This window comes from Stegostoma tigrinum, chromosome 3 (genome assembly GCF_030684315.1).
Source record: "Stegostoma tigrinum isolate sSteTig4 chromosome 3, sSteTig4.hap1, whole genome shotgun sequence".
NCBI lineage: Eukaryota > Metazoa > Chordata > Chondrichthyes > Orectolobiformes > Stegostomatidae > Stegostoma > Stegostoma tigrinum.
The window spans coordinates 77,473,321-77,534,268 of record NC_081356.1 but is presented as its reverse complement, the minus strand read 5'-3'; the positions used below and the strand labels follow the sequence as shown (position 1 = coordinate 77,534,268).

Genomic DNA, 60,948 nt, shown 5'->3' with positions numbered 1-60,948 from the left:
TTAACACTTCTACCATGCCACTGTTCCATGTGCAAATCCCCTCTTTTCCTTGCTGCTCAGTCCTTGTCCTCCTTTAACCATACTCTTACTGTTTAAATGTCCAAGATGGCTGAGAGTTCCCTTTGTTAGCCTCTAGTAGTTTCTCATTCTTTGCTTCAGTCATTTGCTTTTCGACTCTTGTTCCCACTTCCCCCCACCCACAAGCTTTGAGTATTACTGCTGGTTCTCAAGCCTCAAGGTTTGAAAACTTATGTTGAATATTTTTTTTGATCAATCTCCTCTTCTGAGGAAAACAACCCAACTTCCGCTACATATCCATATAACAGATGTTCCTAAATCCAAATAGTTCTTGTGAATGTTTTGTATATCCTGTCAAAAGCCTTCACATCCTTCCTAAAATTTAGTTAACAGAATTGGATACAATTAATAATTCAGTTGATGCCACAGAACTGTCTTATGTTGTTTCCTTATTTAGAAAGCTAAGGATGCACTTTTAAAAGAAGTTTTCACCTTGCCCTGCCATCTTCAATTATTGGTGCCTATATAAACTCAGGTATCTTTATTTCTGTTGCACCCACTTTTACAACTGCACCCTTCAGTTTATGTTGCCTCCCTTTTCCCCCCTCCCAAAATACTTCTGGATTCTCCGCCAAGATCCTGCCCAACTTGTCAGCACGTCCATGTCGTCTTGCAGCTTATCACTATCCTCCTCACAGTTCACAATTTGAAAATACTGTCGTCTAAAAATGCTAAAATTATGCCCTGTAATCCCAGCTCTATTTCTGTTATAGTTCAAGAAGGAATTAGAGGAATAGTGTTGTAGGACTAAATTAAGTTAGAGGTAGAAACCGCAATGCTGCAAATGGGTTCATAAATAGATAAAAATTTTAAATTGGATCAATAGCTATCACAGCTCAAGGTAAGGGTGACAAGTGAGCAAATTAACAGCAATTTTGCTGTTTATTACCCTGTATCTCTGCCAAGCCACCTCAATTTCCACTCTTCCCTCATATCAACTGATGGTCATTTACAGTATGTACATTTATAGAACTTACGTTTATTCTTCGCTCTAACCAATGTCATAATGTTGTCCTCAGGATATTTTTGTGCTTGAGTGATATGATGTTAGTCTTTACCAGCAGTGGTACCATACCCTCATTTCCCTTTATATTAACTCAAACTGTAATGACCTGGAATATTAAATTCCCACTGCTGTCTAAACCCAAGAAATTGGGTCTGAAGAAGGCTCACTGAACTCAATGTTAACGTTCTCTCTCCACAGATGCTGCCAGACCAGCTGAATCTATCCAGCACTTTGTTTGTGTCTGTCCGAGCCCTAGCTTGCATTATCATGCTGTTCCAGTTACTAATATTTCCAGCTCTCCTTCCAATTCTATGTTGATTGCTTTGCACATTCACATTTCTCAATTCCTTTTTCCCCCAAATCATACACACTTATTCCCTTTCCTAATTTTTAGAAATATATTTTTGCCTTTTGACAACTTTAACTAACTCAAACTATTGAATTATTTTTAAAGTTTGTCATAATTTATTTAATAATAGACAATATACACTTCAACTAATCAGTACAATTCTTCAATATTCATGGAATAATATTGTTATATCCCTTGCCTCCAAGATGGAATAGCCCTGAAAAACAACACAGGAAATAAAATGGTTATACATGGAGACATAGCAAAGCAAATTTAAGTGTGTTTATCTTTTTAGTATTAAGAGATTTGTTCTCATGATAAACACTTACCGATGGGGAAGAAACAGCATAGGACCACCACTATTCGGTCCCATCTCTTTTGTGTGTTCCTCCCAACCTTTGGTGGGTTTTAGTAGTCTTGATGGATCTCGTTGTATCTGAGCATCAATCTGAATGGAAAAGACAGAAATAATTCTGAAGCAGTTGTCTTCCCCTCTCCAAATGGTGACCATTGATATTAAGCTACGGGCTTTATTGACACTTAACTTGAGTGTAATGGCTTTGTTTGTAAATGAAGCTGAGCAGTAGCAAATCTAAGCTTGTCATCATGATGATACTCAGTAGTAACTGAAAACAAAAACAATCTAATAAAAACCATAAGAACTGTGGATGCTGTAAATCAGGAACAAAAATAAAGTTGCTGGAAAAGCTCAGCAGGTCTGACAGCATCTGTGGAGAAAACAGATTAACGTTTCGAGTCTGGTGACCCTTCCTCAGAACTGGTGATGGCTGGGAAAACGTCAGTTTATATGCAGAAAATAGGAAGGTGGGTGGGGTAGGGAGTAAATGACAGGATAGAGCTCAAAGAGAGAGAAAGGCAGTTGGACAGACAAAGGAGTTGCTAATGATCAGGCTGCGAGGGTGAATAGTTGTTAATGGGGACTGTTAGTGACTAACAACAGGGGGTGTGTAGTGGGAGGCATAGTGGTAACAAGGCCTGGTGTGTGGGGTGAGGGGCTGAGACATGGGAGAGTTTAGGCCCTAAAAATGATTGAACTCAACACTGAGTCCACCCACAACTCTTTCTCCGAAACATCGATAGCATTGGTGCTGCTTCTCTCTCTCATCTAGAATTGGAAAACTTCAATTTTGCCTCCAATTTCCACCCTGTCCTCACTTTCACCTGGTCTATCTCTGACTCCTCCTTTTCCTTCCTCAACATTTCTGTTTCCATTTCTGAGGATAGACTGGCCCCTAATATTCATTACAAACCCCGACCCCCACAGCTACCTGGATTATACATCCTCACAACCCACTTCCTGTAAAGACTCCATCCCATTCTCTCAGCTCCTCCCTCTTCATCGCATATGTTTACATGAGGCCAGTTTTGGCAAAGGAGCCTCCGAAATGTCCACATTCTTCCTCAACTGGGGATTCCCCAGCTCTGTTGTTGACAAGGCCCTCAAATCGGGTCCAACTCATCTCCTGCACTTCTGCCCTCACCCCTTCTCTCCGCTCCCACAACAGCGATAGGGTACCTCTTATGCTCACCGACCATCCCACCAACATCCATATTCAAAAGATCATCTGACACCATTTCCGCCACCAGCAGACACATATTCCCCTCCCTCCCTGGTCTGCCTTCCGCAGGGACCGTTCCCTCCACGGCACTCTGGTCCATACTTTGTTCACCCCCAACACCACTCCACAGCCCTATGGCACCTTCCCCTGTAACCAGCGAAGTTCCAAAACCTGCGCATTTACCTCCTCCCTCCCCAGAATCCAAGGACCCAAACATACCTTCCAGATGAAGCAACACTTCACCTGTACTTCCAAGAAACTAGTCTACTGCATTTGCTGCTCACAATGTGGTCTCCTCTACATCAGGGAAATGAAGCATAGACTTGGCAACCGTGTCGCAGAACATCTACGTTCTGCTCGCAAAAAAGACGCTGAACTACCTGTTGCCTGCCACTTCAATGTACCACCCTGTTCCCTGGCCAATATCTGTGTCTCTGGCTTGCTACAGTGTTCCAGTGAAGCCCAATGCAAGCTGGAGGAACAACACCTCCTTTTCCTCTTGGGAACCCTACAACCCTCCAGACTCAATTGAGTTCAATCATTTTAGGGCCTAAACTCTCCCATGTCTCAGCCCCTCACCCCACACACCAGGCCCTCCCAGTCTGATCATGAGCAACTCCTTTGCCTGTCCAATTGTCTTTCTCTCTCTTTGGGCTCTATCCTATTGTTTACTCCCTATCCCACCCACCTCCCTATTTTCTGCATATAAACTGACATTTTCCCAGCCACCATCAGTTCTGAGGAAGGGTCACCGGACACAAAACGTTAACTGTTTTCTCCTCCACAGATGCTGCCAGACCTGCTGAGCTTTTCCAACGACTTTGTTGTTTTTCAGGAACAAAAATCTAATATTATCCCTCCTGAATATCAATTCACTCAGGACCGTGGTTGAACCTAAGCCTATCTTTAGCCTGTATGGAACAACACCACATTAAGATTCATTTTGTCAGAGGCTCAATGATAATCTTGTATAAAAATAAAGTATGTTCAAAAACCAGCTGAATGGGTATTTTCCTACTGCACTATTTAGAAGGATTTTCAGCGAGTTACATGGTATCAGGATAAAGTAGGTGGATTTCAGAATTCTGTTCTTTTGGGAAAACGGAGACATTCACCTTCATTTTGTTCACCAGCTCAAATTTAACTTCAAGCCAATTCTCTCCATGTAATCACAACTACCACTTCCATAAAGGTGAAGTTGCCATAGTCCCAGGGCCCAACAGGACTGCTCTTTCACGCTAGAACAAGAACTAGTGGCAGTTTAACCTGCAGATTACCATGCTTTGGGGAGGGGAGAGGTTGAGAAAGAGTTCTTCATCATAACCTCAGCTGGTGCAGGAATTTAATGCATTCTGTTGGCATGACTCTGCGGTGCAAACCGACCATCAGTCAACTGAGCAAACTGACCCATACTCCCTCCTGCTCTGGTTTCCTCCCACAGTCCAAAGATGAGCAGGCTAGGTGGATTGGTCATGCTAAATTGCCCATAGTGTCCAGGGATTAGGCGAATTAGGCAATGGGAAATGCAGCGTTACCAGGATAATGGTGGGATACTCTTTGGAGTGTCAGTGTGGACTTGTTAGGCCTAATGGCGTGTTTCCACACTATAGGGATTCTATGAATATGGCAGCATTTAAAAAACACAAAGAGCCATCGAGATCAAATCCTGCCAATTTAAGTTTTCTAACCACTACTGAAGATTTTTTCCGTTAATTTAATGTGAACATAACTTCTAAGATGCTGATTACTAAACCCACCATCAAAATTGGGATTTATAGCAGATCTTTATGCCTTTGAACTAAATAGCTTGAAAGAGGCAGTTTAAAACTATATGGTTGTTGATTCATAAATGGCAGACCAGGTGGCAATGGCAGGTTTAAATTGCCTAAAAGGCACTAGGCAATCAGAGGAGCTTCTATGATAATTGTTGATAGTTTGATGGACATCATAACTGAGGATAGTTTTAAATATCAGATCTAGTAATTGAATTTAAACTGCATCAAAGAACATGGTGAAATCTGAATTGCTGTTGCCTGTCTTGGCCTCTGGATTACTTGCCCAGCGATATTACCTCAAAAATCATAATGTGATTTACTCATATTTCTTGCTGAATAAATGTAAATTGCACAACGTTCTCATTATATTGTTTACAATATTACTTAAAAAGAACCCCTGGGACAGACAAGAGGTGCAGGGAAAATTCCATTTGCCTTGATCCGCTTGTTATGCATATCATATGCTAAAGCAAGTAAAGCAAATAGGATTAATAAACTATTAGAATCCTCACAGCTGCGGCATCTGCCACAAAATTAGAAGATAAATCTGAAGCAAGATGTTAAACTTAAATTAGGGAAATTAATGACAGCATAAGGCGCAAATTAGCTGAGATGGATTGAGAAAAGAGATTTACAGGCATGATATTAAAAAGGCTATTAAGTCTTTAAATAAACATTACATGGTTTTCAAGTTCTGAACAATCCTTCAAAGAGCAAAAACTTTGAAAGTCAGTTAACCATAGCTAGCAAAGGAAGTTCAGGATTACAAAAGATTGAAAGATGTGGGCTGTAATGTTGCCAGAAATCACAGTAAAAGTGAGGATTGGGAGCTTTTAGGAATATAGCAAAGGAGGCCCAAGAAACTGAAAGAACAAGGACAATAGAACATGAATGTAATCCAGCAAAAGTAGACTGTAAAGCTTCTATAGCTATATAAAAAGGAAACATTTAGATAAAACAAAATTCGGGTCCTTTACAGGCAAAGTCAGAAAAAATTTATTATTCGGGGATAGAGAAATGGTAGAGAATCTCAATGCTAACTTCAGATCTATTTTCACTGAGGAAGATATAAGAAATCTCCCAGAACTTGTGATCCATGTAGCTAGGGAGAACTAAGCCCTAAAGAAAATTAGTAAATGATTGTACTGGAGAATTTAATGGGGTTGAAAGTTGATAATTCCCCAGGATCTGACATACCAGACTGTTGAAGGGGGTGGCTATATAGATAGTCAATGGACCAATGATCATCTTCCAAATTCTATAGATTCTAATTAACTTGAATAAGTAAGCTTGTAAATGATCTGATTATCTGAATATTCCAAAAATATGTTGTATGTTCTAACAATACTGATTGACACGCCTTGTACCAAGTGATCACAGATACCAACTAATGTGCAGTCGAGAAAGCAGATTGTTGAAATGTTTTAGAAAGAGGTTTGACATAAATCATGGGGGATTAAAATGTTACACTAGATTTTAGCGAAAATATATCAGGACAAATGCAGCTAAATTTAGTCTGTGCAATGAGAAATATGCAATTTCACTGGAGAGCAATCAACTTGAAGTTATGGGCATCAAAGAAACACCAAAACGTTAGTCAACAGATTTTAGTAAGAGTTGCAGAATTTTCAGTCAGTTGGTGGAACTGACAGCCAATGTAAATTTTAAAAAGGGTCAGACATTTAGACATAGATGAACTTCTGCCCAAAGTTAGACTCCAATACCGTTAGCTCTAAAATTGCAGTATGAAAGTTAATGCAAAGTTATGCAACAGTCAATTTGATGGATAGAGAGTGTTCAGCACAAATCGTTATGAGAGTTTCTAATGCTATGTTTCTATCATTACAGGATTTCCAACATGTACTGCTGCTTAATGTTTAATCAACTATTCATCCTTTTTCCACTCAAGCCCTTTAAAATACCAACTACTTTTAAGACGATTCATCACTTTGCAAGCACTATCCACAAAAACATAGACATTGCCAACTGAAACTCTGTAGAGATTCACTATCATATGGTTAACGCTTGCAATGGCTCGAATCTGGGCAACTACAATTACAGACAATTCTCTGTCTTAAAGTTCATATCTTCAAAACTAATCTTTAAAAATTATTGAACTTGAACACTGAAAACTAGATCAGGCTTTTAAGAGCCAATAGTGACTGTTCTTTACTGGAAGAACCAAAACAGCAGACATCCATGAGAATGCATTTTGATTACTAGCTACAAATATACCTGAATGTAGATAGTTTTAGCTTATTCACCAGCCTGTTAATAAGTAGCAGTCTAAACCACCTGAAGCACTGTCCTTTAGAAAGTTCACATTAACAAGTGGGGTTAAATCAGTGTTTTCCAACCAACATGAGTTTTCAACTCCTATTAAACTTAGTATTTGCCAAACCTTCTCTTTAAGCTTGGCCAATCTCTTCTCTCGCTCATCCTCCTGCTCTTGCTTCATTCGTTTTTCTGCTAACTTGCTTTCCAACTTTTGAAAATCCTGAATGGTATGAAAAAAAACTTCAGCAATTGCAATATGAGTACCTTTTATGTTACCTTCATGTAGAAATTGCAAGTGGAAGCACCATGTAGTTAAATGCATGACTGTAAAATGTAAGGTGGTGACATACTTTAGGATTACACCTTAAAATTTTTCTTTAAAATGCAACATTTTTTATTAAACATCAAGAAAATAAAAGGAGCATTTTTACGTATTTAACTATTTAAAAAATGAACTAAAAGAAATTTTCTCATTTAGCAATTTCATGTACAAATTACTTTATAAAAGACCCACCCGCTTTTGAAATCTGGAGATTTCTCTTGCCACAAGCCACTGCCTTTCTTCTCTTTCAGCTTCCTCTCTCATTTGTGCTTCCAATCGTAGAAACTCTTCTTTCTCCTTCTTTTGTTCAGCAGAATCTTTGAGCATTCTTTTAATTTCAAGTCGTTTTTGATTTTCTTTCCTTTGTCTTTTCATTTTCTCTGCCTCTTCTTTCATTTGTCGTTCTTTCTCAAGAGCAAGTTCCAGTTCTTTCTGTTTTTTCCACAACTGCAACTGAGCTTCTCGCTCTTTTCTTTCCTTCTCAAGCCTAAGCTGTTTTGCTTTTTCTCTTGCTAGGTGTTCTGCATCAGTCTTCTCTTCTGCTTCTGCTTGCATCCTCAGGAGCTCCATTTTCTCATGTTGCTTCTTTGTTTTCCATTTCTGAATAGCCTGCAAGGTAAATTCATCAGAGATCCTTATTAACTGTTATGACATTGAATCAGTACCTGGACAAACAGACAAACAGACAAACTTTGAAGATTTAGGGGTTAATTATATGATAACAAATAATTTAATCTCAAAATGCTAGGATCTGCACATAAGCAGTACAGTACTGACTCTGATTTTGAGTTTCTACGGAAACAATTCATCACCATGTTTTTTAATGGAAATTGAGAGTGTGAACCTAAAGAATATTCTCACTTACTGAATCTCTACTTGCTACACTCCTGAATTGTATAGGATGTAATCATAATTTTATTCATTGTATTTACTTACAAAATCAAGCAATAAACAGTATATAAAAGTCATTTGGCAATTGATTAGGAATTATAGCTATTTCTGCAGAAATGCAACATGTTCTAACATGTAGTAAATTTAACGAGGAAGAATAATATAGATTGCTGGTGAAACAAAAACATCATGCTCCTAAGTTACATCCTACCCAGAACTTTAAAATGTTCTGGTTCCATTTCTGGTTGCAGCAGCAGCACGAGCGGGAGATTGGACCAGGGGCTTGTTGGGAAGCCGGTGAGTCAATATTTTAAAACTCTAAAAGCTTATCTCGAGCGTCGGAGCCTTCCATTTCTGGTTGCAGCAGCTGCACCTCACAGCAGAGGTTTCTGGGAAGGGAGGGACGCTTTTTTTTCATCCTCAGCTATATAAGTGATTGTTGACTAAACCCGAGACAAAAGGCCTCCCACCCATCTACCTCGTCTAACCTTACACACCAGGGACAAATCAGGTAAGCTTTTTTTTTTAAAACCTTTCTGATAAGGGAACTAGCAGGGATGGCAGTGCAAGTGGAGGAATGTTCCTCCTGCATGATGTATTGAGGTGAGGGACGCCATTAGTGTCCCATCCAAATACACCTGCAGGAAGTGCACCCAACTTTTGCTCCTCCAAGACCGCATTAGGGGACTGGAGCGGAAGTTGGACGAACTTCAGATCATTCGGGAGGCAGAGTCAGTGCTGGAGAAGAGTTACAGGGAAATAGTTACTCCTAAGCATGAAGAAAGCTGGGTAACTGTTAGAAGGGGGAAAGGCAGTCAGTGCAGGGATCCCCTGTGGTCGTTTCCCTGAAAAACAAGTATACCGTTTTGGATACTGTTTGCGGGGGGGGGGGGGGGGGGGGGTAGATGACTTACCAGGGGCATGCACTGGGGTGCAGATCTCTGGCACACAGTCTGCCCCTCTTACACAGAAGGGAAGGGCGGGGGATAGGAAGAGAGTGTAGGTCATTGGGGACTCAATAGTTAGAGGGACTGATAGAAGGTTTGTCGGGAACGAAAAAGACTCACGGTTGGTGTGTTGCCTCCCAGGTGCCAGGGTCCGTGATGTCTCGATCATGTCTTTGGGGTCCTGAAGGGAGAGGGTGACCAGCCCCAAGTCATGGCCCACATAGGCACCAACGACATAGGCAGAAAGAGGGATAGGCTTGTCAGGCAGGATTTCAGGGAGCTAGGGTGGAAACTGAGAGCTAGAACAAACAGTGGTTATTTCTGGTTTGTTACCCGTGCCATGAGATAGCAAGGCAAAGAACAGGGAGAGATTTCAGCTGAACATGTGGCTGCAGGGATGGTGCAGGAGGGAGGGCTTCAGGTACATGGACAAGTGGGGCCCATTCTGGGGAAGGAGGGACCTCTACAAACAGGACGGTCTCCACTTGAACCAGAGGGGCACTAATATCCTGGGTGGGAAATTTGCTAGTGCTATTCGAGTGGATTTAAACTAGCTCAGAAGGGGCATGGGAAACTGAGGTATAGTTCCAGTACACAGGAGGATGAGAGTAGGGAGGACATGGACAGGATCTCACCGTCACAGGAGTGTGCTGGCAGACAGCAAGCTGGATTGAAGTGTGTCTACTTCAACGCCAGGAATATCTGGAATAAGGTAGGTGAGCTTGCAGCATGGAGAGGTACCTGGGACTTCGATGTTGTGGCCATTTCGGAGACATGGCTAGAGCAGGCTCAGGAATGGATGTTGCAGGTTCCAGGATTTAGATCTTTCATTAAGATCAGGGAAGGTGGTAAGAGAGGGGTAGGTGTGACTCCGTTAGTCAAGGACAGTATACACGGTGGCTGAAAGAACTTTTGATGTGGATTCGTCTACTGAGGTGGTATGGGCTGAGGTCAGAAACAAGAGAGGAGAGGTAACACTGCTGGGAGTTTTTTTTTTAAAAATAGGCCTCCACAAAGCTCCAGGAATGTGGAGGGGAGGATTGGCAAAACGATTCTGGGCAGGAGTGAAAGGAACAGGGTGGTCATTATGGGAGACTTTCCCGTCCCTAACATTGACTGGAAATGCTATAACTCTAGTACGTCGGATGGATCAGTTTTTGTCCAACGTGTGCAGGACGGTTTCCTGACACAGTATGTCAAAGGGCCCACAAGAGGGGAGGCCACACTGGATCTGGTACGTGGTAATGAACCAGGCCAGGTGTTTGATTTAGTGGTAAGTGAGCACTTTGGAGAGAATGACCATAATTCAGTTATGTTTAGTTTAGCGATGGAAAAGGATAGGAACATGCCACAGGGCAAGAGTTATAGATGGGGCAAGGGCAATTATAATGCTATTAGGCAAGACTTAGGAGGCATAGAATGGGTTAGCAAAATGCAGGGGATGGGGACAATCGAAATGTGGACCTAATTCAAGGAACAGATATCGCATGTCCTTGATAGGTATGTCCCTGTCAGGTAGGCAGGAAGCGATAAAGGCAAGGGAACCATGGTTTACCAAAGAAATTGTATCTCTTGTTAAGCAGATGAGGGAGGCTTATGTGACGATGGGGCGAGGTGGTTCAGATGAAGCGATGGAGAGTTACAGATTAGCTAGGAAGGATTTAAGGAGAGAGTTAAGAACACGGAGGGGACATGAGCAGACATTAGCAGGTAGAATAAAGGAGCACCCTGAAGCTTTCTATAGGTACGTGTGGAATAAGAGGATGACTAGGGTAGGAACAGGGCCAGTCAAAGGCAGAAATGGGAAGTTGCGCATGGACCCTGTGGAGGTTGGAGAGGTGCTAAATGATTATTTCTCATCTGTTTTCACTGAGGAACAGGAGAATATTGTAGAGGAAACGACTGAGTTATGGGCTACTAGAATTGAAAGGATTGAGGTTAGTAAGGAGGAGGTGTTATCAATTCTAGAAGGTGTGAAGGTAGATAAATCCCCTGGGCCAGATGGGATTTTTCCCGAAGATTCTCTGGGAAGCTAGGGAGGTGGTTGCTGAGCCTTTGGCCTTGATCTTTGAGTCCTCATTGGTACTAAACCTGTAGACAGAGGACTGGAGGATTGCAAATGTTGTGCCCTTGTTCAAGAAGGGCAGTAGGGATGACACAGGTAATTGTAGACCTGTGAGCCTTACGTCTGTTGTAGGAAAAGTTTTGGAAAGGATTATAAGAAATTGGATTTATAATCATCTAGCAAGCAAAAATTTGATTGGAGATAGTCAGCAATGGATTCGTTAAGGGCAGGTCGTGTCTCACAAACCTTATTGAGTTTTTTGAGAAGGTGACCAAGCATGTGGATGAGGGTAGAGCAGGGCAGTTGACATGGTGTACATGGACTTCAGTAAAGCCTTTGATAAAGTTCCACATGGTAGGCTATTGGCGAAAATACAGAGGCACGGGATTGAGGGAGATTTAGCCAGTTTCTAATCCAAACTGCTTTCTGTCAGGAGGCAACGAGTGGTGGTTGATGGAAAATATTCAGCCTGGAGTCAGGTCACTAGTGGTGTGCCTCAAGGATCTGTTTTGGGACCACTGCTGTTTGTCATTTTTTTAGATGACTTGGACGCAGGCATAGGTGGATGGGTTAGTAAGTTTGCAGATGACACAAGTCGGTGGAGTGGTGGACAGTGTGGAAAAATGTTGCAGGGAGACTTGGATAAACTGCAGAATTGGGCTGAAAGGTGGCAAATGGAATTCAATGCGGATAAACGTGAGGTGATTCACTTTGGGAAGAATACTAGGAAGGCAGAATACAGGGTCAATGGAAAAATTCTTGGTAGTGTGGATGTGCAGAGGGATCTTGGCGTCCATGTACGTAGATCTCTGAAAGTTGCCACCCAGGTTAACAGTGCTGTTAAAAAGGCTTATGGTGTGTTAGGTTTTATTGGTACAGGGATTGCGTTCCAGAGCATTGATGTCATGCTGCAACTGTACAAAACACTAGTGCAGCCTCATTTGGAATACTGTGTGCAGTTCTGGTCGCCCCTTTACAGGAAGGATGTGGAAGCATTGGAAAAGGTGCAGAGGAGATTTACCAGGATGTTGCCTGGTCTGGGGTGCAGGCCCTATGAAGAAAGGCTAAGGGACTTGGGTCTGTTCTCATTGGAGGGAAGGAGGCTAAGAGGGGATTTAATAGAGACCTACAAGATGATCAGACGATTAGATAGGGTGGACAGTGACAGTCTTTTTCCGAGGATGATGACTTCAGCTTGTACAAGGGGGCATAGCTACAAATTGAGGGGTGACAGATTTAAGACAGATGTCGGAGGCAGGTTCTTTACTCAGAGAGTGGTAAGGGTGTGGAACGCCCTGCCTGCCAATGTAGTTAACTCAGCCACATTAGGGGCATTTAAATAGTCTTTGGATAAGCATATGGATGATGATGGGATAGTGCAGGGGAAGGGGCTTAGATTAGTTCACAGGTCGGCACAACATTGAGGGCCGTAGGACCTGTTCTGTGCTGTATTGTTCTATGTTCTATGTTCTGTATGTTCTATGTTCTAAACAAATATTTCGTCAAATTCCTACCTCCTTCTGCCTCTCTTCTAGGAAGAGAAACTCTTGATACCATTGCACATGTTGCATTATATCCTCACGGGTCCTCCCAATCAAATGTTGCAGAGCTTCCTCAATAAATGATGCTTTTCCTTTGTGTTTTGTCCAGACTTTGAGAAAGTCCTGATGATCAAAATCATCCCAACCACCTTGGCATCCAGTCTGCTGAAGGAACTTATCAAATTCCGTAATTTCAACTAACACATTCTCTGGACCAGAGTTAGTGGATACTCCTTTTGCTACAATGGGCTTGCGTATCACTGCTTCTGTTGGAATCTGGGCCCATACTTCTATTTTTTTTTCCACAGCCAAAATTTCCTGAGTAGTAGTTTTTTCCTCCTTCAGGAGTTCTTCATACCTTTGTTAAAAATGAGTGGAAACACTATTATATTTGCAAAGGTGCTCTCTGGTACAAATCTAACGATGCAGGTTTTAAAAATGGGTATGTACAAGTACAAACTGTTTTGGATCAAAACAACAGTTGTTTTTATATGGTTTGCATACCCTCAGCCTGAATCCATTCCTAACTGATAAATCCAACCTTATTCTAGACAAAATTCAACTAATTCAAACGTCCTGGTGTATCATGTCATTCGTAGATCCCTTTATAATTCAATACTAGTGCTGCCAGGTCATGCATCTTAAAGTGAAAGAAACTAGATTCTCTGATATCCTGCTATGTGCTATGAAATTCACTCTTGAACAAATGCTACAAAGGAAACAGTAGGAAGAGAGGACAATAGTGCTTATTCTAATTTTTCATAAAATATAAGAATAGTTCCACATGCTGTTATTTCCCAGCTAACTGAAATTTATTGACTATCTAAGTTTATATTCTAACAGATAGTTTAATGCACTAGAAGCACCATGTATTAACATCACACCCATTAACGTCATGCATGTGGAAGGCAGCAGATGCTAATGCAAATTTCTTTAGCAGTATTCCATTAAACTACCCCAGCAGAGAATGAAGGTATTAAAACAGTGGTGAAATGGAGCATGTGGGAGAATTCAAATTTCCTCCTAGGTAAACTTTATATGACTCAGTAACAGGAGGATGACAGTCGAGATGGTCCCTTTAACATTTCAAATTGCTCCCAGCTTGACATTTCAAATTACTAACATATTTAATCATAACTTTATAAATTGTTCTCTAGTAACAACCTAAATTTATCATTTCTAATTCTGCCACTGACTGTTTTGCTTATTTTCGCTGAATTATGGCAATGACAATAAAGGGTTCAGATAGTTAATTTCTGCCACAGCCACTCTTTCCTAAACTCTTACATCCCAATAAGTGTTAAAGTAGCACCAAAGCTCAGTGTGGACACAGAATTCATTTTTATGCTCATAAATTTAAATTTGTTCTGTGCAGATGTTGAAAAATAAGTTCACAGACTGGAAGTGTGTATCGAGATTAATAACAAATTTACAGTCAATTCAAGTTTAAAACCTCAGCTTCAAAGATTCAGTTTTAATTTTCAGCCATAACATTAACACATATAATTCAACTCAAGGTCTGAATTGTCATGGTGCTGATAAGTGCAGATATACAAGAACTTACATCTGCCTTTGTTCTTCTTTAAAGGTAGTGATTGCATTTTCTACCTCTTCCATGATTTCTTTCAACTTTTCTACAACTAAGAGCATCACATTTATTATACATTAGTAAATATATGTTGGCCAATGCCATTATTCTCATTACTGTATAAATCAAATAATTGTAACAGTGATTCATTTAAACCTTTTTAAACAAATAAACAATAGAGGAAATATGCCATTTTAACTGCTATGAAATCAGTAATATTAAAATGAAACTGTCCACCTTCAAATCAGAAAGGGATACGATGAAGAATCATCACAAGGTCACTATCACTCACCACCTAAAAAGCTACAAAGGAAGTTTCGGGACCATAATAACAGAATAATTAAAACTTAAATTTCACAGAACTTCATAGTCAAACCTGACATACATTAGTTAGAAATTCAGGTCTACTAGAGATGATAAATTGGTTTCAGAAGTATTAGTCATTCCATGAAGAAGTTTGAGGTTTAGACATTTAAAGCAGTTGATTTTATATTGGTGTGCAACAGCGTATTTCCACTGTGACATGGCTTAAAACTTTACACACAATTAATTCTTCAAATTCGTTGTCAGCAGACAAGGTGAACATTTAGCAAAATCAAGATGGATATGGACTGTTGAATTGCTTTACTTCACATCATACAAAGTTGTTCAAGTCAGTCAGTTGTTTCTCAACTGTAAGTAGTTGTCTCTCTGAATTCTAATCCAGACATCAGGGGATCCCTTTCCCCTCGTGGTTCCTGACCTCATCCGAGCCTGCTGTTCAGGGCCCGCCCAACCTTGCAACGTTTCTACTGCCAAATACATGACTACCCTTTTTTCACAGATAGATTAACATAACAATAAGGTCTTTGATTACTGAGAAAAGTCAACAAGTTGCTTATTCTTTGATGTCTGAAGAATCCAACATTTATCAAGGTTTGCTAAACACCTATGGGAAAAATATTCAATGTATTTTCTTTTCATGAAAGAAATATCGAAAGTAATTAAGAATTTAACTTCAACGAGGGAGGTTGGAACTGTATAAAATGTTGGTTTGGCCACACCTGGAGTACTGGGCATAGTTCTGGTGAACACATTATAGGAACGATGTGATTTCACTAGAAAAGGTGCAGAAAGTGAGATTTACCAGGCTGCTGCCTGGATCTGGAGGGCCTGAGCTATAAAGGAAAGATTGTATATGCAAGGGTTGTTTTCTGCAGAGTAGCGAAGATTGAGGGGATAAGATTAAGGGACATGAAGGGGGTGGATAGAAAGATATTTTTTCCATTAGTGCAGAGATCAATAAAAGGACAATATAGGTTTAAAGTAAGAGGTAGAACATTATGAGTGCAGTTGAGAAATCTTTCCCCCAGAGGATGTTAAGATTTTGGAACTCATTGCTTGATTGAGTCAGAAACTCAAATCATTTGAACAGCATTTAGATATTCACTCCAGGGCTACAAGCTAAAAACTAGAAAGTGGGGATTAGTGCAGTCAGACTTTTGTTGATTGATCCAGGTACAGGCCAGATGGCCACCTTCTGTGCTGTTATTGTTCAGAAGTTTTTCTGTAGAAATGACCAAAATGATCCTGCAATATTACAGCACTGCAAAAGCCGAACTTGGGTGAAACCTCCCAAAAAAAAAAGAGAAATGTGAATTAACATTCAAACTTCTCAGTTCTCATGATGAGATGAAGTACTGGATAGAAGCAGGACACTCTGGTTCAATCTAATTTGGTAGTTGACAACAGAAGTGCAATTCTTACTGAGAATGAAACAAAGCAAGAAGTTATCACTACCAAAACAGCACTCGATCCTGGTCAGTTTTCCAGAATGTTGCAACACTTTCTCGTTAAAGAAGTGGCAGCTGAAAATAAAACTTGGCTAAACTGGTCCATGCCAGTATTTTTATTCTATAGAAACATCCAACCATTCTCCTTGTACTAAGGACTTAAAGAATTTCTGCATAGCTTTTGATAGTATGTTATATAGTACATCAGAATCATTGATACACGTACATTTTTGTTTGCATGTCGTACATACATTCTGGAGTGGGCTTAACATCCATAAGCTGGCTCTGGAATCTCTTCACATTGTGACGTAATTTTGCAAGTTGCTGTTGAACCTTCATACCTGTTATAAGAAATATTAAAACAAGAAATTATGAATTAAGATGCATGTTTTGGTAACACACTTCAGAGGAATGTTAAAAAGCAAAGTTTGAAACAAAGTCAGATATTGGAAAGTAGGAAAGCTTAAATCCAAAGCGCTTTGTCTTAGAAGAGAAGTTCCACCTGACACAAGGTATAAAAATATAGTAGTAATAAGCAAACTATACGGAATGCAAAATGCATTTTTAGTTTGCTCTGGTAAGCAAGAGCAGAGAAGAGTCAGGGAGGATTAAAGGGGTCAAGAATGTAGGGGGAAGAGTTTCTTTATTCATTCATGGGATATGGGTGTTACTGGGCAGGCCAGCATTTATTGCCCATCCCTAATTGCCCAGAGGGCAGTTAACAGTCAATCACATTACTGTGGATCTGGAGTCACGTGTAGACCAGACCAGGTAAGGATGGCAGTTTCCTTCCCTGAAGCATATTAGTGAACCATGAGTTTTTGCAACAATTGACAATGGATTCATGGTCATCATTAGATTCTTAATTCCAGATATTTATTGAATTCAAATTCCACCATTTGCTGTGGCGGGAATCAAACTAGGCCCCCAGACGTTATCTGGATCTCTGGATTAACCATCCAGAGATCATAGCACTTGGCCATAACCTCCCCTTGCACAGTGCAGGGAGAGGGGCAGAGCCCTCCACTCCTGATCTTTCCCTCCCAAACCCACTTGCCTCTCCTCTCCCCTCTACCTGTCCCAGTCCTATACACCATGGTCAGTTAGAGTCAACCTTCTAACCTGATGCATGAATTGTGATAGTTTGAAATTTGATATTTTTCATTTGTCCTGATGAGTACAAGACAAAAACTTTAACATTTCTTTTCTTCAGTAATATTCAAAATGTGTTCTCTTTATTATTACACAGGGGAAAAAAACAAAGGTGACTATGACAGCAAAAAGAAAATTGAGAGCTACAAGCAAAATAGCCCCAAAAATTCATAATTCTTACTTTCTGTTTTCCTGTTGTTTGTTAGTTTCAGCTCCAATTCTTCAAGAATGCTGTATTCAGCTCTAAACTCATTCCTTTTGTTGAAAAGATTAGCATTTTTGTCCTTTTCTAAATTAGCTATTCTGGATTGGGGAAAAAAATAATCAAAGTGTTTAAAATTCAAATACGTTATTTGCAAAGATTTCCTACTAAAGTAACCAATGACAGACATGACTGTAGTCAGTTTTCAAACAGCTAAACTTATTTATTCTGCAGTTATAATCAACTTGATAATATCCATATGCAATGTAAGAAGGATATTATCACGATCTGAAATGTTAACTGTTTTTCTCCCAAAATCTTGCTTGACCTGCTGTTCTACCGGTACATGAATTGTAAAAGGCTTGAATGCAAGTGCAAGCAAGTGATTACACAAGTTAGTAGGAAGTAATCTATTGGTGGGAAATTGAAACAACAATTACAAGATTATACTTCAGTCAGACAGTGTGTTGATGCACTCACATCTGGAGCACAATACACAGTTCTGGTTTAGGATAATAAAGTGTGAAGCTGGATGAACACAGCAGGCCAAGCAGCATCTCAGGAGCACAAAAGCTGACGTTTTGGGCCGAGACCCTGGTAGTTAAGGAGCAGTGAAAAGGAAGGAAGGTGAGGACACCAAGACAGTGGGCATCACCAAGAACAGGCAAGGAAAGTCAGGTAGTCAATATCATTGAAAGGAGGAGGCAAGGTTATAATTTCAAGACAGGCAATCAGAGAGCTGGATTCATTACAGTTGACTGGAATTAGTTTTTGCTATCATAGAAACGAGCTAGCTGTTGGTGAGTCTCTAATAAGTGGTTATGGTCTATTCTATTTTTAAATCTGAACATAGATCAGACAATTGATACAATTACGATTAACAGATAATGACAAAAAGGTTAATCAGGAAGAAGAATTTAGAGTATGCGAGATAGCTAGAAATGTAAAAACCAAAAGCAAAAGTTTCAACAGGACTTTAAAAAAAAGCAAGTTGGGTGTTGGTCCTCTGGAGAGAATGGGGAGAATAGTAGATGATAAGGAAACGACAGGATGAAGTAAATAAAATCTATGCTTGTCTTTGTTAGAGGATACAAAAATATCCAGTTACAGCTGTAAGTCAGGAGATGGAAGGGAGAGAGAAACTTAGCAAAATTATCTGAAAGGAAGAACTAATAAGCAAATCAATGGAGCTGCGGCTTGACAAGCCTCCAGGTTCTAGAATGAAGTTCATTCTAGGATGGTAAGAGGTTAGCAGTTGCATTGGTGTTAATTTTTCAAGTTCCCTACATTCAGGAAAGGATCCAACAGACTTTAAATATTGATTATAATTAATCTATTCAAGAAGGGAGGAAGGCAGAAAAGAGAAAGTTCAGGCCAGTTAGATTCACACGTCATTTAGAATTGACTACTAAAGAAATTGTAGCTGCACTTAAACTCAAGGCAACCCCAGAAAGAGTGTGTATAGTTTTACTAAAGGAAAATCATGTTTACAGCCAGTCTGCAGGTTACGATAGGGTCCGTTTTACAGTCTGTTCCGAAGTCAATTTGTACATAAGTTGGAACACAATGTAAAGCAGCCATTTTTAAGTACCGGAAATGTTTGGTCTTTAAAATTACAACCTGATCATATTTGTGAACAAAGGCGTTCATAAGTCAATGTTCGTAAGTCAGGGACCTACTGTAATCAATTTACTGGACTGGACTTTTTTGAAGGAACATTCTGCTGTGAATAATTGGGTCCCTGTATGATTTAATAAGCTGCTAAATTGAAGAAGATTGCAGGAAATAAAAGCTGACGATTTGAGGGTGATACCATATCATAATTTAGGGGAGAATAGCTGGCTGACAGAAGGTAGAACATGTATAAATAGGACTGATTTGAAAGGATGTGACAAGTGGTGTCCAGCAGGATGTGTGCTGGAGACCTAACATTTTACAATTTACATCAATGATTTAGATGAGGGGAGAGAAGCCATGGTATTTAAATACTGGAGAAACATAAAAAGATATACTGTAAAGAAGACAAAATGAAGTTGCAGACAGACAACAGATAGGCCCAGAGAGTGAACAAAAATCTAACAGGTACAGTATAATGTGATTTAATGTGAAGTTGTTCACTTTGGCCAGAAGAACAAAAAATGTAGAATATTACTTAGATAAAAACTGCAGAAATCTGAGGCGCAGAGGGTAGAGTCACATAAGCATGCAGCACATAATCAAGTAAGTTAATGGAATACTATCCTTGAGTACAAAATAAGTATGTATGTTAACTTTCAGTTATACAGAACATTAGTTAAATCACATACAAATATTGGATGCAGTTTTGGTTTTCTTATTGAAGAAAAGATGTAAACGCATTGGACGTGGTTCAGAGGAGGTTTCCCAGATTAATATCTCTAAAGTTGAGTTGGCTTCAGGATATTTGGACAGGCTAGCCTTGCTTTCACTGGAATTTAGAAGAATGAAAGATGAAGGGGATATGATCCTGCGTGGTCTTGCCAAGGTGAATGTGGAAAGGATGTTTCCTAAGTGGATAAACAGGGGATTCAAGGGTCATGAGGGAAGTAGACAGGAATAGGAAATTTGAAACATAAACAGATCAGCCATTACTTCACTGAATGGAAGGGCAGGACTGAGGAGCCAAGTGGTCTACTTCTGCTCCTATTTCACACACGTGTGTGCTGGAAATACATTGGAAGCACTTCCGACATGGTTTAGCAAACCAATACCTCTTAAGACAACTTGCCCATTTCAGGAAAAGTTGGACAAACTAGGTTTGATCCTGAGGGATTTTGATGAGGTGGATATAGACAAGGATGTTTCCTCTTGTAACAGAAACAAGTATTTGGGGGTCTGTTTAAAAATAACGGGGTTGCCCACTTAAGAAAAAGATCAGAATTTTTTTTCCCCCAAAAGGTCTTTGGAACCATCTTTCTTAAAAAGTGGTGGGAGGACAGCTCTTGCTTATTTTCGAAAGGAGATGTAGCAAGGTTCTTAATAAAGAACAGATGAAAAGTTACCAAAGCTACGCAAGCAATTGGAGTAATCAGATCAGAAACATATTACTGAGTGACAGAGCAAGCTTGAGACCCAGTAGCCTATTCCTGCTGCTAATTCATAAGTGCCTATTTTCAGCTTTCCACATATGCAATATTTTGCTTCCATTTTATTTAATTCACTAATGGAATGTGGGCATTGCTGGCTGGGCCAGCATTTATTGTCTGTTTTCGGTTGCTCTTGACAACTGCCTTCATGAACCACTGCAATCCATGTGCTGTAGGTCGATCCATAATGCTGTGAGGGATTAGATTAGATTAGATTCCCTACAGCTGGCTATGTACAGTCAGTGGGGAGCAGCTCTTTTTCCATACGCTCAGGGAAGAGTGTCCTGCACTGACAATAAACAGCACTAAAGGTCCGCTAATCTCAATTTCCTACACTTGTCCCTCTCCTTGAATATTATGATATTTGAAGTGCTCATCCAAGAATTTTTTTTAAGTTGTAAGTTTTCCAGCCTCCACTACCTTCCCAGGCAGTATATTCAGATTCCCACTATCCCAAATCCCCTCAATCTCCCGCGCCTTATCATAAAGCTATGCCCTGTTGACCCCAAGCGGAACAGCTGCTCTCTATTCACTCCGCCCATACAGCTCATAACTTTATACACCTCAATCAAGTCTCTCTTCAGTCTTCGTATCTCTAAAAAAAAAAATCCAAACCTCTCCTTATGACTCAATTTTTCCATTCCTGGCGACATCCTGGTGAGCCTCCTCTGTACCCTGTCTAGTCCTGTCACATCCTTCCTGTAGTGAGGTGGTGAGAACTGCACACAGTACGCCATCTGTGGCCTGACCAATTGTACAACTCCCAACGTTAACTTCTTGTTGTATTACTTGATGCCACAACTGATGAAAGCAAGTGTCCCATCTGCCTTTTTAACTATCCTGTACACAGGGAGGGAATTCCAAGAATTTGACTCAACAACAATAAAAGTACAGCAATATATTTCCAAGTCAGGACAGTGAGTCGCTCAGATGGGGTCTCGCAGGTGGCAGCGTTCTCACGCATCGGCTGCTTCTTCTCCCAGGTGGTAATGCTCATGAATTTGAATGGTGCGGTCTAAGGATCTTTCTGAACTTCTACAATATTTCTACAGAAATTCATCAGAACATTATATACACATATTACCTGATTTTTTTAAATTTCAAGTCTACATAGTAAGTAATGGCAAGATTTATAGCTCAGGTTGAGTTTCTGGATGAGAGTTTGCTCGCTGAGCTGAAAGGTTAATTTTCAGACGTTTCGTCACCATTCTAGGTAACATCAGTGAGCCTCCGGTGAAGCGCTGTGGTGTTTTGTCCCGCTTTCTATTTGTCTGTTTAGGTTTCCTTAGGTCATTGTTACCTCGAATGGTGATGAAACGTCTGAAAACTAACATTCCAGCTCAGCGAGCAAACTCACATCCAGAAACTCAACCTGAGCTACAAATCTTTTCAAAACTCCTGTTCTTTTTCTCAGAGGATGGTAGATAGGCTCCAAATCAATGTTTTTGTTGATGGAGATCCGGTTGGAATGCCGTGCTTCTAGGAATTCTCGTGCATGTCTCTATTTGGCTTGTCCTAGGATGGATGTGTTGTCCCAATCAAAGTGGTGTCCTTCCTCATCTGTGTGTAAGGATACTAGTGATAGTGGGTCATGTCTTTTTGTGGCTAGTTGATGTTCATCACCAACGCAGGAAATGACATCACCAAACCAAGGAAACCTAAACAGATAAATAGAAAGCGGGACTCAACACCAGCGCTTCACCGGAGGCTCACTGATGATGTTACCTAGAATGGTGACAAAACATCTGAAAACTAACCTTCCAGCTCAGCGAGTAAACTCACATCCACTTTATCAGTCTTCATGGCTCCAAAACTATAAAATAATCAAGGAACTGAAGGTGTTGTGGAAAGAGGATAGTGGTGGAAGGAGATGAGGATAGAATCAAAAACTATCACTGGACCAAAAAAAAAGAAAAACTAATGGCGCAGAAGACTGATAAGATCCTGACTCATTCTGGGATTTTTAAGGAAGAAGCTAAAGAGATAGTGGCCACATTGGGAGTAATCTTCCAGAAATCCTTAGATTCTGTAAAACTCCCATAAGAAAGAAAATTGCCAAATTAACATTTTTATTTAAAAAGAGGAGACATAAATTTGGTAACTATAGGGCAGTCAGTTTAACTTCTGTTATTGGAATGATGTTAGAGTTTATTTATAAAGGCACAATGGTTAGCACTGCTCCCTCACAGCACCAGGGACCCAGGCTTGATTACAGACTTAGCTAATTCTGTGTGAAGTTTACACATTCTCCCTGTATCTGTGTGGGTTTCCGTCGGGTGCTCCAGCGCCTCCAACAATCCAAAGATGTGCACGTAGCCCACACTACATTGTCTTATAGCGTACAGGAACGTACAGGCTAGGTGGATTAGTGCTGTAAATAAATGGCTTTTGGGCTAGGGTGGGATGCTCTCCTGCGTGTTGGTGTAGGTTCGATAGGCCAAATGGCCTCTTCCTACACCATAGGGTTTCTATTATTTTGTAGAAGACAAACAGCACAGCATTTTGAAATATACAATCTGAACAAGCAGAGTCAGCCTTGCTTCACTAAGGGAAAATTCTGTCTGACAAACAATTCTTTGAGGAAGGAACAAGCAAGACAGTCAACGGGGAAGTAGTAGATGTGAAATATCTAAAAGGCATTTGATAAAGTACACATTAGGCTATTTAACTAAAGTCTATAGTGTTGGAAGTATATTACCGTGGATCAGTGGACTGGCTAACTAATAGAAGACAGAATTGGGGTGTGGAGGATGGAGGAGTATATTTTCAGAATGACAATCTAACTAGGAGTGCCAACATGCTCAGTGTCAGGGCCACAATTATTACAATACACATTAGACAGTAACTAGAATGAGGAAATTGAATGTATTACAGCCACGTGTGCAGATAACAAACATAATTGGGAAGGCAAGTGCTGTGTATGACTCAGTCTGCAGGGGGATATGGACAAATAAAGCAAGTGGGCAAAAAACTTAGCAAATAGAATATAACATGGAAAATGTGAGGCTAAGTATATTGGCAGGACAAAGGTGCTAAATATTTTTAAATGGAGAAAGACTGCAGACAGTTCTGGATGTAAGTTTGCTCGCTGAGCTGGAAGGTTCATTTTCAGACATTTCGTCACCATTCGAGGTAACATCATCAGTGAGCCTCCGATGAAGCGCTGGTGTTATGTCCCACTTTCTATTTGTGTTTAGGTTTCCTTGGGTTGGTGATGTCATTTCATGTGTTGGTGTCATTTCCTGTTCTTTTTCTCAGAGGGTGGTAGATGGGCTCCAAATCAATGTGTTTGTTGATGGAGTTCCAGTTGGAATGCCATGCTTCTAGGAATTCTTGTGCGTGTCTCTGTTTGGCTTGTCCTAGGATGGATGTGTTGTCCCAGTCAAAGTGGTGTCCTTCCTCATCTGTACGTAACAATATAGTGATAGTGGGTCATGTCTTTTTGCGGTTCGTTGATGTTCATGTATCCTGGTGGCTAGCTTTCTGCCTGTTTGTCCAATGTAGTGTTTGTCACAGTTCTTGCAAGGTATTTTGTAAATGACGTTCGTTTTGCTTGTTGTCTGTATAGGGTCTTTTAAGTTCATTAGCTGCTGTTTCAGTGTGTTGGTGGGTTTGTGGGCTACCATGATGCCAAGAGGTCCAAGTAGTCTGGCAGTCATTTCCGAGATGTCTTTGATGTAGGGGAGAGTGGTTATGGTTTCTGGGCCCGTTTTGTCTGTTTGTTTGGGTTTGTTGCTGAGAAATCGGACTGTGTTCATTGGGTACCCGTTCTTTTTGAATACGCTGTGTAGGTGATTTTCTTCTGCTCTTCGTAGTTCCTCTATGCTGCAGTGTGTGGTGGCTCGTTGAAATAATGTTCTAATGCAGCTTCGTTTGTGGATGTTGGGATGGTTGCTTCTGTAGTTCAGTATTTGGTCCGTATGTGTTGTTTCCCCATTGGCTGTTCGCTCTACTGTGACATCTAGGAATGGCAGTTTGTTGTTGTTTTCCTCCTCTTTTGTGAATTTTATGCCAGTAATGGTATTATTGATGGTCTTGAAGGTTTCCTCTAATTTGTTTTGTTTAGTGATGACAAAGGTGTCATCCACATAGCAGACCCAAAGTTTGGGTTGGATGGTTGGCAGAGCTGTTTGTTCGAGTCTCTACATTACTGCCTCTGCTAAGAACCCTGATATCGGAGATCCCATGGGTGTACCGTTGGTTTGTCTGAAGGTTTTGTTATTGAAAGTGAAGTGGGTGGTAAGGCATAGGTCCACTAGCTTGATGATGACAGATAACAGGGGAGGCAAGTGGAGTGTTGGCCTTCATTTGAAAGGGAATAGAGTATAAACGTGAGGAGGTTTTGCTAAAACTTACAAGACACTATACTAACTACAGCTGGAATACTGGTATAGTTTCGGTCCCCTTATCTCAGGAGATATATACTGGCATTACAGGCACTTCAGAGCAGGTTTACTAAGTCAACGTTGGGTATGGAGGGACTGTTTTATAAGGAGAGGTTAAGCCTGTACCCAGTGTAGTTAGAATGAAATAACTTCAGTTAAACATTCAATACTTTTAGAGGACATCCTCAGGGTAGATCCTGAGAAGTTGTTCCCCTTCTTGGGAAGTCTAGGACGAGCAGGGAAAATCTCAGAATAAGGTTCACACATTTAAGAAAAAGATAAGAAGGAATTTCTTCCCCCAGATGGTAGTGAGTCCTAGGTTTCTTTATCACAGACAGTAGTTGAAGTTGGGTCAGTAAGTACATTCAAGGCAAAGATAGATTTTTAATCAGTAAAGGAATCAAGAACTATGAGGAAAAGGTAGGCAAATAGAACGTCGGATTATCAGATCAGCCATGATCTCAATGAATTTCCTACTTATTCTCATTCGTTTCATGAAAAGTGAAATTAGAAAGACAGCTTTGAGCCAGCAGATACACGACGGACCGTAAGGCTCTCTTTACGGTCGTGGTTTTGGAACAGCATATTCCACCTGACCGCGGCTGCAAATTCACTCTGAGGTGGAGGTGGAGGTGGAACAGCTACTTATACTCACTGGAGCCACAGTTTGCGGAGCTCCCGGCTGAAGGCGGCCTTCCCGCCCGACTCCCTGCGCCCGGGAATGGGAACCTGCAACCGCTGCCTCGACACTAAGTCCGGCTTCCGACCGCAATCGCCAGCCTGTTTATACAGAGAGAATTTAATCATAGCCCCCCGCCGAAAAGAGAAACTTCACACCAAATACAAACAGTAGAAAGAATCACTCCTCACCTCCATCCCTGTTACTATGGTTGCCATCTTCGTTAATAAAACGTTGAGTGTGCGCAGCCGCTGAACGACACACCGGGAGCCCTGGTGTGCGCAGACGCAGAATGCCACGCCGGGTGCCCTGGTGTGCGCAGACGCAGAATGACACACCGGTGGCCCTAGTGTGAGCCGCTGCCGAATGATCCACCGGCCCCAGGTGTGCGCAGACGCAGACCGGTACCCAGATTTATTGAGAGGAGTGAATACGCGGGTTGAAACACTTTGTCCGCTAGTCGTCGCTGGGATTGCGGCAAAGGCTCCAACACCACAGCAAAAAAACAGCTTTGCAGAGCAAGTATACTGCCGGCAGCTCATTGCAAGCTAGCACTAATCCTGCTGTAAATTGCTGTCGACCCCCGCCTACTCACCAAACTCCTTCCTCTCTTTCTGCACGCAGACATAAGCAGATTTTGTGCAAGTTTTACGCAAACGAAGTTGCTGTGTTGCGGAAAATTTGTGGAACGTCCACTAATTTATTAACTTTAGGCATAACTGATAAGGAGGTATTAGGGCAGTTAGGACTGTTGATTCTGCAAAATAAGCGTTTGGGCATGTTGACAACTTGCAAATGAATATTCTGTTGGGAGTTAGCCACGTGGTGCAAGGAGTTTGCAGATTTCAGTAAAATGGCAGAGCAGCAGCAGAGGAGACAGAGACTGCCCAAATTCAGCTCAGATGAGCTGGAAGTACTGATTGCTGAGGTGACCGCACATAGGGATCAACTTTTCGGTCGTGCCCACAGACTGTCGCAGGGAGAGCGTGATAAGATATGGCAAAATATCACTGCCAAAGTCAATGCAGTCTCACAGGTCAAACGGTCTGTAAAGGCCATCAAGACCCGTTGGGATGACCTTATGCGGCGCACTAAAGAGGTCGCCCATTTGGCCCGAGAGGCACGTCAAATTCAAGTAGAACCTTGTGGAGCAGAAGATCTGATCCCAGAGGAATGGAGAGTCCATCAGATCATGCACCCTCAGTCAATACTGTGGATGGGTGGACTGGATCCTGCAGACTTTCCATACTGGAGGGCAAGTAAGTGTTTCCCTTCGATGAACTTGTCGTGATTCTAAATATCATCTAATTTGCATTCTATTTGTAACTAATGGACATTACAGAGAGATTAAATTATCATCTGAGGCAATATTTTGGGAGGTGCTGTGGGATATTTTCTAACCAACATGTTCAGAGATGTTATTACATACCTTTGGAGCAAGTAGGATTTGAATCGGACGTCCTGGCTCAGAGATATGGACACTACCTCTGCATCATCACTAAATATCACCAAATTCAGAAAACAGAAACTTAGGCTATTGTTCTGGAGATATGGCTTTGAATCACACCAGACGTATGGTGAAATTTGAATTCAATAAAACCTGGATTAAAAGCCAGATTGATGATGATCAGGAAAACCACTGTCAATTATTGTAAAACCCATCTGGTTCACTAATGTCCTTAAGGTTAGAAAATCTTCCATTGTACCTGGGCTGGCTTACATGTGATTCTGGACCCAGAACAGTGTGTTTGGCTCTTAACTGCCTTCTGAAATGGCCTATGCTGTTCAATTGTATCAGACCACTCCAACATCCAAAAAAAAATGAAAACTCTCTCCTTGTGTGGTGTAGATCCGCTTCTTCCTACACTGTAGGAATTTTCTGATTTTATAACAACAGTGTCCCCAACACCATGGACTGCAATAGTTCAAGAAGGCAATGCACCAACACGTCCTCAAGGACAAGTAGGAATGGGCAATAAATGCTAGCCTAGTCAACGATACCCATATTCCATGAATAAACAAAAAAAGCAAGTATGTTGGGACTGTTAAGTTACTTTATGTATAAAGAACCTCACTGGGAGATAGTTATAAAGTACGTGTTTTCTTTTCCTATATTACGGTAATGATTACTTTTCAGAAAGGATTTCACTGTCTGTAGAGTGTTTTGGGATGTCCTGAGCTCATACAAATACTTTACACAAGTAAAAGTGTTTTCTGAATTCATAGTCTAGAAATTCATGTCTAGGCTGGGCCAAGTGACCCACTTCCATATTGTAACTTATTTGGGTCAATGTTCAGATATGAATTGACTGAGTCTAAACTGTTCAAAGAATTTCAAATATAAAACTAGAAAAAATAATACCACCCCAACTGGTATGATTAATTAAAAGGGGGTCAGAATCCACACTGTCACCTGGTTTGAAAGATTTTTAAAAAACACATTGAGTTAAAATAAACTACTTCTGTCAGATATTTTTAGACATTATATGAAAAGTAACCATCTGCCTCTCTAGCCGCTTGTTATTCGAAGAAGAGCTTCGCCCAGCCCAGTCAACCTGAAGGAAATGGATCCATTTCCTGCTTCCTCTCTCCTTTCAGTTTCTTGGTCATTTGTCTTCTTGTTGAAGTCAGAATTTTCGGTGCAACGGAAAAGAACATGTTTTCCCGCATTTGGAGAACCTCTAATTTTTTCAACTGTTGCCCAATCGGCTTCAGCATGATTTGATGCAGGCTAAAAGCTCATGCTCACTGCCCTCTCCCCAAGCAGCAGGCTTTCATCTTAATCTGAGGGGAGTAAGGCTCACTCTATGAATGTGAGTGATCTCACTTTGCATATCAGACATCCAAATGGCTCCTCAATGAGTTTATCAAGAAAAGTTCAATTGCCAACAGTTTGTTTCAAGGCCTTATCTTATGATTTTTGATTTGATTTATTATTGTCACATGTACCAAAATACAGTGAAAAGTATTGTTTTATGTTTAACCAGACAAATAAGACATAAGTACATCAGAATAATAGAACAGAATACAGAATATAGTGTTGTAACTATAGAGAATCAGTGAATCCCCACAGCATGGAAGCAGGCCATTCAGCCCATTACGTTGACCCAAATATCTGAAGAGCACTTCACCCAGCACCACTCCACCACCCTACCCCTGTAACTCTGCATTTCCCATGGCTAATCCACCGAGCCTACATATCTCTAGATTGTGGGAGAAAAGTGGACCATGTGGACACAGGAAAAATGTGCAAACTCCACATAGACAGTCACTCAGGGATAACATTGAACCTGGATCCCTGGTGCAGTGAGGCAGCAGTGCTAACCACTGAGCCACCATACTATCCCTTAAGAAGACATGGAGAAAGATCAACTATAATATATGTTCAGAAGTCTGATAACAGTGGGGAAGAACTTGTTCTTGAATCTGTTCATATGTATTTATCAAAATTCTGTATCTTCTGCCTGATGGAAGAGGGTGGAAGATAGAATAACTGGGGTGGGAAGGATCTTTGATTACGCTGGCTGCTTTCCCAAGGCAGCGAGAAGTGTAGACAGAGTCAATGGAAGGAAGACTCGTTCTCATGATCAACTGAGCTGCGATCGCAGCTCTCCCTAATTTCTTGCGGTCTGGGGCAGAGCAGTTGCGTACCAAATTGTGATACGTCTGAATCGGGTGCTTTCTATGGTGCTTCTATAAAAATCGGTAAGAGCCATTGTGGACATGCCAAATTTTCTTAACCTCGTGAAGACGTAGAAGTGCTGGTGTGCTTTCTTGCCTGTAGCATCAATGTGGATGGACCTGTACAGATTGTTGGTGATATTCACTCCTTGGAACTTGAAGCTCTTGACCACCTCCACCTCAGCAGCATTGATACCGACAGGGGCATGTCCTACATGCATCTCAAATCACTGTTTTATTTTCCCAATGAGTGCAACACTATACTTGGATCATGAATTTCCCTTGAATTAAAGCTTCAAAGCTCACTTCTCATGTGATCCTTATAATTATGAGGATGGAGACACTCCCAACACATCCATCTAGGCTGGAGTAAAACATAGGCTTGGGAAATGAAAAATCAAATTGCAGGGGGCCCTCCCACAAATTCATGTTTAAGTGGAGCTTTGAGTAGCTGAGGAATCCACCATGTAACCTGGTTTGCCTATAAATGTATTCTGTGTCAAAAAAAAAGAATGGAAATACAGAAATATAGTAAATATGTGAAAAAAATATTTATTTTTCAATTTGTCAATAACTTATTATAGCCTAAACAGCACTGAAAAAGAAGTTGGAAGTTAGCAGTGGAAAAACTCAATCTTCCTTTGTTATTTTGTTTTCTGTCAAGAACAATACAGTCTGCCATGTCATCAATGCAGTTAAAACTTCTGTGCTTTCCTGCTGCAGTATCAAATCTTGAGCATTTCTACATCCTTTACGGCTTCAGCTCAGAAAACTGGCAGATGGGTATTCATCAGTCTCTTCAGGGTCTAATTCCACACCCTCACTGCAATGCCATTACCTTGCTTTGAATTGGTCCAGCTGTCCGTTGCTGCAACTGTACTCTTATAGCCCAGGCTCTTTACCACGGTTATTCCCAATACCTGCAGAATTGTTCAGGGTTGGGAATGTTCTCTACTCCAGCTAGTACAGCCATTCCGATTGGCTCGTATGGTTATATGCCGAGACTACATGGATTTGATTAGCCTGGAGCTACCAGCCTGAACAATTCATATCCTTCTACTGAATTTCTCATTCTGCTGGAGTTTCAGGTTATCCGAATTTGACTCATGATTTCACTATACACTGACCCTCGACCTCACGTATTGTTTTGTCTTGATTTATGTAGAGCTGCATCCATATCTAAATGAGGTTTCTGGTCTTACATATTCGTTGTGTGAATCAGAATTAGGTGCAGTAGATCAGTTCGGATTTGGAGCATGTTTTGGAGCTTATTCATGTTAGTAGTTGTTGTTATTGGATTGCCAGTCTTATCTTGCTGCTGCGTAAAAAGATTTGGCAGGCAAGTGCCACATCAAGACTTGGTCACACAATTCCAGGCTAGGATTCCAGGGCAGCACTGAGGCACTGCTACACTTAGAGCTACTGGTCTTTTGATAAAATGTTGAACCATAGTCCTGATGGTTCATGTGGATGGTCAAGATCATTCGAACATTTTTATTCAACATTCAAATTAATGTCATTATCATTTATCTCACTTGGGATATTTGGCACATAGCAGCTGTTATGTTTACATAAGTAACACTTCTAAAGAGTAGTGAACTTATATGGATTGTTTTAATTTAATTGGGGTGCCAAATTAATTCAAATATCATATAGATGTGGTAATATTGATTTAAAATTGGCAAGTCTATCACCTTCTCAGGTTGATCATATATTGTTATAGTGCCTTTAGTCTATTATCTTCAAGTCATCCCAAACTGTTGTGCATTAAATTACATTTGAAGTGTGAGTGATAGAAGGGGAAGACAGTACTTTTAAAATTAGAATATTGACCAACCCATTAAGGAGAAATTGAAAAATAATACTTCCTCACAGATTCAAAATCGGAGATGTCCTGACTAGACACACAATTAGACTTTATGGAGGAAACAGTTCCCCTAAGATAAAGAACTGCTTCAAAGCAGAATACTAAATTAGAAGCTGAACAAGTCACTAAACCACTATATTTAATAGGTCCTATTAGCTGATTATGTTAGAAATCAGCAGAAGATAATGATAGGTAGAGACACTAAAGATCAGTAAGCTATTGACGACAGTAAACATGCACAAGCACTATTCATTTAGTTTGGCTGCCCACAAAATGACACCGGTTCTTGTCATTTCCTGAAGCTGTTTCTAAATTTGATTCACGAAGGGTATGTGGCAGAATCATGACTTAGAATCTTTCCTAACGTTATACTGTTATTCATTATTGAGTTTGCCTGATTCTGTGAACAATCTTGAGTATTCCATCTCAAAGAAACTTTTCTCCATATGCTAATGTAGTTCTTCAGCCTTTTTGAAGGAGGTTGAGGACACAATATGCTTTCTTGCTTAATAGTCTGGTTTCCTTAATCTCAACGATTGATGCTTTCTCTACTATCTGATATCCTTTATGTTGTAAGATTAATTGCAACTCTTGATTTGTAGGTTATAACTTCTGTTTTTGTAACCATGGTATTTATTCCGATAGTACAGTCATACCTAGCCTTTTCTGAGGCTTAAATTGAGTACGATATTCAGTGACATAAGTAAATTCAGTCTTATCAGTAATGATGGATCTCCTATTTGCTTTAGGAATGCTTTAGGTATCTCTTCCAGTGGAGGCATATCTTGAAATGTGGGCTTTTCTTTTAATGGAGATGCTGATCCACTGCATTAAGCTGTTTATGTGTGTGCCTGTTAGTATGTCCACTGTTCTGGAACCTGTTTCAAATCCTGCACGTCCTTTGGAAATTACCATTTTCTTAACAGATGCAATACACTTCTATCACAGCTGAATACTGCTTTTAGCCTATGAAGTTTTTTCTGTTCCATAGCACTGACACTGACTCTAAGTATCTGATCTCATGCCTCTTTTTGTTGACTTGTCACATTATCTATTTAGAGTGCGCGTATGAAGTTAATAGGCTCTGTCATAAGGTTGTTCTTTTCCTCTGAGGATTTGTTTGTGATATTTCCGAGTGTCTGCTTCAGTGTATGTGTGTTTTTCACAGTAGAATCTCCTTTAGTCTGTGATGGGTCTGATCAAGTGTTCTTCCATGAATTCTGATGTTTATGAACTTTGATTGCAAGGCTCCATGTATACAGGTTTCAACTAATTTGAAGTGGTCATTTATGAAATTGTCTCCAAAATCCATTTTGCCTGTTCAAGACTTCATTTTCAAGTTAAAGTATTGTCTAAATATTTAGAACATCATTAAACGTGTCTCTACCTTCCTTTATCTTCTGGTGATTTCTAATAACATTAGCTATAGGACCTATTAAATATAATGGTGTAGTAACTTGTTCTGCTTCTGATTTAGCATTCAACTTTGAAGTAGTTCTTTATCTTAGGAACTGTTTCCTCCATAAAGTCCAATCCTGTGTTTTGCAAGGACTCTCTGATTTTGAATCTGCTAGGAAATATTATCTTTCAATTCCTCCTTAATGGATTGATCAATATTCTGACTTTAAAGGTATGCAAATCTTTATAATTACAATTTTATTAAAATCAAATATTCTATCTGCTTGTCGTCTTATATTCAGGAATCCAGTTTATTTTAAGTTACTGTAAACTTTGCTATTGATGTTGCACTGTGTTCTTTATTAACCAGTCTTTGCTAACTCTGTATCATGGTTGAACTGTATCAAATTCTACTAACAAAGCTTGAAATTGCGCTTACTGGTTGTTCTGTAGTGATTTGCTGTTCTAGCTTTTAAATCTTCCTTTTCTTGCAAAGCTCGTGTATTTTTAAATTGTTTGAAATTTAAAACTTTGCAAAGTGGCAATATTTTTCAGATAAAGCTTTTAAAATTCTTCAGTATGTTTTAAAAGTTGTATATTCTCTTAAATACATTTCTTAGACATGTTATTACATGCATTCTTATTTTAGCAGTCAGAACAAAGGAATCCTTTCTTTGTTTCTTCTTGGGAGGTTTCACATCTTTTTGAACAAAATGAAGGTTACATGTCGCATTTTGTTCGTGGAGGTGCTTCGCGCATTTTTCCCCTGACAAAATAGCATATTCATACTTTTTGCACTATTAAATATTTTCTGTTTTTTTTCTCACAACTGGTATGTTTTACTCATCCTAATTGTCTTCTGCAGTGGACTTGGAAGGTGGTTTTGTTTTTAATGGTTCAAAGGGATTGATATATGTTCACTTTTACATTTCATAAATCATGGAGCCAATAAGCCTGTTACACTGTTGTAGATGGTAATGGTAAGGAGTTAATGTTCATATTACAGTGGTCCCACCCGTGCTACTGATGCCACAATGTAGATGAAGACAGGGAGTTCAACTCAGGCTTTCAAAGGGACAAGACATAGCTGTGCCGGCTCGCAATGGTCCTCGTAATTATGCAATAAGCCTTTTTGTTATCTGAGAACAGGACCTGTCTTGTGGATACTCTTTAGTAATTGCCAGATAAGCCCAAGGTAAAACAAAGGCAAATGAGAGTTGGTGTCAGTAACTTATTCCAAACAACCCTGACTTATTCCAAACGACCCATACACAGTTGGTAGAGGTGGCAAATTCTGCAAGATACATGGAGTCATCATCTAGGAAAATACCACAAAGATAAGGCTTCAAAATTGATATGATTTGAACAAAAAGGTGTTTATTTGACTATTTGCTTATGATCTTTAAAAGGACAACGTTGCTGGAGACTGTTGATTTTTCTCAATACTTTCCATTGTCCATATCAAAAATTGCACTGTTACAATATGTTGCCAGTTGTACCTGAGGCCAAGGAAGTGTTTTTTTTATTTGAATTGTTGGTTCAATAATTTTTTTTTAAAAACAAACACTATGAATATTTCATGGCTGTTCAATTCATTTTATCTGCTCAAAACTAACCACAATGCAGAATATTTCAAATTTTGGCTCCATTTTAAATGATTAGAAGATTTGAATTTTTAAAACACATTACAGGGAACCTACTGATGTAAGACAGTGTGATGTGTTAAAATCTAGGTACTCTTCGGTTCTGTGATTTAATAGAGTAACCTCTCATTGTATTTTTTTCCAGTAAAGGAAGAAGGAAGATCCTATGCAGAGAAAGCTGGTCCCTCGAGAGGACAACTCATTTGCAATGAGGATGGAGCAAGAAGTTGGACACCAGCCTCAGAATCTCCCCCTACTCCTAATATGCCACCCTCACTATCAGAGACATACTTTCCCAAAAGGGGCCCATGCCCACCTTCCAATGCCAAATTAGTGAATGAATTTGATAGGCAACTGCTTGAATCTCAAAACCAGCAGACTGCATTCTTGAGAGATTTTTGGGTAGAATTCCAGCCCCTTATGCGGGATCTCATACAAGCAACCCGGGAGTTAGCTCATGAAACCCACTTAGTTGCTGAGCATACCCATCAGGTGGCCCAGCAGACCAAGGGAGTGGCTGACAACACCAGAGAATTGGTGCTACAAAACCAACAGTTACTCCTTCACACCCGGGAAATGGCACAAAACGTCTCAGAGATGCATCTATCCTTGCAGCGGCATTTCCCTCAAACATCTCCTGAACTATCAAGGCTCATGAGGTCTGTGCTTGAAGAGCCAATCCACAAAACAAGTTCAGAAGACCACTCTCCCACACACCCTCCTCAGTCTCAGAGTCTAGGACCTTCCACAGTGCAGCAACCTGAAGCACTTTGTTTTGCATTAAGAAGGAGGAAGTCCAGGACCCCTGAAAAGAAAAGACGATTAGTCTGAGGAAGAAGTCTGACATAGACTACAATATCTCAAATGAAGATGTTTAAATCTTTAATGTATATTTTTAAATATTTTGTTATATTTTTGAATCCAATGTGATGTTTTGCTTTCTTTTTCTATGTATGTCCCAAAATATAACATCATTTATTAGTTTTGTTTCAACCTTTTTTAAAGAATTTGGTATACAGCAACATTGTGCCAAGTCTGTATGACAGGAAAAATTAATCTTGAGATCGTAAAAGCTTAGTTTGTATTTGTGCTATCTTCAGTTCTTCTAGGTAGCACTCATGACATTATTGGATGATAGGATTAGCAATAGGTAGTTATGAAGAGCGATGGCACTGCTTAGTTCTTCTCTTTCTAAATTTGCTCATATGACATGGGTGTCACTGGGCAGGCCAACATTTATCTCCCAAAGATGTGGCCTGTGTCTCTATTCCTGCAACAAAGAAAAAAACTTCTCGAATGTTACTGAAAGTGAATGCTGTAGCATGCAGCCCTGTGTTTGAGCTGCTCAACTCTTTGAAGTTCTGGGCAGCAACCTTCTCCTCAGCAGTCAGTAGGAAGATGGCACATCCTCTTTCAATCCCCACTCTTCCAGCTGCCTCGTGTTGTGTGAACCACCTGATATGACTTCCTCGCTGGCCTTTTCTAATTCCTTCGGATGAAACAATCTGAATTAAGCAAGGAGTTTGAGCCGGAGAAGGAACAGAATAATGAGAGAAGAGATTTGTGCAGGAACTCATGGATTGTTTCAGATCCAAATTGATCTCCTGCCTCACCCCCTTCATCATCATTCTCCTTTGTCTCTCATCATCGTTGTCCACAAGAAGATGGTAATGTCTGTATTCCTCCTGCTGTCTTCATCACTATCTTTTTCCAAATGTGTCTCCATGCGTACCTTAGCCCATTGGTGATCAGTCTGCAGGAAAGAAGTTAGTAGCTAAGCATGGGATAGAAGCTTGAGGCAGCTAATGAATGGTTGAGGGGCTCATTCTGCGTCCATCCATTTCCCAGTATCCCCAAACAGGAACTACACAATTGCAGTATCTTACAGTATGTGTGGGCCTGTGTATGACTAAAGGACACGAGAGGAAATGTAGATTAAGTAAATGCCATTAAGTAAATGCCCTCAGAAATGCCATTTTAGTTTAATTTGTTAGGTTTCCTTACAGTTTATTTGCGGTGATCCTTTCAAAAGGGGTCAAGTATTACCAATCAATTGGTAAAACCCTTAATTGAAGTGTAAGAGCTGGAAGGTTGTGGTTCTACGGTGTTTCACAGGGAAGTCACACTGAGGGTTGTTCAACCAGTAACTCAGGCATCAGCAATGTACTTTTCAATCTGATAATCTGTGAAGAAGCAGCAGAGGACCTCCTAAGTGACTAATCTATTTTAAACATTTCTCCTGAGCAGGTAACATTAACACGCTTCTGAAGTTGGAATCCCTTTCTGGAAATCAGTATCTGGTATGGGCAGAGTGGGGTTAGGCTTTGTGGCATTTCCTCCAAACTGTGCTATTCAAAAAATTACTTTAATTGCTCCAACATTGTTTTTGAAGCCTTTATAATCAAGATCTCATAAGACATCTCGCCAATGAATAAAAAAGGAATCAAGAGGTAGGAAAGATTGGATTGAATTTTTATTTTACTTACCTTGCAGTCCTGTGACTCTGACATCAGTAGAATTTAATCTTCTCTCCCCTCCACCTTCACAGAACTTTTCTCACTATCTCCCATGACAGCACAAACCATTTTTTGGTCCCACCCTCCAGCCACTGAGACAAACAATTGCCAACTCACAAGCAGATAAGGTTTGGAAGTTGAAATTGTCCAGGCCTCACAGAGAAGAGGTCAAGATTCAGTTTTTGCCTGATTCAATATTGCATGCCCATTTTCCATTTGTCATTAAAAGGGACATGAGTACACTTTAATGAGACTAATGGTTGACCAAATGCTCAGTGGGTATTAGCATGCAGAGGGTTGCACTGTTCAAATGAGAAAGAAGCTACAGGGATGTGAGTTCCCCAGTCAAGACCCCATTAAACAGTTAGCACTTTGAAGACTCATTTAAAGCCTAGCTGTTAATTTCAGAGTGAGAAATTTGTTGCTGCCCATAGAAGAAATGGTAGGGTGGTGCCTTATTACCTTGTTCAATTCATCAAATATTTTCCAGCAATTGGATTGAAGATGCAAGGAATCTGCAAGGGGATATACATTGATCGAGTGAATGTCCATAAATTTGGTAGATGGAGTTTAATGTAGCAAAGTGGGAGGTTATGCACTTGGTAGGAAGAAAATCAGCCCAGTGCCAGTGCCTTTTCTTCGCATGAGGAACCTTGTTATCCACCTCAGTTCCATGGAAACAAAGCAGTTCTCCTGTCTTAAACAAAGCAAAGTACTGTGGATGTTGGAGATCTGAAATAGGAACAGAAAGTTTTAGTTCTGGCAACAACTGTGAGAGAGAAGCGGAGTTTGTTTGTGTTTTGAGCCCAATATGACCTTAACTGGGAATTCAATTCTCTACCTCTTCCAAACTTGCTACATTTATTTTAACTGACTATTTTGTGCCTTTATTCCTTCTATGGCCATTCTGTGTTAGATATTCTTAGAAAATGGCAGAAAACAGCTATGTGACATGCTTTCAAGCTGACTGAGCCAACAATATGTTTCTACTTTTCTGTTTCAGCCTGTTGCTACAATCTTCAATTAAAACTGTGTTTTTGAACTGTAAATTGTGCTGTAATTTACAAGGAGATTACTACTGTTTATGTGCGTTTTAAGCCAAGTTTTGCTTCTTCATAGACATGAGCAGGTCAACAATATTCTCCTGTAAATACCTCTCCACACCATACATTGTGTAACAGTGGTGCAACGTAGTAAACAAAGGAGCAAGGGTATAGGAATCTGTAAGGGGATAAAGATAGATTGAACGAGTGGGCTAAAACTTGGCAGATGGAGTTTAATGTAGGAAAATTTGAGGTGATTCACTTTGGTAGGACGAATGAAAGACAGACTATTATTTAAATGGAGAGAAACACTAAAAATACAGTGCAGAGAAATCTGGGTGTTCTTGGGTATTAGTATACAGGTGCAACAAGTAAGTTAAAAGACCAATGGGATTTTGGTCGCTGGGGTGCTGGGAGTTTAAAAATAGAGAGTCTTGTTATGACAGCACTTTAAGGAAGGATGTATTGATATTGGAGGCTATTCAAAGAGATTCACTAGATGACTCCTGGGATGAAGTAGTTGACTTATCAAGAACATCTAATAAGGTTAGGCCTTTGTTGAGAGTTTAAACAAATGAGGGGTGATCTCAAAGAACAAAGAAAATTACAGCACAGGAACAGGCCCTTCGGCCCTCCAAGCCTGTGCCGATCGAGATTCTCTGTCTAACCTGTCATCAATTTTCTAACCATCTGTGTCCTTTTGCTCCCTGCTCATCCATGTACCTGACCAAATATATCTTAAAAGACGCTAACATGTCTCCAGGCATCAACCACCCTCTGTGTAAAGAACTTTCCACGCATATCTCCCTTAAACTTTCCTCCTCTCACTTTGAACTCATGACCCCTAGTCATTGAGTCCCCCACTCTGGGAAAAAGCTTTTTGCTATTCACCCTGTCAATACCCCTCATGATTTAGTAGACCTCAATCAGGCCCCCCCCCCTCAATCTCCGTCTTTCTAATGAAAATAATCCTAATCTATTCAACCTCTCTTCATAGCTAGCACCCTCCATACCAGGCAACATCCTGGTGAACCTCCTCTGCACCCTCTCCAAAGCATCCACATCCTTTTGGTAATGTGGCGACCAGAACTGTACACAGTACTCCAAATGTGGCCGAACCAAAGTCCTATACAACTGCAACATGTCCTGCCAACTCTTGTACTCAATACCCCGTCCGATGAAGGAAAGCATGCCGTATGCCTTCTTGACGACCCTATTGACCTGCTTTGTCACCTTTAGGGAACAATGGACCTGAACACCCAGATCTCTCTGTTCATCAATTTTCCCTAGGACGTTTCCATTTACTGTATAGTTCCCCCTTGAATTTGATCTTCCAAAATGCATCACCTCGCATTTGCCCGGATTGAACTCCATCTGCCATTTATCTGCCCAACTCTCCAGTCTATCTATATTCTGCTGTAATCTCTGACAGTCCCCTTCACTATCAGCTACTCCACCAATCTTAGTGTTATCAGCAAACTTGCTGATCAGACCACCTACACCTACCTCCAGATCATTTACATATACCACAAACAACAGTGGTCCCAGCACAGATCCCTGTGGAACACCACTGGTTACAGGTCTCCTTATTTGAGAAACCTCCTTCTACTACTACTCTCTGTCTCCTGTGCCGAGCCAGTTTTTTATCCATCTAGCTAGCACACCCTGGACCCCATGTAACTTCATTTTCTCCATTAGCTTGCCATGGGGAACCTTCTCAAACGCCTGACTGAAGTCCATGTATATGACATCTACAGCCTTTCCCTCATCAATCAACTTTGTCACGTCCTCAAAGAATTCTATTAAGTTGGTAAGACATGACCTTCCCTGTACAAAACCATGTTGCCTATCACTGATAAGCCCATTTTCTTCCAAATGGGAATAGATCCTATACCTCAGTATCTTAGGTAAGCACTCTGTACATAAGATACTCGACAGCAAACCATTAAGGATTCTCAAATCTTTTAAACTGTTGGTGTCTAATGTCTAGAATGTCAAGGCACCAAATGCAGACGTGTTTTCTCCAAATCACATACTAGCCTGAATAGGAAACGGATTGCCATTCCTTCATGGTCTCTAGATCAACCTTCAGGAACTCCATCCCCAACAGCACCCTGGAAGTATCTTCACTACATGAGGTGAACGGTTCAGAATGATATTCACCAACACATTCTCAAAGTGACTGGAGATGACCAATAAATAATTCTCTTGCCATTGACCCCTATGTCACGTATGACCGAGATTTTCCTATAAAGACCACTTCAAGTTTACTTCTGTGTCACTGCAGCTGTACACATTCAAAAGAACCTAGGAATGTCTCTTTCCACTTCTGACTGTTACCATGTAAGCGGTGGAAATACTTTGAGGTATGAGAGGTGACACAATCCCTTTTGATGGAATTTAATGCCAGGGAAGCGCACTATCTACTGACTGGAAAGCCAGTGTCAAGCCTACTGTAGCAATTACTGGGAGCACTATTGGTGTTAAGCATTGATCCAGGCAGTCACACCTGCCATGGAAGTGTGCATGTGCCTATAAAGGTGAAAAGCTGGCCTCCCAGAGCTGTCAACCACACAGGAAGCTAGCAGTTGGACACTTGTTGCATTAGCATTGGGAGCAGCAATCACTGTTGGAACTAGAGTCAGACAGCACAGAAACAAATACTTCACCCATGCCAGCGAGGTTTCCTAAACTGAATTCATCCCATTTGCCTGCAAATGGCCTATATCCCTCTGAACCTTCCCTTTCCATGTACTTGTCAACTGCAGCTGGTCTCCAGAGAAACAGCCTTGGCAGAGTCTCTGGAGGTGGGCCTGGTTTTCTATAGCTGGGCGGGCAGGCAGGCCTGACTGAGGTTGTTGGGGGGGGGCGGGGGAATTGAGGCAGGGTCATTGTGGAAGGAAGAGGATGCTCTTTCAGGGGGGCACACCTTAAGGGTCCTTAGGGTGCCCAATCAGGAAGGCAATCCCACCCGAGTCTGAAGGGAGACCAACAGCCTACTTGACGGCCTACTGCCATGGCAGATGCACCTCCCCTCACATCTGGTAAAATAGCAGCAGCATAGGGATGTGGCCCTTAATTGGCAAATTAAGGACGTTAATCAATCAGGGGCGTGGTGGTGGCAGCTGATGTGGAATGAGTGGGAGTGACGTGGGTGCAGGAAACTGGGAATGTAACGACTCTCCACCCTATCCCATCACATTCAATTATATGCCTGGCCCCTCCCTTCCTGCTTACACTTGTGCTTATAAACAGGAAAAAGAGCTTTTCAAATAGCTGAGTACAGATTGGTTTCACTTAAATGCTAAAGTTAGTTTTCAGCTTCACCATTCACGAACAGGATTTCCAAGTGGAGGAATAATACTGCCATCATTCTGAATTGTATGTATCTGTGCACTTAAGTTGGAAAACAGGCAAAATGCTAATTTTAGAAAGTCAGGCTGCAAATTTTAATTTGCACCAAAGACGATTTCAGTATTAATGTCATTAGAATTAATATCCATGCTAATTTTACCACATTACATGGACTCAAAAATAACCTAGAAATCCCATTTATTGTATTTGTGGTGAGTGTATTGCCCATTCTGTGTTGCTTGAAGCAGAAGGTAGTCCTTCATCTTATGGGTATTTATTAAAAAATAAGTCTCTGGTTTGGCCACTAAGAATGAGCAGAAAATGCACACAGATTGGAGAAGTAGGTTATACAGGCCAGGATCAGTGGGTTTCCTGCCTTGAAGCGCATTAAGAAATCCATTGCATTTTTGTGACAGCATGGCAAATTTCATGTCAATTACCTTGCATTAAGTCACAAATTATTTAATTTTGCATGGTGGTGTTTGAAATCAGGCTGTTTAGGTTAGTAATTAGTATAATAGTCATTGTATTACTATACAACTCAAAATGAAGGTGGATAGCCAGAGTTTCCATGAAAAAGGCAAATCACTACTGCTTTAATGTAAAATAAAAATGGAAAGTGCTGGAGAAACTCAGCAGGTCTGGCTGTACCTGTGGGTGATGTGGACGTGCCAGTGTTGGACTGGGGTGGACTAAGTCAGAAATTACATGACACCAGTTTATAATCCAACAGGTTTATTTGAAAACACAAATTTCAGAACCTCATTCCTTCTTCAGGTGTTAGTGTCTGCAGAGAGAAAAAAAGTTGATTTAAGCTTTCAAATCCATTTACCCTTCGTCAGAACTGCATTAATGTAACTGTACACTAGATGGAGCACTCAGATGTATTCATGGCTACAGTTTTGATAATAATGCAAGTACCAATTAAGACCATAAGACCATAAGACATAGGAGTGGAATTAAGGCCATTTGGCCCATCAAGTCCACTCCGCTGAACCCTGTGGGACACCACTCGTCACTGGTTGCCATTCCGAAAAAGAGCCTTTTATCCCAACTCTCTGCCTCTGTCAGACAGCCAATCCTCAATCCAAGCCAGTAGCTCACCTCAAACACCATGGGCCCTCACCTTGCTCAGTAGCCTCCTGTGAGGCACTGTATCAAAAAATCATAAAAGTTAACCACTATGATAGTTAAATAAGGTGTAAAGTTAAATTGGTTACTTTATACAAACAAATCCATATGAAGTTTATACAGGTAGCAGATCCTCATACAAAATCAGGTAACAATTGGATATATTGGCAAAATAGCATCGAACTGGAAAGATTATTGTAATGTATTCAGATTAGATAAGTGCAGTTGGCATTGTCCACAAATACCACTGAGTTAAAATTATATTCAGATTTAGCCTCTGAACAAACCAATTCCTCAAAAGTCTCGTGGAAGTAGCATTTTGCAATTGTAAGACGTTTGGTTTTCTGAACTGTTAAAAAGATTAAGTATTTAAAATAATTCATATAACTACAGCTCAATCTATAAAATACATGCATTGCTGAAATAAACAAATATTTGCTGTGGAAATGTTAAATAACAAATTATCTTAAGGTGGTATTTTTAGTCTGTTGTTGGACTGTAGTTTCTGATCTCGGATCATATTAATTAGCTGTCAACAGTATTTGCTTTGTGAGACTGGCTGAAGGTTTAACCATGATGTTGAAGGTACTTCAGGCATGCAATTGCTCTGCTTTGTTCCCAGCGACTAATATTAAATAAATGAAAACATCTGTAAGGTATTGACCATCTCAAAATAATTAAACAGACTCTGCTTTATATTAAGCAATAGAATTCCAAAGCACATTTCTTACTTGGTTTCATTCCCATGGTTTTCTATAGTATTTCATGACTGAAATAGTACTTTCTAAAGAAGTCATGATGGGGAGATCAGCAAGTGAAACAACCATAATATGAATAATCCTTTTGTTTGTGCCTGGGGCAAAATGCTGAGGGGAAAACTGGCCAGAAGCACAGATTTTTAGGCATGTTTCAGGCTAGGTTAAGCACTTCCCGACCAAATTTAGCGGGACAATTTAAATAGTATGATAATGACACAAAATAAAAATGTGGTGGAGAATTATCTTCTGCATCATGTACCTCAGTTAGTGCCAGGAAATGAGTGTTTCCCCTTGTGACGAAGGTGATCGGATTTGCCCTGCCAAAAGCAGAATAAGTTTAAAGGGCATTTGTTTTATTGCTGAAGTGGACATACACTGTGTGAGAAAATAATTAATGGGAATACCTAGGATAGAGGGTAGGAGGTGGTATAAACCTCCCCCCGCCTTGGTAAAAGCTCTCTTCAAGGCAGATCTTTTCTTAGTAAAAGATGAGAATGGACAGGTACTTGAAGATGCCAGGGCAGATCGACAACAGGAAAAGGTTCATACCCACACGTACATAGACAGCTGCCTCACATCACGGAGGGTATGGTGCTGTATGGGGAGACTGTCCAGTAAAGCCTCGTGGTATCCTGCTACTGCAGATGGTGGAAGTTGAATTCAATAAAAATATGGAATTAAGAGTCTACTGCTGACCACAAAACCATTGTTGATTGTCATAAAAACCCATCTGGTTCACTAACGTCCTTTAGGGAAAGAAACTGCCGGACTTACCTGGTCTGGCCTACATGTGACTCCAGACCCACAGCATTGTGGCTGACTTCTAACTAGCCTCTGGACAATTAGGAATGGACAAATGTTGGCCTAACCAGTAACACCCTTGTCCCATGAGCAAATTAAAAGAAAGTTCCTGGACAGTTCTGGAGGCCAGGACCCTCAAACCTGGGCAGACCGTGGCCATGAAGGGGTGGTATTGGGCACACTGAAACCCCCATCATGATCCCTAGCCTTCCGGTTCCCTAGCCTTCCGGTTGCCTAACCTCACTTTCTCCCCTTCAAAGATTCCATGACCATTGACGTTTGGGGGCCCTGGCCCCTGGATCTCACTGGGATTCCATCAGCTTTCACTGGACAGTCTCCCCATTTAATGGTAAACCCTCCGTGAAGCCAACAAAATACACATGCAAGTGTCAAGAGGCGATTCATTGGCCTCAACTGGCTCAATTAGCTTCCTAGTGGGCAGCCAATTGTTCAGATTCCCACCACTGACAAAATGGCATGGCAATAGAAAGACATCTCATTAAGCCTCATCTCATTTAGGTTCTTTATTCAGAGGGTGGTCAGGGCATGGAATGCATTGCCAGAGAGAGTAGTGGAGTCAGCCTCAATAGGGGCATTTAAGCAGCTGTTAGATAGGCATATGGATGATTGTATAAAGTATCGGTGGAGGTGAGATAGACCTTAGGTTTAGGGTAAAAGCTCGGCACAACATTGCCGAAGGGCCTGTGCTGTGCTGAACTGTTAAACAATAAACAATTAAACAACAAACAATAAGTCTTATTGCGCCATTTTGGCCACTTTGCAATTAATTTTCAAGAAGCTGGTACCACTCCATCTACAGATGCATCTATCTAATTTGGTGATGCAAAGTGCAAAACCCTTCAGCTAAAGGTCCAGAAGAACAGCTTGTGGATTAATCAGAGAGAAGATGAGGACCAAACAAGCAGAGGATGGAATGGATAATGATTGGAAAACATGAGGGATTTCTTCAAATTCTGCAACTAATTCTAGTTATTAATGCTATCAAGGGATAGTAGAGGAACATGCTGTTGAGGTATTGAGCCATAATCTGAATGATGGAGTAGAATTGCGGGGCTGAACGGCTCACTTTGGTTCCTGAGCTTCAAAGAGGAAATGTACCCAAGGTGCTGCAGTTATTGTATGAAAGGACATTAAGGGAATTAATCATAAATAAACAATGTAGTGTTGTGTCTGTACGCCCAATTCTATTAAAATTATTTTGGTAGATTTAATTTATTGCCATTTATTTTGGCTTTCTCTTCTTGCCTTTCTGAGACAGGTTTTCATGTATGAAATGTAACAATTTTTCATTATGGTGGCATATAATTTTGCTCTACTATTTTAACTGAAATCATCAAAGGCGTTATGGCCTTGATTCAGAAGAAATCGTATTAAGGAAATGTTTAATTATTTTGAAGCATTTGGAAATTTTGTACCTGTTTTGAAACATTTGTATTTTATGAGTTTTTTTTAATGAGTTCATGAGTTTGCATCACTTGTAAAGGAATCCATTATAATACTTGGACAATAAGAAATGTGGGTCCAGCAACATTCATCTGGAAGTACAGGTAACTGGAAAGAAATTAAAGTGAGGAAGCCCATGTGGCACCGAAGAACACAGAAGATGAAAAAGCTAGAGAGATGCACATAACCAACCATACTGTATGAAGTTAACATCAGTCCCATGATACAGTATCAAACAGAGCTTAGATTTGAGAAGGATCCATAAATGAGTGTGTTGCTGTTTGCAAGATGATACAGGAAGGTCCCAGGTTACATGGATGCTGCTGCCTGTGAAGACATTGACTAAGTTCTTGAAGGAAAGAAGTTGCAAATCTGCCTGGGAAGATCCAAGCTTCAAAGAACCTGAAGCTGCAAGAATGGATGCAAGAATGGTACATGTTATTTCGCATTTAGTTTATAGTTCATCTCAACAGTGATGTTTTAGTTAAATGTTTAAGTGACATTGACTCTGGTTCGTGTTAAAACAAAAAAGGTTAAAAAGTGAAACATTGTACTTCCTCACCAGGGAATTATTTGGTATATTTTGTTGGCTTTGTTTGATCTTAAATATACCACTGGTCATTCCATCCCTGCCAATCACCTGTAAATGCTGGCAGGGGAGGAGGTATCTCCTGAATTCCCAATCCATTCCCAATCAATTTCCTTGCTCTGCACCCCATTCCTACTGTTTCCTGTAAGTCAAGTGTTTTAGTGTTGGGTTTTGGCTCCACATATGGTAAATAGAGGGAGAAAGCCTTTCCTCCAATTACTCACCTTCTGAAGGCTTGACATGATGTTAAACCTTGGTCAAGTGTCGAAGGGTGTGTGAACTCTCTAATATTGCCTTTCACTTTGTCTGCTGCTGCAATTGCTCTTGGATCTATTGGTGCTCCCCTGGTTACAACAGTGAATACCTAAATAAACCTAAACAAGAAGTTGACTCAAGTCATTCCGAGTGGCTTAGTTGTTAACACAGCTGCCTTGCAGTGCTTGGGGCCCAGATTTAATTCTATTCTTGGACAGATGCATATTCTTCGTGTATGGGTTCTCTTATTTCCTCCTACATTCCAAAAATATGCAGGTTAGGTGGATTGGCCATGTTAAGTTGTCAATAGTGTCTATAGGTGTGCAGACTAGGTGGATTAGCCATAGTAATGTGGGGTTAAAGGGTAGGGGGCTAGGTTTGGATAGGATGCTCTTTGGAGGGTTGGTGAAAACTCGACAGGCCAAAGGGCCTCTTTCTGCACAGTAGGGATGCTATCATTCTATGACATCTAGGCCACTTCGCTGTCTCCCTGACTAGTTCACACAGTCCAGCTCCATTAGCGCATGATCTCTTATTAATATTTCACTTATTAGAGACAATCACAGAAGTGTTACAGTGCCCAGGAAGGCCTATTCCATAAACTGAGAAAACAATGTTGTTCAACAGAATAAAATCTAGAAGTACAACCTTCATACCACTATATGGTTTTAAAATGTAAAGAGTCAGTTAGAAAACTATTACTGCCTACAACGCAGTAATAAATAATATGCTAGCTTGTTAGCCTTGTGTTAAGTGGATCTGTGGGTTCACATAAGTGCAAAAGCTTTGCAGAAGCATGTAATTACCCATTATCTCTTATGATTCAGCTCAAGGCCTCATGCAACATTATGTAAAATAGCCTTAAAATTACTTTGTCGTGATTCACACACTTGTTCAAAATGACTTACTTGACAACATTTCTATTCATCGTGCCGAGACCTTTTGCAGGAAGCCATGCATATGATTGTTATTTATTGATTCATGTTCAGTCAAATTGTGCAAGTCATATTTCAATGGAGTTCATTTGCTATAGATCTCATTCATCTTCTCACTATAAATAATCAAGATTTTGATATGAAAGGAAAACGATGGCTCATGCAATATTTACTGCTAATTCTGGAGTTAGGTGATTCTCCCAAACTAACCACAAACTCCTGGGTAAAGAAATCTCAGCTTCTTGGGACTACCAGGTCTTTCTGGAGCACAATTAACTGTGGCTAACAGTGCCTTCATGCACCCTATTCTATGTTTAACCTACCTTTTTCGGAGCTAATTACAATGGTGTTGAGCCAAGTGTGGTCTCCTGGAGGTATCCGTAGTATTATGGAGCTTAAGTTTCTGGAAGTAACTAGTATCCAGGGGTGAACTGCAGCTAAAGCACAGTCTCTTGGAGTTAATCCCAGTCCCCAGAGCAAACTAAAGGCAGTTGAAGTTAACCTGTTTCAATAATCCATGGTGGTCGAGAGACAGCTGCAGTTTCTTGGAGAAAAGATTTTGCTGAAGAAAATGGAAAGGAATTCCTAATGTTTGTGTCTTAAAATGCCGCTCATCTGATTACAGGTTTTTAGTCTCAACCAGGTACAATAGTGTTAGCATTTTGCTAAAAATAACGTCAACCTGGTAGATGTGTCAAATTTGCTGGGTCTAATGGTTCTTTTATGTCCTTTCTTAAAATTTTCTGTTCAAATTGTATTCCCTGGACTTATTTTATACTCAGTAAGTTGTGGACAAGAGCATTTCCAACAAAATATGTAGACAGTAAACTTATGACATAAAACAATCACAAGGAGTGCTTGATTTACTTTATTGACAGCAACATGCATGCATACTAGTTAGTAATGCGATAAAATGTTCTAAGCTTCATCACAGAAAAATTATAAAACAAAATTTGACACAGAGCAACGTAGAATGATGTTAGAGTGGATGGCCAAAATGTTGGTCAATGAGATAAATGTTAAGGAGCATCTTACAGGAGGGAAGTGAGATGGAGAGTTGGAAAAGTTCAGTTAAGCTCTAAACTTTAGAATTCCTTAAATCGCTGGAGGCATGACTATCAATTATTGAGAGGCTAAAATAAAGGAAGCTGGAAAGGACATGAGAAGCATAGGTATCTTGGATGACGTGGGGCTGAAAAAGATTGTAGAGCTGTGGAAGGGAGAGGGTGTAGAAAGATCTAAAAACAAGAATGAGAGTTTTAAAATTACAACATTGCTTTAAGTCAGTGAACTCAGACGTGACGGGACTTTTCTAATCCTTTATGTGATTCCAGCATACTGCAAAGATAGAACTTGTTAGCCATTCCTAAGTGTCCTTGAGAAAGTGGTGATGAGCTGACTTCTTGAAGCACAGGGGTCCATTTGGTGCTGGTGCACTCACATTGACATTAAGAAAGGAGTTCCAGATTTTGACCAAAATGACAGTGAAGCTGATGTAGTTCTAATTCATAAGACATAGGAGCAAAAGGTAGGCCATTCAGCCCATACAGTCGGTTCTGCCATTCAATAAGATTGTGGCTGATTTGAGAGTCCTCATCTCTACTTTCCCGTCTTTTCCCATCACCGTTAATTCCCTTACTGAAGAAAGAGCTGTCTGTCTCAGCCTTGATTATACTTGATGAGACAATCTTGATGGCTGTCTGCAGTAAACAATTCCATAGATCCACCACTTGGTAGATGCCTATGATCGTTCACACAGGCAGTTCCAGGAGTAAAGATTGTCACACAGCAATATGTAAGAAATTGAAAGAATAGAAAAATCTGCAGATGGAAGAAGTACTAACTGTAAAGAGCAGACAAAAGGATGCCAAAGATCTAAAGGAGAAAAGCTGAAGCCATAAAAGTGCTGAAAGAAAGCTGGTAACCCATCGTCTCAGTCTGTTCCTGCCCCACCGAACTCATCTCCACCTATCTGGACTCCATTTTCTCCCCTTTGGTCCAGGAACTCCCCACCTACGTCCGTGACACCACCCACGCCCTCCACCTCCTCCAGGACTTCCAATTCCCTGGCCCCCAACACCTCATATTCACCATGGACGCCCAGTCCCTGTACACCTGCATTCCGCATGGAGATGGCCTCAAGGCCCTCCGCTTCTTCCTGTCCCGCAGGCCCGACCAGTCCCCCTCCACCGACACTCTCATCCGCCTAGCTGAACTCGTCCTCACACTCAACAACTTCTCTTTTGACTCCTCCCACTTCCTACAGACTAAGGGGGTGGCCATGGGCACCCGCATGGGCCCCAGCTATGCCTGCCTGTTTGTAGGTTACGTGGAACAGTCCCTCTTCCGCACCTACACAGGCCCCAAACCCCACCTCTTCCTCCGGTACATTGATGACTGTATCGGCGCCGCCTCTTGCTCCCCAGAGGAGCTCGAACAGTTCATCCACTTCACCAACACCTTCCACCCCAACCTTCAGTTCACCTGGGCCATCTCCAGCACATCCCTCACCTTCCTGGACCTCTCAGTCTCCATCTCAGGCAACCAGCTTGTAACTGATGTCCATTTCAAGCCCACCGACTCCCACAGCTACCTAGAATACACCTCCTCCCACCCACCCTCCTGCAAAAATTCCATCCCCTATTCCCAATTCCTCCGCCTCCGCCGCATCTGCTCCCACGACAAGACATTCCACTCCCGCACATCCCACATGTCCAAGTTCTTTAAGGACCGCAACTTTCCCCCCACGGTGATCGAGAATGCCCTTGACCGCGTCTCCCGCATTTCCCGCGACACATCCCTCACACCCCGCCCCCGCCACAACCGCCCCAAGAGGATCCCCCTCGTTCTCACACACCACCCTACCAACCTCCGGATACAACGCATTATCCTCCGACACTTCCGCCATTTACAATCCGACCCCACCACCCAAGACATTTTTCCATCCCCTCCCCTGTCTGCTTTCCGGAGAGACCACTCTCTCCGTGACTCCCTTGTTCGCTCCACACTGCCCTCCAACCCCACCACACCCGGCACCTTCCCCTGCAACCGCAGGAAATGCTACACTTGTCCCCACACCTCCTCCCTCACCCCCATCCCAGGCCCCAAGATGACATTCCACATCAAGCAGAGGTTCACCTGCACATCTGCCAATGTGGTATACTGCATCCACTGTACCCGGTGCGGCTTCCTCTACATTGGGGAAACCAAGCGGAGGCTTGGGGACCGCTTTGCACAACACCTCCGCTCAGTTCGCAAAAAACAACTGCACCTCCCAGTCGCAAACCATTTCCACTCCCCCTCCCATTCTCTTGATGACATGTCCATCATGGGCCTCCTGCACTGCCACAATGATGCCACCCGAAGGTTGCAGGAACAGCAACTCATATTCCGCCTGGGAACCCTGCAGCCATATGGTATCAATGTGGACTTCACCAGTTTCAAAATCTCCCCTTCCCCTACTGCATCCCTCAACCAGCCCAGTTCGTCCCCTCCCCCCACTGCACCACACAACCAACCCAGCTCTTCCCCCCCACCCACTGCATCCCAAAAACCAGTCCAACCTGTCTCTGCCTCCCTAATCGGTTCTTCCTCTCACCCATCCCTTCCTCCCACCCCAAGCCGCACCCCCATCAACCTACTAACCTCATCCCACCTCCTTGACCTGTCCGTCTTCCCTGGACTGACCTATCCCCTCCCTACCTCCCCACCTACACTCTCTCCACCTATCTTCTTTACTCTCCATCTTCGGTCCGCCTCCCCCTCTCTCCCTATTTATTCCAGTTCCCTCTCCCCATCCCCCTCTCTGATGAAGGGTCTAGGCCCGAAACGTCAGCTTTTGTGCTCCTGAGATGCTGCTTGGCCTGCTGTGTTCATCCAGCCTCACATTTTATTATCATTAAATAAATGGAAGACTGATTACAGTGATGAGAATGTTTAAGAAACCTTTAAAAATGTGGGCATCATAAAAGGAAGTAGGTATCCAAACTAAAGCACTTGTACAAATAGAAAATGTTTCCTTAGAAAGTATAAGAAGGGAATGTTGGCTTAGGACAGTAATATATTTTTTAAAACTATCGACCAGGAAAATCAAACCACTGGAGGTTCTGAGTATTTTCTCTCAAAAAGAATCAACGCGGTAAACCTAAAAAGATATTGGGAGACAACAGAGGTAGTCAGTCACTAACGCTGGCTACTTTTTGTCTTCTAGAGTTGTTAGTGAATTAGAAATTATGAATTGGAAATATGCATGGAGTCTCATTATAGAGAATTAGATTAAAGAGTGACTTGATATTTCGGAGAGGTTGTAGTGGGACGAACGAAACAACTTCTGTGGAAGGAATTGGCATTTCGGGAAATGACATACTTGTCTCAAGAATATTGGCCTCAACAAGGATGATAAAAAACAATCAAGGGAGATAGAAGAAATGGAAATTTTATAAGAGCAGCATCCTGGATTATTCCCAACCATGTTGTGACTAGATCTTAGGTCCATGGAAGTAAAAATTATTTGAAAGACAAAGATGAGGAAATGGCAATACCTCAAATACTACCTATTGAGCAATGGACATTGGTACATCTGTTGGCAGTCTTATAGAAGTATCATAGTTTAATTTTTGGGGTTGCTCACATAATTCCAATGGAATGTCATGTATGTGGCATCAGAACACAAGCTAAAATTTTAATTTTTATTGGCCAGAGTTACATAAAGACGTGGTCAAACTTTGCCATACATGTTTAGTAACACAGAAACATCAACTCTCAATTAAACCTGGACTTTTAATTCCAATTCCAGTTTTGAAGAAACATTATTCAGATCTTAACATATTGTGTAGGACCTCTGCCTAAAACTAGAAATGGGAACCAGTACCTTTTAATAATTACGAATGTTTCCATGAGATTTCTAACATAACGTCTTTAGGGAAAATTACTATTTATGCATTAGTAGGAAAAGTTAGTTCAGCATTTTACAATTCATGGATGATCCAAAGAAATACAATGAAATCAAGGTTCAAATTTATGCTTCAAATATTCAAAAAAAAAGTCTCTTTCATGAATAAAACAATTCTCATCTTCTGCTTATCACCTGCGATCTTAAGCCACATTTGAAAGATGGCATCAAACTTTTGTGACCATATCATATACATCCCAATGGTTTGGAAAGGGAATTCATTTACTCCTGTTTGCCATGAGGGACCCTCCTAGGAGTTTACAAGATTTTTTTCTTTTGAATGAAAATATGGACGGGGGCACCAAAACATAAATCTCTCATATTCCAAATTGGAGAATGCATGAAACAAATTAGATGTGCATGATTTGTCATAAAATTGCTAAAAGGATATTGGCTAGTTCCATTGACTGAAAGAGCCAAAGAAATGTCAGATTTTGGAACATCAGATGGATTTATTAACACAATATCATGTCATTTGAATGACTTATGTACAAGCAATATCCCAATAATTAACCAATAAAAATCATTGAAGGACTATGCAGCTGTGTTGTATGCATTGGCAATTTGGTTGTTCTTTAGCCAAACCTGGGAAGAGCATTTATACACTTCACTGAACTCTTTGATTGGCTGCAGGAAGTCAATTTGGTCATAAATTTGGCAAACAGTGAATTTGTCATTGCAGAGGTGTCTTATTTGAAGTATATTTTGGAACAGTGTCAAGGAGAACCAAGAGAAATAAAATTATGGACAATTTTGGGTTCTCCTGTGCCTGGGACAATATGTGAAACTCTACATTTTATTATCATGAATAGATTTTATTGTAAATTTGTTCCAAACTTCAGCATGGTCATTGCACCTTTAACAAACTTGCCAAAACTAGGCAGAAAACTTGTGTATGCCAGAGTACCTTTGAAAACTTGAAAGCTGTGCTGACAACCACACTGGTTTTAGCTGCACTGATTTCACAAAGCCATTCAAACTGACTGTTGATGCCATTGGCATTGGTGTGGGCCTGTTAACTGAAGGATAAAGTGATCTGAATTGAACAGTCTGTCTGTTATGTTTCAAAGAAACTGACTGCACATCACAAAAAATATTCTACGGTGGAGAAGACGACATGGGAATGGATCTTATTTCTTTTACAGATAAGTCCAAGTTCAGTTAGTTATTTTGGAGAGATTTCTGCCACGTGGCCTGAGGAGATCCCTTGTTGTATCTTCCCAAGCTTGCCTCGTTAACTCTCTACCCCTCCACTGTAGTGGCCATCATCTGTAATCCCCACCTTACTGCAGACCTTTCTCAGAAATTCATTCATCGGAAGATGGGGCTCTCATGTGGGCTATGCCATCTTTAAAAAGGGCAGCTGCATGCCAAAAGAGCACTGCCTTTCCAAAATTGCCCTGCTCAGTCATGGGTGTTTCAAGAAGACGTTGGAAAAGGGGAAGAAAGCATCGTAATTTCCTACAGAGCAGTGGAGGTGCTGTTGAGGGGGGTAGTATCAAGGAGACCCAAGGAGGACTGACAGGGGAAGCCATGACACCAGACTGAGGCCACCACCTAGGCCAGTGTTGTCTCCATAGTCCACAGGAATGGCCAATGTCATAAGAAAGTCATTGACTTTTTCTGCTGCAGTTGGGCATGTGCCACACTCTTCTCTTTGCCACCTGATACTCTCTATCGGAAAACGTACCTACCTCAAACCATGGCTCATTTTCTGCCACTGTCATGACCTCCCACAACATCTTCTGTCATTCATTCTCACTACCCGCCAACAGCCAACAGCACTAACTCAGCGTGGCCCTGGCCTCTGCCTCCTCACTACCTCAAAGCAGCACACTACCTTTCAGCTACCTGTATCAGCACATCACTGCCACAGCTAGACAAGGAAGACGCTCACCAGGCCACAGACACACAGAGAATGGCTGGAGACCAGGCTCCATCCCAGGCAAGAGAGGACCCTGTGGTGTCAACACTCAGGGACATCATGCACATGCCCAAGGAGAAACAGGAGCAGCACATGGGGTGCAATGGCCCTCATTATCCAGAAGCTGCAGCAGTGCAGCGAGTCATGTAACTGTCTGTGGGCTTCTATGGACAGGTTGGCACCTGCCACGTAGGCTCAGGCTCAGTGCTCTCGGGGTCTACTGGAGAGGGCACACGCGCCTTCACTCCCCCCCCCCACCTTCACTCTCGCCCCCCTTCACTCCCCTCCCCTTCACTCCCCTCCTTCACTCCCCTCCCCTTCACTCCCCCCCCTTCACTCCCCCCCCTTCACTCCCTTCACTCCCCCCCTTCACTCCTCCCCCCCTTCACTCCCTCCCTTCACTCCTCCCCCCCTTCACTCCCTTCACTCCTCCCCCCTTCACTCCTCTCCACCCTTCACTCCCCCCCCTCACTCCCCCCCTTCACTCCCCCCCTTCACTCCTCTCCCTCCTTCACTTCTCTCCCCCCTTCACTCCCCCCCCTCACTCCTCTCCCTCCTTCACTTCTCTCCCCCCTTCACTCCCCCCCTCACTCCCCCCTCTTCACTCCTCCCCCCTTCACTCCCTTCACTCCCCCCCTTCACTCCCCCCCCTTCACCCCCTTCACTCCCCCCCTCACTCCCCCCTCTTCACTCCTCCCCCCCTTCACTCCCTTCACTCCCCCCTTCACTCCCCCCCCTTCACCCCCTTCACTCCCCCCCCTTCACCCCCTTCACTCCCTTCACTCCCCCCTTCACTCCCCCCCCTTCACCCCCTTCACTCCCCCCCCTTCACCCCCTTCACTCCCCCCCTTCACTCCTCTCCCCCCCTTCACTCCTCTCCCCCCTTCACTCCTCCCCCCCTTCACTCCTCCCCCCCTTCACTCCTCCCCCTTCACTCCCTCCCTTCACTTTCACTCCTCCCCCCTTCACTTTCACTCCTCCCCCCCCTTCACTTTCACTCCTCCCCCCCCTTCACTTTCACTCCTCCCCCCCCCTTCACTTTCACTCCTCCCCCCCACTTTCACTTTCACTCCTCCCCCCCACTTTCACTTTCACTCCTCCCCCCCCTTCACTTTCACTCCTCCCCCCCACTTTCACTTTCACTCCTCCCCCCCCTTCACTTTCACTCCTCCCCCCCCCTTCACTTTCACTCCTCCCCCCCCCTTCACTTTCACTCCTCCCCCCCCCTTCACTTTCACTCCTCCCCCCCCCTTCACTCCCCCCCCTTCACCCCCTTCACTCCCCCCCTTCACTCCTCCCCCCTTCACTCCTCTCCCCCCTTCACTCCCCCCCCTTCACTCCCTTCACTCCCCCCCCTTCTTCACTCCCCCCCTTCACTTTCACTCCTCCCCCCCCACTTCACTTTCACTCCTCCCCCCCCACTTCACTTTCACTCCTCCCCCCCCTTCACTTTCACTCCTCCCCCCCCTTCACTTCTCTCCCCCCTTCACTCCCCCCCTCACTCCCCCCTCTTCACTCCTCCCCCCCTTCACTCCCTTCACTCCCCCCCTTCACTCCCCCCCCTTCACCCCCCCCCTCACTCCCCCCTCTTCACTCCTCCCCCCCTTCACTCCCTTCACTCCCCCCTTCACCCCCTTCACTCCCCCCCCTTCACCCCCTTCACTCCCCCCCTTCACTCCTCTCCCCCCCTTCACTCCTCCCCCCCTTCACTCCTCCCCCTTCACTCCCTCCCTTCACTTTCACTCCTCCCCCCTTCACTTTCACTCCTCCCCCCCCTTCACTTTCACTCCTCCCCCCCTTCACTTTCACTCCTCCCCCCCCTTCACTTTCACTCCTCCCCCCCCCTTTCACTTTCACTCCTCCCCCCCCTTCACTTTCACTCCTCCCCCCCCCCTTCACTTTCACTCCTCCCCCCCCCTTCACTTTCACTCCTCCCCCCCCTTCACTCCCCCCCCTTCACCCCCTTCACTCCCCCCCTTCACTCCTCCCCCCTTCACTCCTCTCCCCCCTTCACTCCCCCCCCTTCACTCCCTTCACTCCCCCCCCTTCTTCACTCCCCCCTTCACTTTCACTCCTCCCCCCCTTCACTTTCACTCCTCCCCCCCCACTTCACTTTCACTCCTCCCCCCCCACTTCACTTTCACTCCTCCCCCCCCTTCACTTTCACTCCTCCCCCCCCTTCACTTTCACTCCTCCCCCCCACTTCACTTTCACTCCTCCCCCCCCCTTCACTTTCACTCCTCCCCCCCCCTTCACTTTCACTCCTCCCCCCCCTTCACTCCCCCCCCTTCACCCCCTTCACTCCCCCCCTTCACTCCTCCCCCCCTTCACTCCTCTCCCCCCTTCACTCCTCTCCCCCCTTCACTCCTCTCCCCCCTTCACTCCCCCCCTTCACTTTCACTCCTCCCCCCCCACTTCACTTTCACTCCTCCCCCCCCACTTCACTTTCACTCCTCCCCCCCTTCACTTTCACTCCTCCCCCCCCACTTCACTTTCACTCCTCCCCCCCTTCACTTTCACTCCTCCCCCCCCCTTCACTTTCACTCCTCCCCCCCCCTTCACTTTCACTCCTCCCCCCCCCTTCACTTTCACTCCTCCCCCCCCCTTCACTTTCACTCCTCCCCCGCCCCCCTTTCACTCCTCCCCCCCCTTCACTTTCACTCCTCCCCCGCCCCCCTTTCACTCCTCCCCCCCCCTTCACTTTCACTCCTCCCCCCCCCTTCACTTTCACTCCTCCCCCGCCCCCCTTTCACTCCTCCCCCCCCCCCCCCTTTCACTCCTCCCCCCAGCCATAAGCTCTCAAAACCAAAGGCATGATGGTAGGGAGATGGAGAACCTGGCAAGCGTTCCAGTTGCACCATCCTCCCACAGAGCTGGGAAAGTGCCAGGAGGTGCCCAGAAGGAGGAGGAACCACATGCAGTCCCATCAAAAGCCTCCACATGAGAGGCTCCAGAAGTGGCCTGGCCCTCCACCTGTACTCTGCCTGCTCTTATTTGATTTCTGAAGGTTCATACCAAGGACAGTCAGCTTGTCTTTGACAAGCATTCACAGTGTCGACTGACTAAACCTCCAGGGCAAAGAGCTTTAATACTGAGCAGACTGCCTCCACCCCAGCTGCAGAATGAAGAAATACTCTCACATGTAGTGGGAGGATGGGAAATAAAATGACTTAGTGACTGCACTTTGGTGGCATGGGTGACAATGCACTGTCAGGTCCTTTGCACATTTTTACATACATCAGTTCTCTCTACATCTGGCCATTTCTTTCTCTCCATAGCCCCCCAAGTATTAGGGTTCCAGCATGAGGCATCAGTTTGTGGCCACAGATAATGTCCCAAGGATGGATGGGTGTGCTGAGAGCTTGTTGCACCATCTGAAAGCCAGGAGAAAAAGGCTTGTAAGAGGGTAACGCTGCTGACAACATCCCGATTCTTTCCCATCCTCTGCATCTCAAAGTGTCAGTGTGAATCAGCAATATCTAGGGGAGGGAGGTGCAACACAAATAGGAGGGGCAATGCATTAGAATGGCTAGGAATTAGGAACCCTCGTAGATGTCCTGTGCAGTATATTGCTCTCTGTGCAATTTTCTTTCTCTTTATAATCTAACATGAGCGGGTCCTGCTGCCCCCTCCTTCATGAATCATTACTTACCATGCCAACTCCAAATATGTCTGCAGCCATTTTCTTCCAAACTGCTTACCTTCAATTTCCACCAAAGTGGAGTGTTCCTCAGCCTCTGCAGCATCTTCCCCAATATGCCAGTGAGTCCCCAAACATCCAGATCCTACTTCTAACAGCACTTCCCCAAAACCTCTGAACACTCTTCATCTCCCAGGCCCCCACTAAACCCACATACACGAGCCTTCACCTGCCCAGATTCTACCTTATGAAGAGATCATGTTTGGTGATCAAACCAGGTACCGAACCAAGTAACCCATGGCGAGAAAGGCCCAGACTACTGACTAGACTTTAAAACAAACAAGCAAAAAACAAGCCACTGGACCAGAGGTGGTTTATCAGACAGCACAGCATGAAGCTGTGATCACAAATAATTAACTGACTGGGTGCTTCAAGATAGAGGTACCTGATCTCCAACATTTTGCATTTTAATTAAATTTATAGACAGCATATCCAAGTCACCACTATTGGTCATGGTGGCGGTGGTTAGGGGGAAATATTGGCTGGAAGGGGGAATGGGAGTGGCAGGGCAGTCTGTGGCCACTCCTTCATCCAAGAAGGCAGAGAGAGTCTCTGCTGAACTCAACCCACTGAAGACATAATTGGAAGGTAACCAGAAAATTCCAATAATTGGACTCAATAAAGTACTTGATGAGGCTGGGCAGTCACCTCTGCCTCCTGCAAACAGGTCATCTTAATTCCAGGTGAGGCAATGGCCTAATAATACTATTACTAGACTAGTAAATCAGAGACCCAGATAATGGTCCAGACATCTGGGTTCAAATCCCACCATAGCAGATGCAAATTGAATTCAATTTAAAACAAAAAAAAACTAAAATTAAGAATCTAATGATGACCATAAAATTGTTACTAATTGTCAAGACAAGAGGGGGAGAAAAATGTCCATATGGTCTGTCAATGCCCTTTAGGGAAGAAAATGTTCCATCCTTACCTGGCCTGACCTACACACCACTCTGAAGCCATAGCAATGTAGTTGACGCCTAAAAGCCCTCTGGGATGGGACAATAAATGCTAGTCTAAACAGTCACATCCCATAAACAAACATTTTGTAAAAAAAAATCCCCTCCATAAAAAAAGTGGGATGGAGGTGTGGAATTGGCACAATGGCTGTAAAGTTTTTAGTTCTAACATGGCCAGGGCCAAAGATTTAGAGGAATTAGTACATCAGCAGCACTGTTTGGATGACCTGCATTTTATGGCTTGCACAAAATTCTCTGAAAGTCATTGCTTCTACTTGGCAACAACTTATCAATCATTAACATGGAAGTGCTCATCATGAGGTGTCACTGAAGTTAAATGACTGAGGTCAACCAGATTCTTAGGTCACAGTGTAACAAAGGTGAGGTAATGGAGATTGAAAAAAAAAAATCACCAGTTATTTGCTAAATAAGCATAATTTTTGGAATGGATTGATGAAAATAAAAAGTTGCTATTTTAAGTTGATAGGAACTCTTGAAAGTTTAGACATGAAATTTGTTAAATTCTCCCATTTTGGTTCACTTTACTTAATTCCACCATTTCCCTCAATTTCCCCCCCATCTGAAGAAAGAGAGCTATTTGCCTCCCAAAGCAGCTTATGCTGTCTATTTCAACACTCCCTATTGCACTGAGTTTCTTTGTAACAGCTCTGCAGGGAGATAATTTTAACACCAAACCACAGACATAATTATAAGAACAGAAGAAATAGGAAGAGGAGCAATCTACACAGCCCATTAAGCCTGCTCCACTAATGCAATCATGGCTGATCTGTAGCCATAACTCCCCTTTGCTACCTGTTCCTGATACTCCTTAATTTCTGAGACCAAAAACATACACACAACTTTAACATCAGGCCACTGACAATTGTAAAACTTCCTGATTGGCCCAAAGAGCAGAAACTCCATCCTTCAGAAAAACAACCAAAAAGGGCGTTTGGAACCCTTATACTATGACAGTGGTGTCCACTATATTAGCCACTTGCCACATAAAGTGAATTGGGAATCCAGCTGAGGCTAATTTTATTCTGGATTTGTCAAAGAAGATAGCTAATAGGCCTTTTTGTCAAGCATGTGGCCTCATTACCCAAGATACACATATGTGTTTTAACCTTATTACACGTTTATTGGGAGAATGGCAATTTGAAAAGGAGGGTGCAGGCTTTCATTGTGATTAATCCTTATTGGCTATTTGCTAAGGTAGTGTACAACACCAAAACAGAGGGATCATGTGATAAAATGGTAATTGTCCCTACCTCTGAGCCAGGGCCTACTGCAGAGATGTGCAATAACATCTCTGAACAGGTTGATTAGAAACTATAACATGAAAACACCTTCATTCAACATATTGGAAACAACAGCAATATTGTTCACAGAGCAAAGCTATCAATTCAACCAAGCAGAACAACTTCATCCGGACATCAGAATAAAATGTGACTAACCAGTAACTGGTAGCTCAAATAGAGCACATGATAGGAAAGGGAACTCAGCTGCAGCTGGTTTCTAGAGGGAGAACAGTGGGTTGACTAATTAAGAGGCTGCGAGTGGTCAGATCATACATGTTGATATTTTCAATAGTCATTCTGATAAAGTCACTAAGATGTGTTATGCCTGATAAATTTAGGTTAGAATATCAAAAATTTGTGAAAGATTGCACACAGTTTTGCACAAAGTGGTGGCAATTGTTTACAAGTAAGTAAATAGCAGTGAAGTTCATTGGAAAGCTTCACTCGGTGATTATCAGGGCCCATGTGAATATTACATTTTGTGCAAAATACTGCATTATACCCAAATTCTCCTAGAAATTAAGATGGCAGGGCTAGAGAAAGAGAAGGCTAGTATGACTAATTCACTCGCCTTTTACAAGGAGCTGATAACAGCACAATGGGTTCAATGGTTTCCATCTGTGCAGTAAGATAGGCCCAGAATTTGTAATCAGTGGTGAAATAGGGAGACCTGCTGCTGACTCAGATATAAATCTCAGTCCGAGACTGTCAACGTCACAATGGAAATTTCACCTCTAGCCTTAAGCAGTGATTCTGCAATGGATTGCTCTGTTCTTTACTAGGCACATATCATGGAGTGGCACTGAAGTTAGCCAAATATCAAAGCATTTGCTCATGCTAGAGGATTTTTAAAAGCCTCCCAAGCAAAATCTTTAAAGTGACAATTACTTATCAAAAAAAATCTTGCATTGATCAAAGGTTAGGACATATGGATGGGATGAAGGACTAAAATCTTTTAATTTTTA

At 42.1% G+C, this 60,948-nt stretch overlaps 2 protein-coding genes across 4 annotated transcripts; one reads left to right on the top strand and one right to left on the bottom strand.

Moving 5' to 3' along the window:
* Positions 1-1,526: 1,526 nt before the first annotated feature.
* On the bottom strand, positions 1,527-25,997 carry LOC125451343 (coiled-coil domain-containing protein 112-like). Of its 3 annotated transcripts, XM_048528370.2 has the most exons (10): positions 25,905-25,997; positions 25,690-25,814; positions 17,525-17,646; positions 16,443-16,532; positions 14,396-14,471; positions 12,805-13,189; positions 7,580-7,996; positions 7,190-7,285; positions 1,763-1,881; positions 1,527-1,650 (listed from the first exon to the last, which is right to left on the bottom strand). In XM_048528370.2, exons 1-10 carry the CDS (start codon positions 25,929-25,931, stop codon positions 1,620-1,622), a joined length of 1,488 nt encoding a protein of 495 aa, XP_048384327.1. In that variant the 5' UTR covers positions 25,932-25,997; the 3' UTR covers positions 1,527-1,619. The 3 variants fall into 3 exon arrangements, with proteins under 3 accessions (XP_048384327.1, XP_048384328.1, XP_059500669.1); XM_048528371.2 differs by lacking the exon at positions 14,396-14,471 and having other exon boundaries at positions 16,418-16,532; XM_059644686.1 differs by lacking the exons at positions 17,525-17,646; positions 25,905-25,997 and having other exon boundaries at positions 25,690-25,778.
* Positions 25,998-26,527: 530 nt separating this feature from the next.
* Positions 26,528-35,222, top strand: si:ch211-261d7.3 (uncharacterized). The gene is made up of 2 exons (XM_048527985.2): positions 26,528-26,972; positions 34,448-35,222. The coding sequence occupies exons 1-2, from the start codon at positions 26,567-26,569 to the stop codon at positions 35,131-35,133; spliced, it is 1,092 nt and encodes a 363-aa protein (XP_048383942.1). The 5' UTR covers positions 26,528-26,566; the 3' UTR covers positions 35,134-35,222.
* Positions 35,223-60,948: the final 25,726 nt, after the last annotated feature.

Excerpts from the sequence above, each read along its gene's own strand:
- LOC125451343 (XM_048528370.2), bottom strand. The coding sequence starts at position 25,931 with ATGGCAACCATAGTAACAGGGATGGAG. Across the intron at positions 25,815-25,904 it reads CCATAGTAACAGGGATGGAG|GCTGGCGATTGCGGTCGGAA; the intron begins GTGAGGAGTGAT and ends CTGTATAAACAG. Across the intron at positions 1,651-1,762 it reads ATGCTGTTTCTTCCCCATCG|GGCTATTCCATCTTGGAGGC; the intron begins GTAAGTGTTTAT and ends GTTGTTTTTCAG.
- si:ch211-261d7.3 (XM_048527985.2), top strand. The coding sequence starts at position 26,567 with ATGGCAGAGCAGCAGCAGAGGAGACAGAGACTGCCCAAATTCAGCTCA. Across the intron at positions 26,973-34,447 it reads CTTTCCATACTGGAGGGCAA|TAAAGGAAGAAGGAAGATCC; the intron begins GTAAGTGTTTCC and ends ATTTTTTTCCAG.